The sequence below is a fragment of the Scomber japonicus genome, chromosome 1, assembly GCF_027409825.1.
Source record: "Scomber japonicus isolate fScoJap1 chromosome 1, fScoJap1.pri, whole genome shotgun sequence".
In the NCBI taxonomy this organism is placed as follows: domain Eukaryota; kingdom Metazoa; phylum Chordata; class Actinopteri; order Scombriformes; family Scombridae; genus Scomber; species Scomber japonicus.
In genome coordinates, this window is record NC_070578.1 from 12,931,883 (window position 1) to 13,003,971 (window position 72,089).

At 40.4% G+C, this 72,089-nt stretch overlaps 1 protein-coding gene across 1 annotated transcript; it reads left to right on the plus strand.

Moving 5' to 3' along the window:
- Positions 1-29,062: 29,062 nt before the first annotated feature.
- irx6a (iroquois homeobox 6a) lies at positions 29,063-33,284 on the plus strand. The gene is made up of 6 exons (XM_053321136.1): positions 29,063-29,128; positions 30,291-30,569; positions 31,362-31,471; positions 31,723-32,018; positions 32,260-32,931; positions 33,178-33,284. Exons 1-6 carry the CDS (start codon positions 29,063-29,065, stop codon positions 33,282-33,284), a joined length of 1,530 nt encoding a protein of 509 aa, XP_053177111.1.
- Positions 33,285-72,089: the final 38,805 nt, after the last annotated feature.

Below are 72,089 nucleotides of genomic sequence, written 5' to 3' on the forward strand. Positions count from 1 at the left end.
TGCAGACAGTACGACAGAATTTTATGCACTCACATGCCTGATCCTTACAATCCCAGTGTCGACAGCCTCTGTAGAGCTCTCGTTTTCAGCTCTCAAAAGGATAAAAACCTACGCAAGGAACTCGACTGGACAAATAAGACTGTCTTCTTTGGCATCTCTCTCCATTGAGAAAGAACTGCTCAATCAACTGAAGCAAAAAGGACATGAGGATGTTATTGAACGCTTTCTCAAAAAAGACAGATGAATGGACTTTATTTACAAGTGACGGGTGAGTGCTTTACTATTTGTGTCATTTTAGAGTGACGTGATGTGCACAGTGACACAAGTGTATTACTTAATCTGTTCATTTCGGAAATTTACTCTGCATTTAACCCACCATAATCTAGCCTACTGTTGTAATTGTTGATCAGCTGTCGTGTTGTTAAGAACCTGTGTGTGGCATAATGTGCACATTATTAGAATATGCCTGCGTTGGCTGTGTGTATGTGTTTTACAATTGCTTACTGAAGGCCCTGACCAAACCCCCACGGTACGCCACTGCATTTGACATCAGTGTGTATTACAGTCACACATACTTTATGATGTGCTTCCTCTAATGAACAACCGCTTTATTCAGAAAATTGTCATTTCCTTTTTGTTATGCCTATTTTGTTGGTGCAAAGTGACTGTGTCTTCTCAGCTTTATGTACAACTTTTGTACCAAAAAAACAACAGGTGTATGTGGCTTTTGCTGGAGGACAGCTGCAGGATAGAATAAGAGAAATTCTGGGAAGTAAGTAGTATGTGTGTAAACAAGAAATCTGCCTGAGTAGCAACATTTCTCCCAATAGCAAGCTGTTTTATCATTTATTAACTTGAAAGATTCACATTTTGACTACTAGATAGAGATAAGTTATTCATGACTACTGAAAACAAAAGCTTAAGATATCCCAAATTACAGTATACACCAAAAACATCTATATTAAAAAAATGGTATCAGTCCCTTCCGGCATCCATAAAGCATCACTTATGAATTTATGTATTTGTCTTATTTTGTGGTTTTTGCTGCAAGTCATGACAGAATTTTCTGATTACAATAAAATTGTAAACCACTTTTGAGAAAATGCCAACAAACGCAATGTATCCATTAGGGATGGGTCATTAAAACTAAATAATCGTTCAGGGGGTCCAACATCAACCTTTGTGCTGTGGTCGTTTTTTTGTTTTTTTTATTATTATTATCATTATTATTGTTATAAATGAAAAACTGTGATCAAGAGTTGGGCTATGTAGTAGGGGTGTCCCGATCCGATATTGATATCGGTCCGATATCAGCCAAAAAACAAGTATCGGATTTTATCGGACTGGATCTAAAATCTCCGATATTAGCACTCTAATACAAGCAGTCCATTCCAGTAATCCACTCCAGCTCTTCTATCCAGCATGCAGATCCAGCATGCAGAGCCCGCGTGATCACAACAACAGCGTGCCGTGAACATGTGCCAACTGTGCTGCTAACTAAGTAGCAAGAAACCCGAAGAAGAAGAAGAAGTAGCAAGAAGTAGGCGTGATGTCAGCTGTGTGGCAGTATTTTTCGTTCAAGTCAGAAAAAGACGTTGCAGCTGAGTGCAAAACTTGTAATGCACAAGTTTCCCTGGGTGGCACAGAGCAGGGGAAGTTTAATACGACCAACCTCATCGCGCATTTGAAGCATCATCACAAGGAACAGCATGAGGATTTATTAGTTTATTGTCCTTGATGACCAGCCCCTGTCTGTGGTGAGTAATGTCGGGTTTAAACGCTTAATTGAGCACCTTGAGCCTTGCTACATTATGCCCAGCCGCCACTACATTGTTGAAAAAACAATACCCCAGATGCATAAAGAAGTACAAAAGTGTATTGCCCCACATGTGAAGAAAGCAAATGCTGTTAGCGTCACCACTGACATCTGGAGCTCAGACCATCGCCCGCTGTCGTTATTGAGTCTGACAGCACACTGGAGAGACGCTGACTTTACGTTGCAGAGAGCAGTGTTACATGCACGCGAGTTCAGAGGTTCACACACCGCTAATGCCATCACGAACTAAAATGTATGTAACCAAATAATAAATGGGTCAGTTTTCTCATACCTACTGTTGTTGACTATTGTTCTCTGTTTGAGTAATATCACTTGATCAAGCCTTTTCTAACATCCCACGCTACAAAATAAGTAATACAAGTATGTATGATTCATGCTGATATCGGTATCGGATCAATATGGGTATCGGCCAGTACCCAAGGCTGCAATATCGGTATCGTATCGGAAGTGAAAAAGTTGTATCGGGACACCCCTACTATGTAGTGTAGTATGAAGTGTTCATTAACAGCTAGTGAAGAGCAATATTCAATTTCAGCCACTAGGAAGATGTCGAAGGTTTTGTAAACCACCTCCATCTTATTTTGAAGTTGAACCTGAGTGAATTTGTACTCCTGCCCCAGCCACTTTGACTCAGTAGTAAGTTAGCTGACAGGCATAACCGTGATGCATTCAAAGCCACATAAAAGTCCAGCATGGGCAAACTTTGAGAAAGTAAAGGATAGTCTTGTCAGATGTGGAATATGTGGAACAGAGTTGAGCTATCGTGGTTCCACGTCAACAATGCTGCCTCATCTAAAAAAGCATCCATCTGCTGCGACAGCTACTGAGAGAGACGGACCTGACAGTAATTACCAAACTAATATGTCAACATTTCAGCTCCTCAAAAGTGTGACGAAAGTCGCAGTAACAAAACTAAAGTTATGTCTCTCATGATTGTAAAGGATATGCTAAACATGGTTTATGATGGCTAGAAAAAGAATCCAGTCTGTGATATTTTTAGGGGTCTGAAAACTAAGATTATTTATTTTAATTAATGTGTTTCTGTAAAGTAATGAAGGCCGATAATCATTTAAATAAATACAAGTTTGCACAGTTAGACTTGTTGCTTGTTATGAATATTGAAAGTTGTGACACATTTTCTAGCCCTTTTCTAGCGGTATGCTGCGAATAGTAGGTTATTCATTCTCATTCTCAAGATTTGCCACTACAATCTGACTGGTGAAAGAGATAATTCAAGATGTCTAAAAGTATACTTTGAAATGTCCATGAAGAGAAGTGATGTAAAACATATCATTGTTGGGCTTGTCACACACTCACACAGCATGATACTGTAATTTAAAACACTTAATTCAGATTTAATGAGTTAAAATGATATTTATTGACAGTTCTATTCTATTCTGTCTTTTCCTGTGTCAGTGGGGAGCTTCCAACCAGAAAGAGTCACCAGTGCTAGCCATAGCCACTTAAGCACTAGCCTTACACTGTGTCTACACAGAAGGTGTAGTGCAAGCAGTACTTTAGCAGAGCAGCAACAGTAGCTAATGCTCTGTCTATGTCTACACAGGATGCATTCAAACACAGTGTTGAGTGTAGGTCATCCCCTTTTGGGCATTGCTTATAGAAGAATACACAATCAAAGTATTTCTGTTAAGTGTGAAGTGGGAGTGAGTCAAAAGCCAATATGTGGACATAATGTATTGATTAAAACAGAGATGTATCTACTCCATAAGTGAGATGACCAACTGAGGAACAGGGCTGAAATGCTTTCTGTGTAGATGCTGCACCTTCCCAGCTGTAAATACTGCCGATTGATCTTCCAGTCAAATCAACACACCAGTGCCAATAAAGAAATCTGGTTCTCTGTGGTAGTTGATGACCTCCACTCTACTTGGGTACCCACATTTCTCATCAGTTTGAAATTGTAAGACTGAAGGAACAAAACATGTTTATTGTTCTAAAAACTATTATTTCTGAAAGCACATTTCTTAAATCAATGTTTTTGTTATTCCACCAAAGTCCTCTGTATTTCTTATGGTAATGGTATTATTATTCAGAGTAGATGATATGAATGCAGACAATAAGTTTACAAATGAAGTAGATACATATATAAAATAGAGTGAGACACTTTTTGCAGGTCTTGGTGCATGCAGCTTAGACAGGAGCTATGAAGCAGACACATATAAAGCAGGAGCTGACAGATGTAAGATTCTGACTCACTCTCGCCCATTTTCACCTCCCATTATCTGATTAGCCTCCCATTTCTTCCCCATCAGTGCAGTGACCTGGATTTCAGAAGGATAGTGATGGTCAGCCGGGGTGGGGTCTGGTGAGAGGGGCCAAACCATTTGGGGGTGGCGGAACCATAAATCAGCAGCAGCGGGAGAGGAGAGTGAGGGGGATTTATAAAGATGTTGTGCTCGGCCAGCCCACTTGTGGACACTGTGATGAATTCACAAGCACATTGCCAAGGCAAACTACTTCATTATACCATGGCCCAGTGGTCATTAATCTCCCTGGGAGGCCAGCATCCTGGGGGATCGCCAGACCAGAGAATTTATTCAGGCCTGGAGGTACCCATTTCATTAGCCATTCAATCTGTTCAGTCCCCCTCTCTCTTTCACTCTAACCCTCTCTCTCTCTCCCTCTCTTCATCCCTCTCTGTTTGTATTTACTATCATCTTAGGTCATATTATCTAATAAATAGCAGCTCAGTTGCTCTGTTACTCTGTGTAACATCTCTATTTATACAAGTCACAGAACATTCTCACCAATGTTGATTGCATTCATGTTGTAGATTTTTTAACACATTGGTTACATTTAGCTCTGGTTAGATTTGTTGAATGTTTTATGCCTTTGTTATAACAACAGTAGAGATAAGACAGGAAACAAGTGGAGAGAAAGATGGAAGCAACTAGGGATGGGTATCCAGAACCAACACTAAATTGGTACCAGATCCTGACTGCTCAGAACCACAATATTAATAAAATTCTGGACAAACAGTGCTGCTATCAGTATTTATATAACGTTATTTTATATAAATTATATACATTTTAACATAGCTGGCTTTTTTAAATCCAGACTGTCCCCTAATGATGACTAAGCTGCCAGCATCATATTATTCCATTTGACGTTATCTCCACTCATGACTGTTGCGTGTAAAGTGGGCAACACCAGTATCCTCATGAAACACTAACAAATGCATACAACACTAAAAAATCTGACCCAGGATCTGTTGTCAACTATTTTACACATACGTGCCGTCTCCCTACCATCCTGCCAAGCTCACCAATCAGAAGCGGCATGCTACTCGTGGACAGGTCACGCTAACCAATCAGTATTAACCGGCTCCTTAATTGTAATTATTCAGAAATGGCTTCAGCTGGACCAGAAGAAAACCGGCACGTCGGTCATTTGGGAGTATTTCAGGTTAGAGGCTGCAGACGTGCACCAGAAACAGGTACTGTGCAAAACCTGTAGCACTGCCCACTGTAGCAAACAGACTACAATTACAGCATGTTTTGCCAGTGTAACTCCGTATGATAAGAGCAGCGGAGACACCGGGAGATGTCACCGTCAGATTTAAAAACCTCCTCTGCATGCTGGACAGAAGATATATGATTACCTCCTGCAACTACTTCAACCAGGTTGCCATCCCACAGCTGTACGTAGAGTATAAATGCTGGTTTTCTTGACATAAAATCTGTAAAGAGTGATGTAAAGATGTCAGGGAAGCAAGTATTATTGTTGATTAAGTACTTTTGAGATTTTATTTGTTCTGCACTTCACCCTGACTTGTGGTGTCAGCCTCTGTTTAAAAAAGATATTTGCTATTTTCCAGGAAAAATGCTCTATTGTTTATAGAATAGACAATATTTGGGTGCTGAGCCATAAATGAATGACCCACCTATTTTAATATCTGACATATTTTTCAGAAGGGTTATTTTATTTTAAAAAGAGTTTTATTTTATTACCATTACTTTTCAATTTCACTTAAAAAGATAGTCCAGGTTTCTTAATATAGGGATGAATAAAGTACTTTAACTATAGATGTTGATAAGCTAGCTTTATTGAGCCATAAAAGACTGACCTTGACTTACCTACCTGTGTGTAAGACTGTTGGGCAAGATCCTTTTTTCCTTTATTGGAATTGTTGAATTTTGTTTTTCTTATTACTTTTTTAATATTGTTAGTTTTATTTTATTACCATTACTTTTCAATTTCACTTAAAAAGATAGTCCAGGTTTCTTAATATAGGGATGAATAAAGTACTTTAACTATAGATGTTGATAAGCTAGCTCTATTGAGCCATAAAAGACTGACCTTGACTTACCTACTTGTGTGTAAGACTGTTGGGCAAGATCCTTTTTTCCTTTATTGGAATTGTTGAATTTTGTTTTTCTTATTACTTTTTTAATATTGTTTAGTTTTTTTTGGAATTGTTTTGTATTTTATTCAACTTTTTTTTTTCACTTAACACAATTAAGGATTTTTTGCAATACTTTTTTTAAGTACTCTTTTAGTTCTTCATTTGTAATAACTGCCATTGGTCAAGGACTTTAAAGAATGTACATGCATGTTTCTTGTTAATAAATATATTTAATATTACTGTACATTGTGAATATTGCACTGAAGCTTGATTTGAAGGAAATTGTGAATCAAATGGAAATCGCAATATCTGCCAGAAAAATCGCAATTAGATCTTTTCCTAAAATCGTTCAGCCCTAAGCAACACAGTGTGTTTGACAGCTTTACCTTAGCAGCTGCTGCATGTTCATCCTCACTGCGGCCTTCCAGCTCTGATGCTGATAAGATTTTCAAAACTAAAACTACAATTATTGTGATCTAATCTAGTCAAATCAAATAGTTATTGGTATAAAAATAAGTCTGTAGTTATTTACCTAGGACACAGTTAACATCAATCTTAAGCACTACTAATAATAGCCATGTGTTGTTTTTTATATTATGTCTTGACTTAAAGCATTTTATGTTTTAAGCAAAGCACTTGCCTTGCCTTATTTATGTTCCTAAATAATACCTCAGACATCAGTCCAACAGCAGACAGGCACAGTTTCATCCTCATTACATATATATACACATATACAAGAAATTCAGGAAACAATTGACCTTGTTATTTCTGCAAAAAAGTAATCATAAAATACAAAAGTCACGTATTTATCAGGGTATCAATATTAATATCGATATCAGAATCAATAACCCTCTTAGTTAGTAATTTATTCGCTTCTGGACAGTAAACTCATAACTAAAAATTAGGTTTGTGTACATGTACACTAGTATGTACATTTTACCTACAACATATTCTTCGAATGAGGGTGGATAAGTATGGGTGGGTATCAACATGTATACAGCTGGACTTATGGACTTGCATTGCTGGTCTAGATGTCGTTTTTGGTTCAAGAAATGATGATGTAGCTTTCATTTGTGAGAGCTGGCCTGCAGTTCAGAGCTAGCTTGTCTGCCATGGTTAGCTTGACTTTCAGCTCGTCCTTCATTCAAAGTGTTTTCAATGTGTTTAGACACAGTAGCTCTCGATGCCATAACATACTCAGGCATAAGTTACCAATATAGCTCTATGAATCAACACACCTGTCACCAGCCCAGCATGGTGCTATTAAACCACCAATATACACCACAGGTGCACTATGTGTTTATACAGTCTACTGGATCCACACAGCACCAGTTAGCCATGCTGACTAGGTGCTGACTTCCATGCAGGCTGGTAAAATGGATCCATCACTATTTTTTTGTATCTGTGGGTTTGTGCTCCTGTCAGTGCCAGGGTCTCCGTGTATGACACTTCAATTTTTAAAACTTATTACAGGGGCTGCACACACTCTCAATCCCACAAGGTACTGAAATTTGGCAACATTTCATCTAACGTGAATATTGTGCAGTAACAGCTTTAGTACCCAACCCCTTGTTAACCGTTAACCGGTCCAACACTGCAAGTTCGGCTGCAACAGACAACTTGAGAGTCTTTGTGAAGAGGAGGTGAGGCGGATGTGAGACAGAGAAGGGATTCCCAGAGGTAAGCTCTCAGCTGCTGGCTACTTCAGGTTCTGTAATGGTGTCATTACTGCGGGCAAGTGCTGCTGGCCCAACATGTTATGGCAGGGTCAACATCCAGCGATTACTTATTAATGCTGGGACTCCTTATTCCACACACATATAAAGAAAACAAATATGCTATCCCCTCTGTCTATTACTGTGATCAAACAGATGCACCTGGACACAGAAACACGGCACCATACTAACACCTACACGCTTCAAGGTGAATCAGGGTTGCCTTTGACATTGTGAGTTCTGGAAGATATCGATATTTATCTTCAGCCGCTGCTTGCTAAGCAACTGAAGTTAGTTGTAGTGGCATTATACTACCTGCCAATTGGTAACACTCTGTCTGACACAAACACACACAGACACAATTGCACATAATATTCGTGTCTGGCATGCACAGACATATAATAGCTTGCTATCTCTCAAATACACACACACACACACAGGCCAGGAAACATTCACATGTCATAAATCACAGTGAATTCCTCCCGTATTGTGAGGTCTGTAATACCACCATGTCAGCCAAGTATACTAACACCGCCAGTCTGTTATCATGTGATCAGACCTTGCGTCTAAAAATGTAGGAAAATCTTCATCATTCTATGTTCCCTTGCTCCTCTCCCTGAAGGATTTAACCATATATATGTGTGGAATAATTTCATCAACCATGCTGTGTCCCGGTGGACCCCTTCCACTTTAAACACTTAACGGGCTAAATAAATAATGATGGCTTACGCACTGTGTGTGTGTTAACGTTAACGGCACCAGCCACTAGCCCAGGGTCCCACAGCAGCAGGAGTCCTTAAAGCGAATAATTTGCTTCCGCTCAGGCCGCCACACCGTAGCCATTCACCAAGCAGATTATGGGCCTTTAAGTAGCAGCCAGGCCTGAAATGTGACTCTAGGGCTCACGGGCTGTCGGGGAGGAGGCGAGACTCCTTAGAGAGAAACAGTGAGGCTGGGACATACAGAGATGGGGACTGAATTACCAGTTAGTTAGTTAGTTAGTTAGAGTTATGCTAAATCTATAAATATGAAGTTAAAACAGACATGGAGGGAGAGGTGAGGTGCTTCAACTGCTTACAAAGATAAACATAGCAACATAAAGGAAGCTCCTTTACCTCATGGTTGCATATCTCACAATCTGTGATCAGAGCCTGTAGTGTGATCACAGCACGGAGCCATTAGCCTGTGCAACATGCAAGTTCAATCAACAGGTCTCATAGGCTACGTTCACACTGCAGGCCTTAATGCTCAATTCCGATCTATTGCTCAAGTCCAAGTTTTTGTTTGGCTGTTCATATTACACTTTTAAATGTGGCCTGTCTGCAGACTGTGATGTGAACAGCTCACGCTCCTGAAGTGACCGGCATGCTCAGTTGATCATTAATGACGTCACACACAGAACGGTGTTTACGGAAGTGAACATGGCAACAGCAACAGCCGGTGAAGTTACTGGTAGTCTCATTTATGGTCTAATGTTAAAAACAGTGTGTGGCAGCAGCAGGCAAATTTATGAGCGGGTGATGTTAAAAAGGAGGAAGAGGAGAAAGTAGATAATACTTTAATGATGTCCTTATTAGCTGTTTGTTGCTGTTTGTTGCTCCAGAATGTAAAAGTTAAATGCAACCTGACTGTTCAGATTGCGGTCGCATTCAAAAAAATCCGATTCAGTACCACATTTGAAAGTGGCCTGAATCGGATTTGGAAATGTCAGATTCAATGCGACTTGTGCTGTTTACATTGTCAGTAAGAGGTGTTGCTTACCTTGATGGCATGTTGCTGGTTTGAGTTCACCCATATTGATGTAAGGACCCGTCTCCTGCACCTCTTCATCTAACCGGTTGTGTGTTGCGTTAGCTGCCTCCTATTTTACCATTCAATCCTAAATAAGAAAAAAATAAAAACATCATATTCAAGATCCCCTTCAGAAAATGTTTTATCATTGAAAAACCTAGAATTGATGAGTATGCAAATATTTCCATTTCAAAAGTTTAACTGCTGGAGACAGTAAGTCACCTGCTCCACCGAAAAGTCAATTGACAGTTTCCACATCACATTTGTGTAGGTTGCATAAGACGTGCCTTGATTGGCTTCCAAACTAGCTGTTATGTCACAAATAGTGCTTGCACATTTAAGGTGATAGACTGTCCGAGACTGTCCGCCTTCAGCAGATGAATGTGAAAACAGCCTCGCAATGTCACACTCTGCACAAGCAGTACATTCTGCACAAGTGGGCTGTAAGTAAAGTAACAATAACCATACGCCATTGCACATTTTAAGTGAAGGAGGACTCTCAGTCGTTTTCACATTGTGGTATCCTCAAATATGGGTTATTACATCTTGAGTATACCATCTCCATGTAGTTGTACATAGAAATAAGTGAGCTACCAGCCTTAAAGATATGAAATTCAATATCTACTGAGAATACAGGAGTCATTCAATAGCTTTACCTTTCATTCATACTCTTCATTGTTATTACAGTTAGATTAGTATAGGCAGAACTGAAGTCCTACCCCATGATCAGTGGCTTAAAACATTACTCACTATTCCCTCCAATCATCAACTCTCACATCCTCAGGCTGCTCTGTGTGCATTTAAACCCTGACCAATGTCGCCATCCACAACTAATACTACACCCTGCTCCAATCAACCACTCCAGTACCTTCCCATTCCTCCCATCATCAAGTCATTAAACAATGAGAACAGATGCAAAACATCTGTACTACATAAGGATAAGAACAAAAAATGTTCTGCCATTAGCAGAAGCAGAAAGTCTATTGAGAAACATAATACTTTCTATAGTGATCGAATTGCCAGATAAAGTGACTAACGTGTGTGTGCGTGCATGTGTGTGTGCGTGCTGTCATCTGTGGATGATAAAGTCTGTTCACAGCACTCGTCCTGGGTTTGGGGCTTACAATGATAAGCCCATTACGATATCAGGCTTTAATTCAAACAGCTTTCCTGACAAAAAAAAAAAAAATCAATAACATATTTCCCTAAACCTTCTCTACTTGTTTTTCTCTGTAAGCTCAGCACGTTCTGAAACAACTCTACATCCTCAATTTGACTCCAAACAGCACCAGGCTCCAATAAAACCCTGGAGAAAGCAAGTAGACACCATCAGTTGATCTATCATGCCATCTCCTCACTGAAGAGCGGACAGAAACATCAAATCACCCTGAAATGACATCTGAACATCAATACATGGTCCCCGCCCCTCCAATGTGACAGTAAAAGCTGTATTGATTTCCACCCAGATTAAGGATACTGCTGGGAGCAATTTAAACATACAAGATGAAGTGTCTCAGCCGATCATGAGTGATGTCTTTCAGCGTGTATAATCTCACATTTTGAAGAAGAAGAGGTCTGGATCATGGATATGTAAAGGGTAGGACAGGCCTCAGAAAGATTCAAACATTGGATAAAATGACATTTGATAAAATGTCAGGAAATACTGACAATTACCCATCTCAGTTTCCCATAGCACAAGATGACATCTTCAAAAAGGTATTATTTTGTGCAAAAGTTATTCAAATTGCAATGATATAATGAGAAAAGCAGCCAGTCTTCATATTGCAGAAGCTGGAACTAGACCATGTTTGGCTTCTTTTTTTTTTACTTAAATAAATGACTTAATGACTTGGATTATTAAAATGGTTGGCGGTTAAATTTCTCTTTAAATTTCAGCACACAACAGACAACGGCTGACTGACTTATCAAGTAAAACTGCCAAATATTTGGTGGTTACTTCTCAAATATAGTTTGTTGTTGTTCATGACATATCATTGTTCACTAAATACCAAGGCGGTAACATTAACTTGCACAGAATTTGTTGGCCCAAGTGCCCATTTTTGGACTCTATCAAATGATGTCCACTTGTCACTACTTTAATTTATTCATTTGTTACAGTAGAATTTAAATAAAAAGTTATGTATCAGTCAGTATTTCACCTCCGACGGGTTTAAAGTTAATGCACGAGTTAGCTAGCTTCCATGGTGTACCTCCTACCTAGACCTAGCAAGGTTGGCTAAAAACAGCTGCTTATATAGCCAACAGTAAGCTGAAATAATGTTGTAGGGGGCTATTTAATGTCACCACTGAACGGATAAAATAAAATATACCACTTACTGTAGTTGGCCATCCAGACCAATGTTGTAGTTTGTGTTGCTGTAAATTCGTCAAGTTCAAGACAAGTGTGTGTGCCCAACACGTTCAGTAACAATGTACCTATGACGATATGTTGAATACGTCCTCTGCGTAATATTTTCCAATTAACCTTTTGAATGTTTTGTTACATGTATTATGCTTGTAAAAAATATCTTTTACAATTTAAAAAAGTGTTGAACCAGAGACATTAGCTGAACTCTCAAAAGGGGGTGGGGGGGGTGGGGTGATCGAAAATCTTCTTTTATGATTAATGGAAGGTGACAACGGACGCTAAGACACATTACTGCCACCTGCTGGTGACGAACAATACCTACCCCAACAGGGAAAAACTTTTTTTTCATCCTATTCTCCATTCATTCTTTCAAGTACCTAAAAAGGAGTAAAATAAAGTTAATTTGCATAAATAAACAAAAAATGTTACAGAAGTATTATTACATAGCCTACCCATTTATTTTATTGTGTATTTGTATAGTACTATATACATACATATATATACACACATACATTTATATATATATATATATATATATATATATATGTTTGGTTCACAGAGAATCTAGACTTAGATGTATTGGAGTGAGAAGCTATACAATAAGTTTTCAGAGCACTACCCCAGCATTTTTTCATGCTAAAGTGTCTCTGTATTCATCTTTTAAATACAGAAGTAACCCCTACATGCTGTAAAATGATTAACAGCAATGGAATTCAATTTAAAATGTATAACATAGTCATAGTGTACTTTGTAGTAGAAGCGTTTCACAGACACACATTGCTGCTCTAGCTTTTGTCTCCTGCCTTTGAGGATATTGATAGAAATATCTTACCCATCATTCACTCACTCTCGCATTTACACTTCCTTTCCATATGCACACAAGCGCCCACCACAGATGTGCAAGCATATACAAACACACATACACACCCATTCAGTTCATCGACATTTTCCTTCCCCCAGCTGTGCGGTAGTGCTGAGGCCATGTATCCTGATGGCACTGATGATGCGTCATGCAGTCCTCAGACCTCTGAAGGTTAGCTCCCTGACCTCTGTGGTCTCCTGGCTGCTCTGATAGATAGGACTGCTAACAGATAGCTCAATAGAGAGAGCACACAGCAAATCCAACTAATGTTAGACATTAAATCATGGATGTAGCACAAAATATTTACTGTACTAGTTTTACCAGGTCCATTACCTGGTCACTGTAGCTCAGTATGTAGAGCACCAAGTTGATGTGGTGTGTATCATGAAGTTGTGAACATTGTCAGTGTCGTAGCAGTCTTGCATAAGTTTTCCGATGTACAATGGGTTGCACAGACTCAATATTATCTAAGGTCATATGTATAGCAAACCTTTTGATAGGGGCTACATTGGTTTTATTGTATCTGAGCACATTCAGTAAATACATGCATGTACTATATTGTGTATATCATACACTCATTACTGTGTATGTGTTGATGTTGATGATACATACAATTTTCATTTATTACTCTATAATGATTTACTTTTTATGGGCATCATACTGCCTCTGGCCTTGATGTATTGCTCATGACATAAGAAACATTAAAGTGTAAAATTTCAATGTACTTGTAACCCAAGCATATCATATATTTTTGGGCAGTGTTTGCACTTTGAATCATATAGGCCATCAATCAACAGAGGTTGAGTTTGCGTGAATTAAAGACTGCAAGGAAAACAGAGAGAAACAATGTTTTCAATTGAAACTATGTGATATCACATTCAGTGTTGCAGAATAATCAAAAACAAGGTGAGACCTGAGAATGTGCGCACTTGAACTTGGCTAAATGTTGCTCTTGAACATGTGATAGGTGCTGGGAAAAACAAGCCATTAGAGCCGGTTCAGGTAAACAAAATAGGACTCCAGCAGGAACAAGCAACATTGGGGGGGGGGGGGGCATCTTTGAAGTGGCTCGGAGTATTCCCATGACACTTCTGAGATATTTATTTGAATAATGTGCAGATTCACACCCGAGTGAGCAGAGATCTGTAGGGTGGGTGGGAGGATGACAGGGTTTAATTTCCAACTCTACTGAGAGGAGTAGTAAGAGAGGGAGGGAGATGAAGGAAAGAGAGACAAGGGAATTACAGAGAGAGAGAGAGAGAGAGAGAGAGAAAGGGGGGAGAGGAATAAAGAGCAAGATATGAGGAAGGCAGATGGAGGTATATCAGATTCCCTAAAAACATTTTGACATTTTAAATCGAAGGCAGTTTGCAGGCAGTAAATAAAGGGAAGGAAATCGATAGCAGTCAGTGATAAGGGGATAAAGCAGCTAAATATGAAATACAGCCTAACAAAATGGTATGGATTTCCAATGGGGCCACGTGACACAGGCTGCTTTGAAATGCAAATAGTAACTTATGCACATTGTCCTTCTCGGGTCTGGCCACCTATTGATCGGCTAAAACAAATTCTATTGATCATTGAATATTTAATGGAGATAATTAAATCTCTCATGGAAGTACTTACACCCCATTTCCAGTTTTCATACTCGGGAGACCTGCCTTTGACTCAATAAAGCTCCACCACTGCTCGATGAAGGATAGCGCACAGCTAATTGCAATAAAAGTAGATATTGAGATAATGTTGAGAATAGTGCACAGGCTGTTTCCTGTCAACCAGAGTGTTCCTCACAAAGGGAAGAGACATGTCTACTAAAAATGTGAAGTGAAAATCACCTTGTACTGATCTAATTAAGACAGTCAATTATCTGCAAAGGTTGTTAGATATTCCTGCCACACATAAACATGTGAATGAATGTACTGAGAATTAAACAATTTGGATCCAAATCATGTACTGCCAAAATTAATTGGTGGCTGGCTGAGAAAAGATGCAGCATATATGAACTGACATCTGAAATGGAAAGCAGTGAATAGACTAGTCTAAAACATCAAAATCACACATACATTTATGAGAAACAGAGACATGAGGAAGAAATGTAACTTTTGGCATAAATAAAGTTTCGCTGTTGGAGTTCACATTATACAGCTACAAAATGGCACCAATTGGTACTTCTTGATTCAGATTTCTTTCAAGTCTATTGTACCACAATACTAACATACCCATGTGTACATCGAAACACTTTCTGGTGACTATAATTGTTTATCCAGTTCATGGAGGGTATGGAGAGATGCCCTGCTAATGCAATTTCATTGTGATTGATTGGGGACAAAATCGGGAAAAAATATACTTTAAAGTTCATCCAAAGCTTATATGATGGTTCAGCAGTCTTAGTTATGTTATGCATTCAGAAAGTGTAGAACAGGTCACTTGAGGCAATATTGAGAACATAAATATTTTGTCCTATTATATGTGTATTATGGTATCTATGGTAACTATGAAATGAATACATTATAATGACCCTGTACTTAGTCCTGTAGCTACTGTAGTTTGTGAAGCAATAACAGAGCTATTTCCATACCATCAAATACTGGGTGCAATGATTAAAAACCTTATGTGTCAGCTTTTTGGTTATGGTATGCTGGTTGAAAATCAATCTATCTAACGAGACCTTCTCTTTAGGTAGCTTTTGTGTCAAACTTGAAAAGCCAGCTGCATTTGATCAAGCTTCTCACTCATAAAACTAATAACTAAGCTTGACAATGTTTTGCTCTTATGTTTACTGGCTATATGGCTGCAGATGTGCAGAGCTGTGCAGATGTATATACCGTCACTTGACAAATAGTTCCAAGCTCTTAAATGCCTCTTAAACCAAAGTCTGTATTGTTTTATGAATGTCTTAAGTTTAATAAAGAACGATACATCTATGTACCATGTGCACTGACATGACACTGGTATTAATCTTCTCATCTGAGTGTGAATTTAACAACAAACAAGCACAATACCTATGTTGGATTATTGTTCGGTATTCTCAGGAGCCATTGTGGGGGAAAGAATGTGAGGAAAACTGAGGACAGAAAAATCTCCTTAATTGACCGACATAATTTATGACATTAAGAGACTGGCAAACAGGAAAAGGTTGCTGTCAGGATAGTATTAGAGGGCAGCTCTCACTGCATGGGCCAGTGTTAAACAAAGTACCAATCGATAGCCCTTTTATTAGTGACCGCAATCAATGTACCTGTGACTGAGTGAGCCAATTAACGCTATCGACCGGCTGTGCAGAAGAAAGAGAAGAAAGGAAGGGGACGGGGCTTAGGAGAGAGATAGGAAAGAAAATATGGGAGACGATAGCACAGGATGAGCAGCAGTGTCTTCCTCAGGTCTTGTTTTCCTTCTCATCTGTAGGGAGGGGGAGTGAGAAGACCAGATTCCCACCAAGCAAGAGGCCCCAGAGGTCTGCCGATGAGGACACCCTGACAGAAAGCAGAGGCCGCTTATCTCCCAGGAGGAAGTGAGTTTGTGTGTATATATGAATAGTGGTGGTGGGGTGGAGTTAAAGGGAAGCTGCCCACCCTGCAACCCCCTATTCGTGCACATCATCTCATGCTGGGGGTGAGCTGCACTGGGAATGCAGCGCTGCTCGTCTTCTCACCACCAGTTCTGAATAGTAATGAGGTCATGAGGCTATAGGTCTCTGTGCACGTTCAACTCCACCTCACTCCCCAAGAGACTGACCGGTGTGTGACTGTGTATGTGAGATAACCTAGACTTGAGGGGGGAGTACATTACATAATATCCTACGGTCTCTGTATAATACACAAACTGCACATGACAGTAAATGCCAGGGTTGCTATATTAAATACAACTTTTGCCTGACCTCATAACTGTTATAGAAATATAGAAATATCCTCAAGGGTTGTGTATAGGCTATGACAGTATATATGTAGAGTCAGCTATTAATTACAGCTAAAAAAAGTGGAAAATTGTCAGTTTTGTTTGTGAATACTATGGATATAGACAGGTAACAATGAGAAAAGTAACCATGCTGTCATACCAGTAAATCTTCATAGGAGCTGTAGTTTTTTTTAGAATGCTAAGAAAAGTTGTTTAACTTTTTTAAAATTATGATGGTTTCAACTTCTAAATGAAAGTGGATGCCGAATTGTCATAATATGGAAAGTAAACTCCAGGAACACACTTTTTATTATGATAATTTTTTTGAATAAAGAGATTGCATTGAGTTACAGAAGCAAGTAGAACAGACGATAACCTAGATGGGCCGTCATGATTTCTACTCTTGTCACATTTCGCAATCAGGTTTCTTGCTTTTTATTGTTTTTTTAGGTTGTTTTTTTACATCAGATACCTTCCACCTGCAGATGCATACTCTTACAGTGTTAAAGTCAGTTTTTAAGACTATGAAATGAACACATTTATATTTGTCTATTTGTCAGGGACTTATTTGCTCATTGATGAACAAGAAAAAAAGAACTATAAATGGTATGGATGGTGGTTTAATCATTTTAATCTGTTGTGCATGGTCAGATATAAAGTGGCCTGAAAAAAAGAGAAGTAGAAAGTCAAAAAACATAATTGCAAATAATAAACAATGCCACAGTAAATACATGGTGATTAGAATCCATATTGTTTGTCACTAACTTGTTTCTCTGTCACTAAATATGTATGGGCCTTAAATAATATGCAGAGAATGAATACTGTGCCACGCCAAAGTCCAAATGTTATCATAACCATTTCTACAGCTCATAAAGAGTATCAGATCACACCTTCTCAGTAGCAGATGAGCTCTGCTGACATTCAAGCCCCCCAGTATTTGTGTTTGGGTGTCCTGTTCCCAAAGAGAAAGAGGTCAGGAGGACATCTGGATCATGTCAGCTGGCAGTGTAGCACTTGGCTTAGAGGTTATCAGGCTCCCTCTATCAGCCTGCGGTTGGAACATGGATCTCTCCTTCCTGAAGGAAACCCTCCGAACCAGTGTGCCGACAGCTTGAGGAGGTGCTACGGAGAGAGAGAAGAGGAAGGACTACAGGGAGGTGGAAGGAAGATGATGGAAAGAAGGATGAGTAGGGGTGAGAGTACAGGAAATGACAATGTGTGTGAAGTGATAAGCCTCTGGCAAGGACCCCTACACCCTCAGGGAGGACTGGGGGGGTACAAGACTTCAGCTTCAGTGCTCAGTCCTACGAATGTCCCAGATGACCCTGCCCAGCCATCTCAGACAACACTTAGACAACACTTGTTTAGTGTATCTGACCAAAGTGTACTGTATATAAACTGCTGTATCTGTTAAAATTACATACTTTATTTTACAATTATGAAGCAAAATTACTGATCTGAAAAGACACCTGAAAAAAAAGATGGATTCTGAATTCGCAAGACATCAAATGCCTGAAAATATATTGAAGACTTGCCAAGTTGTAAAATGAAAGGAGGATATAGTCTATATCAAGTTGAATTAGGTATGTGACTAATTTTAATGTAATATGTGTTTGAAGGTGTATGTACAGTATTAATTATTCTATGTTTTTATTATTCTCCCTTGGAAGAGTAGCTCAGGTGCTAATATTACTTTTTATTTCAGCATTTGTTTAGTTTATAGTTATTACATTCTTCTTTCTGAAGGCAGGGACTCGATCTTATTCCAGCCTATACCCTCAAACTATTCACTCCCTTTGCATGATAAAACCCTCAGAGAGTGTGCACCAGTTCTGACATCTTACATTATGCCTTACCTGTAGTGTAAGGGATTACAATCTAAAATACAGTAATCACATTACAGTTACTAATCTTAGTAATGCTCCATTTCTTTTATATTGGGTGTTGACTTGCTCGCTGTCATAAAAGGGTTGATTTATGTTACTTACAATAAGTAAAGTAAAATCATTACTGTGGAATCAGTAATAAATCAATTAACTTAACCAACCAAATCTCATATGTAGATTTTTCTTCCATTTCACTTATATTTCTTTTAAATTGTTGATGTTTTATTTTATTTATTTATTTATTTTTTACATTTTATAATAAAACAGCTCACACCATAGAGAGATCATCAGCACTAACTCCCCTGGTATCACAATACAACTGACTTTTGAGGACTAAATCCAAAATATATACTCCATCTGTATCACAACACTGAGACAGACTGGGTGAGCAGTGGGAGACAATATACTGCAGTCTACTGGTTTGCTGTGTGTGAGTGAATGAAGGTGCCCATCTCAGTACACACACTTCATCTGGACTGCTGTAGTGCTTCAACAGATTGTAAGAACGCAAAGGTCAAGACAGACTAAGCACAGGGATCAGAGAGAGAAAGAGAAATAGAGAGTTGAATGTAAATGCAGTCAGGCTCATCCCACAGATATGCACTTCATCTAGAGTATAATAGTGGGATGCTACAGTGCTTTCCAAGATTAAACTAACACAAGATAGGTCAGATGAAGGTGAGAGCCAAAAGAGCAGAACAGAAAGAAGAGAGACAAAAATAAAGACAAAAAGGAGAGCAATAGAGAGAAAGTGAAAGTGTATGTGAATACAGCCAGGCACCAGTCTGTGAGGATACTGCCAGCAGTTTGTGATGAGGGAGCTTCGCATGAAGCAGAGCGAAGCAAGCCCTAAAGCCAGGGCTAAGTGAGCAGATTAGAGGACCACACAGTGGTATCAGTCTTCCACTGCATTTGCTCTCCTGCTGGCAAAGGTCAAGAATACACTGTACCTCCATATAGTCTGGAGCGTATACACACACTCAGATACAAAACAGAGTTACTGGACATATTCTTACAAGACAGAGATAAAGTTAATGAAGCTTACAGCAACATCAATTTGATCCTGACAAAAAAAGATCACAGTTCCTCATGGTTTGATCTGATGGAGCACAGAAGTTAACACGTACAAACATGATGACTGGCCATACTAAAACCTGCTGTCTGTGTCTGTAACTTATTTTTTGACAGGGTACTTTAATCTCTGATCCTTGCACTCTGCTTGTGTTATCACAGAAATGTAGAGCTTAGTTACCCTCATTGTATTACCATGTTTATAAAAATGTATTCTTTTAGGATAATCTTTACTCTCTGCTGAGATGCAAGTACACAGTGTTCTTTTATTACATATTGAATGTGTGCACTTTATTATAAAAAGCACTGAAACAATTACATATTATTATATATTATTATTTAGTGTTATTATTTGTTCTCATTTTTGCTGCTGTAAAACACTTTCTCTACTTTGTCACTGATGTGCACTTCAGTCTGTGTGTGTGTGTTTTTCCCCCTATTTAGCCTAAAGGTAACACTGTATATTTACTCTCAACACCTTGGGGTGACACTCCTGCACTTGCCGCTTGGAATTTAAGCCGTGCTCCCTACCAAAGAGCTGTTTTACAGCCCCCTCAGACGCTGCCTGTGTCGATTTGTTTTCCCACAAGCAATGTAAACACAACACTTGTTGAAGGACCCTCATTCACCATATATTTAAATGGAATGCTCTTACACCCGCCCTCCCCCGTGCACACCGCGTTTCTATCCATATTTTACCCCTTATCGTTCTCAGAATAAACATCCTTGAGATAAATAGAAGGCATGACTGCAGATATCTCCACCTCAAAATGGAAAACATCTTGAATTGAGCAGGGAAAGGGGATCCTAAAAGCAGCCAAGTTGTATTTCAAGGATACTGCCCCCTCCCTTTAAAGCATCCATGTTACCCCAAAGCAGGGAGCCTTATGGAGATCTGAGCCAGTCCTCTTCCTTGCTCCAAAGTAAGCTTGACAAACTGCAAATCAGAAATTAGCCTTAACAAGCCAAAGTTGAAACAAAAGTCTGTTTTTTTCTGTAATCTGATGATGTATTGGCCATGAGGCCAAGGTCAGGGTTCACTCAGCAACCATGTACTAAGCTCGTTTACATTAACCAGTGAAAAGGCTAATCAAAGGTATATGATTTCACCTTTTCTACAGTTAACAAGACCTTTTGATGTTGGCAACCATGTAACATCTGCTTTTAAGTAGGATGGATTGAGGGAGCCCCATTTTTTTCTTTTTCTTTTTGTCCTAAGGTAAATCCACATCGGGCGACGAAAACGTTTTTCTCAGGCACGCTGGTAGAGTCTGAATTGAAGAAAAGAAAAATGAAAGGGAAATTAAATAACCATGTCCGAATGGAAATCCAACTGATGAGGCAGGAATGTTAGGAAGCAAAATGCATAACATCGTGCTGGTTGACACTGGGTTTTATTAGTGTGTCTGATCACAATACACAGGGCTTTTTTTTTCTCTTTTCGCCTCTTCTCACTTAATAACCAAGCTTGAAACACATAGGGAATGTTGTTGTGCCTTTCAGATGAAATAAAAGTAATATGACTGCAGAATATAAACAAAAAATAAAATATAAAAATATAATGTAGTTTCCGTAATTGCAGTTATTGTTTAGATAACAGTCTTGAGATAAGGGAAGTCGTTCTTGTCATTTTCTATCACTTTGGTTGTTGAGCTTGTCAAACCCTGTTAACACCAAACCCATCAACAGCTGAGGATCGAGCAGAAATGTCAGATTTTTGCTCATGGGCAAAATATAGCATCATTAGCTGCACTGCTTGACACAACGTGGCTGCAGAGGAGCTGAAGACAAAGACAAATGTTGCAGGAAAGAAAAAACATTTTTAGCTGCATCTGGATCTAGTTGGGAGTCGACCATGGAGGGACCTCCACTGGCTAAGCAGCAAATGAGGAACAGAGGGGCCAAACAATTGAACTGTCATTGGTCGAATTGCAATTTCCATCCTATCGGGAGCTCTGGCTGAGACTTGGGGGCCTGGGTATCTGTGCAGTTTATACAAAAATCTGTCTGGTACCAGTTAGCGCTGAGCTGGCACACTTACCTGGACATGAAATCAATCAGGTCAATTTTCTTATATCTATAGGATAACCAGAGCTGAGTGATGATGACTACCAATTGGCAGCTATGTCATTGGTGGGACGCAATCAAAACAAAAAAAATATGCCTGCAGTAATGAAAGATATATTTTCACTTACATTATTTCATCTGTGTAATACAAGCCTAATTCAGCTCACTACATAACTTTGCTTTCTCCTTCCCTTGGTGTTGCCTTGACCTATGGGAGGAAAATCAAAGTGGATATGCAAGGGCTTTAGGAAGAGAGACATTTTCCCCCCACTGCATCGGGCCTCTGAACTCTCAGCTGAACTTTAAGCATGTGTTAAACACTACACTGATGTTATCGAAATTGACACTGAAATGCTAGGAGAGGAGAGAGAGTAGCTCAGCATTCTCCATCATCATACACCCACAAACTATATGCACATATACACACACAACCCACTGAAAAGTTCACTGTCCAAGCTCGCTGCCAGGAACCGAGAAGAAAAATCCAAAACAATCTCTTTTTTTTATTTTTAAAGAAGAGCAAATCTAACTGTCAACTCAGTGAGGATTATTCCACCACGGTTGGCTCCCCAACTTCCCCACCATAATCCACCCAAAAAACTCTTGGTGAAGCCTTTCAAAACAATTTATGCAAACAAACATCAAGCACAGCTATTTGTATTGGCACCACTTTTCAGTAAACCAGACTGAACCAAGACCAGATGGGGCTGGGCCTTTTCTGTCTCTGTGTGGTGCAACACTAGAGTCAGCTCAGCAGACACGCTCAACCCTGAGCACTGTCTTCTGTAATGGAGAGTGTTTCAATATTTAGACCACTTCTCAACACATTCCCCACTTCTGGGTGAATATGTGTAAATGCGTGGTGGATTTCCATTAAGTCAGATTACACCACAAGGGAAATATTGCAAACATTTCTCTATTGTGTTGTGTCATAATGTGTTTTTTTTAACCAATTTTTACTTCACTAAAACATGTTTAGTTCCCAGTATCAATTTAAAAAGCAGGCTATTATCCATACACATGGTGTTAAAGGTGTTCATATTTCATACTGAACACACTCTTTGATCACTTACCACTCTTCTCAACTTTTGACCCTACATAATAGCTAATTTATAACAAAAGATTACATTAAATGTTGATAGCCATTTGCTTCTAGTTCAAAGCTGTGCTGCATAACATACTAGTTCCCCTGCATAGAAAATATGGCTATACATGAGAGAGAAGATGCCGATACATACCATGACCCGTCTGGTGTTGACAGCGGTGGCTGTGCTGTGGCCGGTAATTGGACTGACAGTAATAGGAACTGTCTTTCTGGCTCTGTGGGCCCTTGAGATGCGCCGCAATACTGCCGTGGATTTAGCAGCTGCAGTCAGATGGAAACCATGTAACTGCAATTTTCCTCGTCTTCCTTTTTCTTCCCCCATTTGAACGCTGACACGATCATTTATGAGTTCAGTGAATTTCATGACCCTTAGGCCCTTGAAACCTGGTCAACCGCCAATATGTGATTTCAGAAATACATGGTTGTCAATGAGAAAATGAGCCCTCCATTCGTCATTCCAGAGGAACTTGTTTTTTTGTAGATACATGTATTTACCCGACAGCAGCTTTTTTGCTGCTGCTGGCCCTCCGCCTTGAGGGAAAGTTTGGTTTGAAGTTAGCATCCATCTTGGCGAGGACCACACATACACAAACAGGGGCATAGAAGCAGGGAGGTAGTGTACATTGTGGGTGAGTAAAAATATACTTTTGATCATATTCACGTCCAAATATGAGCTTTAAAACATGAGGAGACACACATCCATGCAAAGCCAATGCAATACCTTTGACACGCCCAGAATAGACACACACCACTCACCGACAAGAACACACAAAGACGAAGAGCCTAAGGCCTTGAGATAAAAGACGGCATGGATCCACACATCATATGATTGACCCACAGCCTACCAGTACACACATACACATCTCCAGACACCCCGGGGAGAAAAAAAGACACACATTCCTCCTACTCCTTCTCCATCTCCCTATCTCTCCTACACATACCTACATTCACACAGCCAGGCTCTCTCCATAAGCAGTTATTTCCCAGAGTCACTGCCAGCCCTTGCTCTCTCTCTGTGACAAGCTACAAATCCCTGACACCACCACTGATGATAGCTTTACAGTAGAGCCTCAAGGGGACTCTGCCAGCCAGCACACACAAACAACACACACATGCCTCTTTCTCTCTATGTGTCTTTCTCCCCCTTCGTCTCTCTGTCTCTCTCACCCCTCTCCCATGAGCCCCAGGGGCCTCTGGGATGTGTGGCTCCCTACACAAAATGCCTTGGGTTTGTTTGAGTTAAACATCTCACTAAAAGCAATGTGACAGGGATACAAATGAAACACCAATTATGCCTGTCCATTCATGTACAGATTCATGTTTCAATTGTGGAAAACAAAACTAAATGGGTATTTGTGTAATTATGTACTTTGAAGATACACATTGCCATTTAAAGTGGAGATACCAATCAAATCACAGTGGTTCAACTTATACAGTAATCAAACTAGCGCTGTCATCATGTACAGTTATCAGTCCTTTTTTTCCCCTCCACACCAGATTGATTTATTGAGAGAGTCGTCATAATGTCATACTGGCCCATCCCCTTTTTTCTCTGTTTGATGAAGCTTTAATGACTCCCTCTGTGCTCTGTAATTATTCACCAGCCCCAAGGATGTTTGTTTTGGTGTTAACCGGCCGCTGCTGTGCTGTGACCATATCCTCCATTGCTCTATTATTTCTCATTACAATATTTATTACTTTTCTTTCCATTTTGGATAATTTAGCAGTACTAATATTGCTCTTCATGAGGGAAGTTTGTGTGTATGCAGTATGTGTGTATGTGTGTGTGTGTGTGTGTGTAATAATTCCAGATCAGATTGGATTTATTGGCATATACCAATTTAGCTTTAATGAGATCACACACCTCCAGGTAGGTGCTGCTTCATCCCCTGCTCAGCTCGGGGTTCTCCCTCCGTCTCTCCATCTGTCTGCCCTTATTACCATTTCATACACCCCCCCACACACACCACCCCTCTACCCCAACCACTACCCCCCATCTGATGAAAAACCAGAAAGGCTTTGTGTGGTTCATTAAGTCAGCATAGGAAATGTATTAAGTAGGAGAATAGGGCTGGGAGCTATTGAGTGTTGACTTAACCTTTCCAGTTTTTCCTCCCTCTCCCTTTTCCACCCAATGATGCTTCTAATGGAAGGTGTGTGCATTACGCAGACGCATTAGTAACCACAAGGATCAGTTGGAACATGATATAATGGCAGTTTGTACTTGCTTATTCTTAAATAACATGAGTGAATGTACTATAAAGGGTGAATGCTTTTGTCTGCTTGTAGTTAAATGTTCTATTACATGAGAAGTCTGGGATCAAATGATATGTTGTTTCAGCCTGTTTGGAGCAGAGGTATAGTTGGCATTCATAGTGGCCTCGTGTTTTTATCTTTTAACTTTTTAAACTTTTTTGTATACTTACTTATTAAGCATGTGAGGTTATTCCGAGCACTTTATATATGTATTGTATTTATTGTTATTTATAGTCCTGCTATTGATTTCGGTTGTGTCTCCTTGTGTGGTTGACCACTGTGTTATTATTGTACTCGGGTGTATGTTGTTTTTATGTGTCTATTTCTGTTTTGCTGCCAAACAAATTGCTCCTTGGGGACATAAATAAATGAAAGTTGAAGTTGAAGTTCTGTATCATGAAAATGCAGATAAGTTGCTCAGCCACAGAATTGACAATGAATCTACTTTAAATACTTTGTTGTGACTGTGTTTCTGATCCTGTCTTGTCCCTAATGGTCTCCACGAAACTGATACTCCTGAGAAGACAAAAATAAATATACTCCATCTCCTTTATTTAACCATGATAAACTTGATATAAAACCATGTTAGTGCATGTAGACATGGAATAAAACCTGAACAGGACCTAAAACCTGTCTGAAAACTTCTGTAGTAACTGCTGCTGCTGCTAAAGGAGCAGCTATGCATAAGAGGAAATTGCTCCTGTTGCTTTAGTGTGGCAGACAATTTTGGAGAGAGTAATATAAAACCTGCAACTCATTCATGGTGTAACATATTAAATTATGTTGTAACAAGCTTTAAAATGTCATACAATAAAACTCAAAATGAATAAACTATCTAATATACAAGTAGTAGCTTCAGATCCTACCAAAACAACTCAGAAAGAGGAATCACTAATTGGAATTGTTAGCCATTGACAGCCATTTAGCTGATAAAAAATAAAACCTTGTTACAACGTGATTACTGAGTAATGCGGACAAAACACTGCAAAAAAGGAAAAAAAAGAAAAAGAGGCATTGTGGGGTTGTCACACATTGTAGAGGGAAGGGCACTGTAGTCAGTCTGCCATTACAATTAGTGTTCATTTTGGCCAGATTCGGTGAGATCTACTCTGACTGCTGGTCATGCATTATGCATGAGTCTGTCCATATGCACTTGGGCCATCATGCATGCCCTTGTAGAAATGCATCGACCACCGGCATGCAATTACATTTAGCTTGTTTCAACCTTCTCTGTGTGCATATTTTTCGATGTAATAATGGTTTAGTGGTGTGCATTGTTTTTGGCTAATATCGTTGTATATTCATCACCAGTGAATGGAAAGTTAAAAATGTTTACAGTTTGTTAATTGTTACCATATGTTTTATCCTCATTCAAACTCTTGCAACTGTCCAGAGAAAACCTTCTCCAGATTGTATGAATCTGACTTTTTGAGGTAAACAGAAGGATCAAGCGTTCCTTCAGGGATTGAGACAACTCTGCTACTTTTTCAGGTCAATAAACTATTTAAAAACACACTGGAACTTCTGAAAAATGCATTGTCACAAAGCTGAAAATAGCACTGTTTTTCTTAGCTCATGAAAAGTAGATGTTTTGGAGATAGGCCTATATGTGGCTGCTTGATTAGATGTTTGATATGGAACGAATAACAAACATGTAACAACATTTCATTTTCTGAGTTTAGTTGGTTTGTAGTTGGAGATGCAGTTAGGTTGGTATGAAGTTGGCCCTTTCATTCATTTGTACTTACTGATGTCAAGTTATTTTGACTGTGCTCGATTTTGGTTGAGGTTTGGCAACTAAAGAAATCTGGGTGCACAATGAGCCTTGCTTTAAAGTGAAATGTCAGTAGTGGAGATGGTGATGATCAACAAGTTGGAAAAATTAGGCATTTTATGTATAGAATAATTCTACCACAAAAAGTTTGATGCAGTTTAGTAAAACGGGGAATAGTGCCCACTGCTGTGAACCACGACTTGTTACCTGCTGTACTTTAGTTGTCTGTCAGAAGAAATGAGCACTTGTCAGAACCAAAGACGTGGTGTGTGAGAGAGTACTTATTGTCTGTACTGTGGGAGTTTAAAAATGGCACTTCCCAGAGCCTTGACCATGACCACTCTGTCCACTTTATCTCCCTGGAAAATCTCTGGCGGCAGATCCTCATCTCCTACACGCGGCTCTTTAGCGCCCCTCTGAGAGAAAGCCCGTAATCGCAGATTCGTCTCCGGGGGAGGGAACGCCATCAGTCATGGAAAGGCAGGGCACTGGGAAATTTGGCAGAAGGTATCAGTCGTGACAATGGAAACCTTGCACAACTCCACATAGTCAGACACGGGCAGATCATATGACTCAGTAGGACTGATCATCGCTGTCAGTGACAATACAAATATAGTGTGTATAGTGGGGAATAATAGACCCCCCCCCCCCCCCCTTCCCTGTCCCAGCTCAACATCACATGAGGAGGGGGCACGGCTTGTTTATGTTTATGGGAGAGAGCGAGAGAACTGGTGATGGTTGAGCTGCTGATCTAATAAAGCTTAAAATTATTTCTCGTCTCACTCACTGTGAGGCAGCATCATTCCTTACCCATCTTTCAAGTGAGCATCATTCAATTAAAATGCAATTCTCGTCGCCCCCATCCACGGATATTTAATTAGACTGAGGAGTAGGGCTTTCACTGTCTTTTTTTCCCAAGATTTCACCTCTAAGGCATATTTTCACTCTGTAACTCGTTGGTTAAACAAGGGCATGTATCCATTTGTTAATTGATACAATTACGCATAACGCGTAATGGTCACGTAGGTCTCCAGGCGCGCATCAATCACTGGTCTATTGACCTGCCAAAAACCCCTCTAACCGTTCCTGCTGGGACTGCCCTTCTCTCTAATAGAGAAAGATAGAAACATCATCTTCATTAACTCCGGGATGGACCTCTGGCCAGAGAGCCAGAGGCGAACAGGGGTCTAGATTAAAAAAGAGTGTGTATGGGGGGGTGGGGGTCTTGTATATTCAACCAGCTTTAATTATAATAGATATATACAGATACATGTAGATTAAATTAAGTGTTCCATACAGCAGTTTTTATATAAAAAAGAAAATATTCAGGTTTTGTAGTTTGCAGGTGTGATTCCAGCCTTGGAAAAAATATAAAACATGTTTTTTCCCTACATGTGCTTGTGATAGCTGAGAATACGACCAAAACATTTGTTTTTATTTATTTAATTGAACATGAGGTTTCAAATGTTGCCATGCTGCAATTTAATGATGATGATGATGATGATGATAATAATAATAATAATAATAATAATAATAATAATAATAAAAACATACTATAGTACAATTTCCCCACACTTTATCTCTGCAAATCAGTGTAGAATTCCAGTACAAAAGCGGGACAAGACTGTGTACAGTGCATCTTTAGAAAACCCTGTGTTGGACGTGATTGGCAAAGACATTATTCTATCCATGGTACCCTGCCGTTCCGGGATTACAGTGACGTCACGCTGATACCCTTGCATGGATGAATGCTAAAGAACTATAGAGCCACAAATAATAGCACAAGCAGAGTCCATATCTTGCAAGTCTTACGTTATCCTTTAAGCCTCCTTCAGCTAACACAACAACATTTTTTTGCTCTTAATGACGCTTAATTTCATTTCTTATCGGGTCCTTGGGGGGGATTATTCATTCATATAAAACAATCTGCAGTTGATGCCAGCCTAAAGTCTCCCTCCTATGAGTGAAGTCATCTATTATTGAGCGAAAGGCCGTGCGTGGAAATGTGTGTAAGACGGTGGATTTGAAGTAGAATTGGTTGCAATCGATCAAGGGTGAGGAATATTGCTGATGGTAACAAAAGAAGCAGCTATGTCTTTCTCGCAATTTGGATACCCTTACAATGCAACTTCACAGGTAAGCAACTGTTTTTTAATATTTCTCTTAAGTGTTTGTGTACACAGACATAAATAGATTTTGTTGCATGTTTTCTTTTATTACAAAAGCCAGAGTACTTTTCTCTAGTAACAAACATTAATGAACGAGTGACTGATTTGACAGTATTGACAGCTATTTTCGGGTGCTGTTTTTGTTGTTGTTGAACCAAAATATCGATATACACGCACCCATGTCCAATTACACTGAATTATGAATGAACTCACGTGTTTTTCTGATGACAATAGAGATGAATGTCACCTATTGCACACTACGATGTGTAATTGGGCTGTAAGGCGTGCTGTAGCTTACACATTCGCAAACTTTCTATTTAAATTGCAGCGATGTGTAGGATGTTAGACCAATTGGATAGTTTTGGAAGCCTATAAAACTTAATTAAAGCGATTCATTTATATTGTAAGACAATATTATTGCGTCGAATGACAAGTTGAAAGGGAAAGAGAAACTTCAAATCGATGAAGGGACAAAAGTTACTATCCTGGCAAAGTTACCACCAAACTTTTAGCGAGATAACGTCCAGTAGAGTGAAATTAAATGTTTTACAATCAAATATAAGATGGTAGTTCAAGGGATATAAACATCAATTTAGAGTTTTCGCTTCCCATGCAGAGACTTTAATTTAAAACTACATGATAAAGTGGAGAGGGTTACTTTTACGCACAGATCGTGCGCAACTCTTTTCATCTTGATATGCATGGAAAAATATCTATCCGACATCATTTACATACATATACATATATAATAAATTAAATGTTTTATCCACAATTGGAGAGGGGACAATGAGGTGGTATCGCTTATTGCACTTGTTCACAATGTAAGCCACTCTCTCTCTCTCTCATTACATGAATTCTCTGAAAAGTGACTTACCTTCAATTAAGGCAGGTCACAAGTTAAGATAAAGACATTTGATTCCTGATCATTTAACTGATGAGCACAGACGACAACAGCCCACATTTCTCACCCGTTTTAAGATTTCAAGAGTCAACAGTAGACTGAGCAACTTGTACAGATGGATATCTTTTTGCAGTGCATCACCCACAGTCAATTCAGAGTTGTCACAGACATCCAAGATAAGAGCTGAAACAGCCAATGACCATGTCTATCCACGATTCTCTTCATGCAGTTTTTCGTGTCGGCAAACCCCAGTACGACTTGCTGCGATTCGATTTCCAGGTCGGTCTCTGACGGGACAGGCGGCTCCCAGACCGCCGCCGCTGCCGCCGCCGCTGCCTCCTTCTGCTGCCCGTCATACGAGAACCGGCTCCTGGCGAGCAGCCGGACGGAGCTGAACGCAGCGCTGGGGATGTACAGCTCTCCCTACGCCGCAGCGGCCGCCGCCAGCCAGAACTACGCCAACTACTTCCCCTACAGCACCGACCCATCCGCTATCTACTCCACTCTGGTGGGCTCAGTTCAGTCTCATTTGAAGCGCAAGGGGGGAGGGGGGCTCAGGCTGATCGATCAACCGGGTTTTGTTAATCAATTTATCGCACACACTGCAAACATATCCATCTCGACAAGTCCTTTAATCCAGCACCCAGTCTGTTTGCCTCTCCTTTAAAACAAGCTGAAATTCAGTGAGGTGAGGGGAAGTAGTACAGAGGCAATGCAGAGGACCTTGTCTCATTTCAATCAAATTGCATTTTTATTAATATCAAGTAATTCTCCTCAATCTGCCATGTTAAAATATGTTAGCACTCGTGTCTCTTCCTGAACGTGCATTTGAAAAAAAAGGGAAATTACTTAACTCCACTGTCAGAACTGTTCTAAAAAGTCAAATTTGTGGAAAAGATAAAGGACTAAATGTTAAATGGACTACTTGCAGTGCAGCTGAAACTTTATTTTCTAACTTTCTTCTTATATATAAAAAAAACAATTATTATATATGAAGACTTTAATAAAGTAATACATTTATAAAAATAAAGTAACAATTATTATCTGCCCATAGATAATTTGCAACTTACCTTTTACTTGAATAAAAAATAATAACAAACAAAAACCAGACATACTGATGTCATGTAGGGTCTGTAAATTATTTTTCAAACTCCTCTCTCTCTTGGTTAGAGGGAAACACCTTTTGTTATTTCATTTTTATACATGAGATGATATTTTTTTAATAAAAAAGTTGAGAAATAGCCTTAAAGTCAAATCTCAGAATGCTGCAAAGTTATAACCACCTCCTTCTCTGTTACAGAACCCACAGTACGACATCAAGGACAGCACAGGCACTTTACACTCTGGCATCACTCAAACGGCTGCATACTATCCTTATGATCATTCACTGGGCCAGTATCAATACGACAGGTAAGGTCTAAGTTCATTTTTCGCCCAATTGTAATTTGAGCAAAAAGTATTCTACCACTAATCATTAGAAGCAGCAATTCACTAGAGGAACAGATCAGAGGTCAGGCTGTCACCATATACTGATACCTGAATGGAGTGAGGCTGTATATATTTCAAACAGCAGGGAATAAAGGTATAGGATGTCTGATTGAGAATACTATGATATCCTTCACTAATGGCACTAATGGCCTGTGTCTGTGTCCTCCTTTCAGATATGGGACAGTAGACTTTAATGGCACAGCCAGAAGAAAGAACGCAACACGAGAAACCACCAGCACCCTGAAAACGTGGTTGTATGAGCACCGCAAGAACCCCTACCCCACCAAGGGAGAGAAAATCATGTTGGCCATCATCACCAAAATGACCCTCACCCAGGTGTCCACTTGGTTCGCCAACGCCAGGAGGAGGCTAAAGAAGGAGAACAAGATGACCTGGTCGCCAAAGAATAAGGCCGGCGATGACAGGAAGGATGACATTAACAAGAGCGACCAAGAATGTGTCACCAAAGGTAATATTTGTTTATTATTTGATGTTAAAAGAAAGGTCCAACTATTAACTGAATCTGTGTTAAACCAAAAAATATGGTCACTTGCTCTCTGTATATCAGACTTGCACTACACCTATAGACCCAGAGAGTCATAAAGTAGGTCCTAGGCTAAAAAGTCAAGTTTCCTGAATAAACTGTGTTCCTATATAATTACAAAAGGCAACTCATTAATCAGTGTCAAAATCACCTTTCTCCCATGCAGATTCTAGTGATTGCAGGGATGACAAAGATTTGCATCTGAGTGATCTGGATGACATGGACAATGATGACTGTGACAAGCTGGACAGTGACTGTGAAAAAGTGGCAGCAGATGAGCAGGACATCCAGAGAGCCATGGCAGTGGCTGGAGCCCCTCAGAAGAGAGACTGCAGCTCTGAGCTGCACCTGAGTTTAACTAACAGCTTCCACGCTTTCCCCTGTGCCATCAAAAGTGTGACCACCCTCCCTCCTCTCCCATCTGACTTCCTGGATCCTGTAGTGTCAAAGGCACCCTCTTCTACTGGCTCCACAGGAACGTTGTCCCTGTCTCACTTTGAAGCATCGGATAAGCCACGGATTTGGTCTCTGGCTCGTACAGCGGCTTCAGGTGTCATCCTGAGCCCTCAGCATGGATCTGAGCAGAGGACAGGCAACTCGACTGGGGACTGCCAGCTCCAGAGCACCAGGCTTACCGGGGCCCCTACTGGACAGTGTGGGGGCATGAGAGGCCTCCACGAATCAAACAGTGTCACCAGTGCTGAGAACCCCTTCCCTGAGGGCTCGTCTTTACGCTCCAAAGTCTACAGCACTGGCAGCTACAGTCACAAGGGCCTCCAACTGCACTGTTCATCCTATGCTGCACTCCCAGACACATGCCAGTACTCCACCATTGAAGGTATGTCATCTTTTACCTTCAGCGTTACACATAACTGTTTAATTTGCCATAAGTACTGAAAGTATGTCATGTCATACAGAGAGATAAGCGTAAATGATCCGGCATTGCAAAAATACATTACAAGCATTGTGCCACTTTTTTGGATATTTGAAGTGAACATTTTGAAGGCGAAGGAGTGACAAAATACTTTCTGCCAACTTTCACCAGAGGCAAGTTTCTTAGATATACTTTTCTTTGGGTGTGCAGGATTCTCTAGTGGCAAAGCAGAGACACAGTCATCTGACCTCAGTGAAGCCTGTGGGACCATGCAGGATGACAAGGTCACTGCATTCAGACCAGTGATGAAGAGGTGAAGCAGGTGAGTCTGCACTGAATTGGAAAAAACCAGACACACAAACACACACATACACACACACACACACACACACACACACACACACACACACACACACACACACACACACACACACACACGCACAACACAAAGGCACCAAACAACACTATCAAATACTGCAGGTGAACTGGGATACACACTCTTGCAGACTCACTTACTGTTAAATCTGTTATTCATTTTGTGTTTTTTTTTCTCATATACAAATATTGATTGCACAATGACTCCTGGATACTGATATACATGATGCCAAAAGTCATTTATAATCACCATCAAAATATGAAACAAAAAATATTAAGATTTCTTTGCATTCAACTTGCCTCAATATGACAGTAAACCTTTAGTTAAAATGTAATCCCTTAAGGCAATTTATTTCCTCTCATTTTAGAAGATGATTTTAATTCTTGTGTTCCCTCTTTTCTCCTCTAGATTGCTGGAGACGGTACCACAATAAATAATGGGACATTTATTATGCACTAAAGGACACACTGGCCGAGTAGCGGCCTCAATACGACACATGGGAGCTACCTGGCGCTGCTGCAGTGAGAGCTGTCAAACTGTGGACGTGGCTAATCATTTTGCACAACATTGTTTCTATGGTGTTAAAGACTTTATGCAAAAATTTTAGATGCAAATGTATGAGAATGGCCAGGTAAAAACGGCCGAATTTGTGTATGGCAATCGTGTAGTGTAGCAAACCTATTTATTTATCTATGTATTTATTTATTTTTTGGGGGTATTTCGTCTGTTTGTTTGTTTGTTTAATGTGTTTATTGGTTGAATTCGTATTTCCTTTAAGTATTTTGTTCAATGTTACGTTTTACCGTGGCTTCGTGTCATTTTGCCTGATGTAAAAGAGAAAAGCTTGTCGGACATCAAGTTGACTATAAAAAGGACTGGATCCCCTGTGTTGCGCGTGGACCTGGAGAATCTTGTTATTGTGTTCAAATGTGAGCTTATTCTGTGTTTGCCATTCATGACATTTTTTTCTAAGAATACATTTTTTTTCCAAGATATTTCCTTCTCTGTGTCAGTGTTGTTCGGCCAATTAAAACAGTTGAGGATTTACATTTGATCAAAGTTTACCATCTTGACTCGAGGCATGGAGCCGGAGCGCTGATGGAGGGTCATAATTCAGATGAGGACGTGAGTGCAATCCACAAGTTGTGGAAGAAAGGGGACATCATCTCTCTATTGTCTGCATCTAATCAGAAGTGGCATCAAACACTTTGTTACTGTTCAGGCCAAGCAACGAGGCAGGGACATAGGATGAATGCTGCTTTGTCCCCTGTGTAGAGAGACGCTGCACTAACTTAACATTGTGTTAATTAAAAGGTCATTTGTAGGATCAAACCCAGAGGAGAAATTCACATGGTCCATCAAAGTCCCTTTGATTCGGATGTTTTGCCTATAGTCCATCTCGTTATGGGCTAACTCTTCTGCCTCTACAGACAGCTGTAATCAGATGATCACTGTACTCCATGATGCGTGTTGACGGTCTTAAAAAACTTTTTGATCCTCACATTTCAAACTTTTACAATCAAATATAGTTTCCTGGTAAACGACAAAGGGTGCAGTGCAAACTAATAGATGTTGGGAGATTGGTTTTGACGCACTATTCTGCTGCGCAATCTTCAGATAACACCAGTTCAGTTCAGTTGCTTTTATTGTCCCCTAAGGGAAACTTGGCTTGCAGACAGGTTAAAAAATAGACAACTATCAAAACATATAAAAAACATAATCACTTGTAAAAAAAAACAAAAAAAAAAACAAGGCAGACAAATCACAAGCACCGACCAAGTCTGGCTGAATTGAAACTACTAAGAAGAGAATGTAAGACTGTGAATCAGTATTGTGCAAATTTAGTAGGGTTATCGCTCTGGGGACAAAGGAGTTTCTGGTCCTGTTAAATTTATAAAAATGGAACTCTAAATCTCCGGCCAGAGGGCAGAGCCTCAAAGTTGCAGTGGAGGGGGTGGCTTACACAGTCTAGTATAGACCTAGCTTTATTGAGGACCTGCTTGTCAAAGATGGCTGTCAGAGAAGTCTGCGGGGTTCCAATAAGCTTACCAGCTACCTTCACAATGTGGCCCATTTGGTTTTTATTCCTGACACAAATGCTACAAACCATGCGATAAAAGAAAAAGTAAGCACAGATTCAATAAAAGACTTATAAAAAAGAGACATCAGTTTCTTGTCCACATTAAATCAATTCAGCTTTCTCAAGAAGTACAAACGTTGTTGTCCCTACCTACAGACAACCTGAGAGTTAACATCACATTTTAACTTATTATCAATCACTGTTCCCAAATAAGAAGCAAATTCTATTGGACTCCCTTTAATGTATGTGGGTAGGGTTGAGCAGGTTTGGGTTCTTCTAAGGTCAATAACCATGTCCTTAGTCTTAGAGGGATTGAGGAGAAGGAAGGACTTGTCACACCACTGTATAAACTCATCCACCACTGGCCCATGTATCCAACATGACAAGAAGTCTCTGAAACTTGGACACACAGACCAAACTGTGCAATAAAGCACAGAACAGCTTAACATTGTAGAACAAAAAAATAAATAAAAAAATAATAATAAAAAAATAAAAATACATATATATAATCTGTTATTGATTTAATTTAAATTCTTCAATAATTTCACTAAATCAAGAATTTCCTTGCTAGTGATGTTAAGCCTTATTCTGCTTTTATTTCTGACTTGATTCTTGAAAGCAGTGGATTATTACATCAGCAGATTTTCCTTCAATAACCCTGGCACTGATTTAGGTTGTATGACTAAATTTGATTCCAGACCACCTGAAAAGATTCCACAGGCTCACAAAACGTCGTTTGAGATCGTATTTGTGGGATTATGCTTGTAATAAAAGTCTTTCCCGTATTAGGGCAATTCAGGCTCAACTCAGAGGCGCCGTGGTCATCCTATGTGCCCTTGGCCAATGCCGAAGCTGTTAGTAAAGCATGGAGCCCAGTAAATCCAGAAAAATCTACATGATTAGGATGAGGAAGGTCAGGAATAATAACTTAGGCCTATTTTGATTTTTCTCAGTTCAATTTTTCCTTCTATGTTAATCTGAGACCCAGAAAATGATCTTTGAGGCTGAAAACAAAACAAGTATATTTTTTATAATATATAATATATAAAATAGCCAATTTAAATATAAACATGGATGATTAACATTTTAGATGTCATTGTCATAAGCTTTTAAGAGACATCCTTTACATGAGAGTGATGTATTTCAAACTGCAGGTCACTTGTGGAAGATGTAATAAGGTATTTTAGGAGACGAATGCATTCATTTGCTTACAGTTACACTGTAGTATAATTGACAATAAAATAGGTGGGAACAAGATGTTCAGCACAATGTGTGGAGGAAAAAAGGCACCACTTCCCTCCTTCTAATGTGAGGCAGGAATGACAGCTCTTGGTATGAAGTTTCTTCTATAACTAGATTGCCTGTTAATGACACGCTGTTAACGGGGAGCTCTCTTCTGTTCCCCTCTCAGCTGTAATCAGTCATGACGCCTGACGAGTTGCTCTTTACATTGAAGTGTAGGGTTGGAGTGTATCAAATATTTACAAGCAAATTTAATTCAATCGGAGGCCGTAAAGAAAAGGAGCCTTATGCTATTGAAGGTAATGATGCATGTACAATGGGATTATCACCATGGCAATGTACCTGTGGGAAAGCATAGATAATGGCCATGATGGGCTCATACAGCAGGGTATGCCTGAAGCAGCTAATAGGTAAATTAGTCTATCCTAAACACAGTGTTTGACATAAGGCTGAAGCAGCTGCACAGAAATGAGACACATCAAAAGACACATCAACCAGCTGGATATGGAAGCTGATATAGAAGCCTTAAATCAGAAACTACATCAATTCTGCACAGACAACCACATGACATATAGGAAGGATGTTGTTGGGAAACATTTAAAAGAATAACATCAAATGAGATTTTCAAGTTAAAGGTCAATAGACAGATCTGTAACATCATTTTGTTATTGGTGGTGATGGACACAGGGGGAGGGGACACTTTGTTTGTCTGACATCTCTAATCTGAGGCGAGACATGGAATCTGTGGCAAACTACAATGTTACAAAATAATAAGTTCCTTAGGTAGCCTATATGAGGACAACTAAATCTCCCTAATACACGCCTTCCTCTTGGTAAATTACATTTTTCAATAGGGAGGGGGAGAATGGCGGGTGCCTGTTTGCATAATCCAAAACAGATTTTAGATAATCTGTGAATGAGGCACAAATATGCAAAAAGAAAAACAAGCTAGGGTAAACATGAATACTTAAATAGGTTTGACAGTATTAATCTGTGGCCACCTCAATGTATGAAATCTGATGGCGTATGTATGTTATTATTGAACACTTTCATAAGTGTACATTCAATCTGACCCCCCCTCCTCTACTGTCATGGATCATTGATGTTTTCTGGGTCCGTCTGCTGCTTGGACCCCATGCTCTTTTCAAGTCAAGAGACCAGATGACAGTCAGAAATTACATTTGTCCTGTTAAGTCAAGTGTGTAGGTTTGAAACACTTATATAAACAAACAGAATTATAATTTCCAGCATTTTTATTCAAGGTGATGTTATGATCACCTCCAAAGTTTACCATGTTTCAACTAACTTTTTGATCAGGCATGGAGAGAATGAATATATATATACTATTTCTTCAGGCCAAACATTGCTGCTCAGTCTGATGTTGCTTTCCCTGTCAAGTCTGCTTGCTATTGCTATTTTTTTAATAATGTTTTCTTTACTTTCAATATTCTAGGTCGGCTAAAACTTGGGGTCTTAATATATAAACGCTTACAATGCAGGGCAGAGAATGATATTGATATGACTGATCATTTCTTTCTACATGGTGGCCTTTTAGTCTCTGACAAAACAGTGGTGATCAGAAGACACAAGCCTTTCAATAGTCTTAAATAAATGACACTGTGCTTCCACATGAAATGTACAGGATGTTCTGTGTATGCCTTCAGGGGTTTTCGAAGCACATTCATTTGCCATGCAGTGTCAATTTAGTTTACAATCATTGCAAGGACACTTATTATACTAATGGTTCATAAGTGAAATCTAAAGAATTTAAGCATGAAATATTTACTTCCTCTTAATATCAGTCAAATATTTACTTTATGATAGAGAAAGCTTTTTGTACCTTTTTTTTTGTACCGCAGAAAACTATGTGTGAATTTTCGCACTTTTGGGTTCAAGGACAACTCTGTCAAATCATCCACATGAATATAATTTCTGACAGCTGAAATGTCTGGGAGCAATAACTGCAGCAAGCACTTATTTACAGATACACTTGTTAAAAGGGGTTTCACTTTTTTCTTCTCGAGCTGCAAATAATTTCATGTAAGACGAGTGTCAGTTTGATGCCAAGATGCAACTTGAAATGTAAAATAAACCTGCACTACATGTTCAAAAATAATGGCAAGATGCGTGAAATATACAAACATCACATGTGCGTATTTTACACATTTATTATTATTTATTCAGTTTTGACTTAATCAGAGTCAAAGAGGAGCTGAGACCAGTTTAACAATGGCTATTACTTTGGTATGTTGTGTAATACAATGCTGTAGGTCATACAAGGGGTTCTTCTGTCAAAGCGGTGTCAGAAACATCAATCACATGTTCATTTTAGATTTAGGCCCCCCACTTAATGAGCATGTGCCTGCAATGTAAAAGAATCTGAATTATTCTGACACGATCGCAATGGCCTCTTCATATAAATAGGAGGCATAACAACAACAACAACAACATCTCAAACAATAATTTGCCCTCTAGTCTGACAAAAGAGCCAGCATGGAGGTGCCATTTGATGTGTCCCACGCTGAGCAACTAAGGCTCATAAAACAAAGTCTTTGTACCAATGGCTCAGAGTTCAGATGAGGGGGACAATATACACACTTCATTACATTTTGTCAAAAGGCGCAATGAAATGTGTGTGGGACATTGTTTCTGTGCATGTCTCCCTCCATGGAATTTCTGATTGCCGATGTTGCTACAAGGTCTTCGCTAATGAGTTTTGTCAAAGACAATTATGGACTTAGTGGAATGGCCAGAAAATGGGATGAAAAGCTGGCTTTGTGTGGTTTGGGTAGATGTTGCATTGTGACCCCTGCTTCTTTCTATACCCTGTGTTTGACCTGAACTCATGTCCACAAAAATGCAGGCCCCTCTCCCATCAGTTCCTTTACAGTCAGGTTGAGTCCCATCTAGTCTGTTGAGTAATACAATTTGGAGTCTCCTTTTTTCCTTCTATCTCCGTTCACTGACAAACTGTTGATGCTTAATTGTGAATAGGGGTGGATAGCTCCTAGCTTAAGTGATACTATGAAGGTGAGAGTCACACTGTGACAAAGCTTTAAATCTTTGCTTTCATGGCCTCTGCTGTTTGCCCACTGCACTCTCCACTGGTGTCAATTCAACTGCTAAACCAGAGGGCAAGGTCAGTCTCACTCCTTGAACCATCTGTAACTACTGGAAGGAGTGCAAATGGAACTCTGGGGATAGCATGAGTTAGGATTGCTGTGTTTACTTTGAACACATACAGAAATAAGCAGGTCAAGAAGCCCCACTCAAATAATAAAAGGCAAACCCACAAGGAATCACAATGAAGTAAATCTCAGTGAATACCAGCACGAGAGGAGCTTTTATTTGTGGCCTGAATCCCAGCATTGTACCCATGCAGTGCTAAACTGTGTGCACTCTTGCTCCTGTTATCTTGTTTGTTCTGTTATGTTTGTCTGCCGGACTGGCAGTTTTTTTTTGTTGCTGACCTCAGGTTGGCGTCACCAACATAAGAATAATCTTCTGTGCCATTTTAATGCCCTTCCATAATCCCTTGCATCTCATTTTTAATCTCGCTCTCTCCTTCTGTTTTTCTTCTCCTTTATGTTGGGCATCTGTTGGCCTTTAATTCCTGCTGTTGAGTCTCTAGTTGACTTTTAAACAGGGTGTATCATATCATGACATGACCACAAAAATTGTATAAATATGTTATGTTAAAAAATTCAAGTTGTGAAGTTTACCGCACCTCGTATGCAGTTCTATGAATCACATGAAAGAGGAGGCAGGGCCCCTGTGACTAAATGAAGCACTGCATTGATACTGAAATAACATGGATGTACATATTTGGTTGCGGTGGTGAAAGGGCTATAACTCCTACTGTCTAAGTTCTTTTCACTCCTCAGTCATGATTTTGGCTATAAATAATCTGTTTTGTTTTTATTGTATAATTATAACTTTTTAACTTTTAACTTATCACCTGAACTCTTGTAGCACATTATTTGGTTTTATTGTTCTTTCACCAAATTTTACGATCGAGTCTGAGCTGTTCTAATTAACTCCTGTATGCACCAATTTCCAGCACACAAGCTCCGATGAACCCACTGCATGTTACCTGCTCAGCAACCAATGACAGAAAAACAAATTTACCAATAAACTGGTAAGAAAACTTGATGAGCTAGCATCTCAGTACCAGATATTTCCTGAAAGTTGGTGGAAACAAAAAAGAGAGTTAAACGTAGAGTAACTATTGGACTTACAACTCCATCTTAATTTTGCTCAATGTTTGCTGGACATGTGTAGGTGTCTATTTGCATAGCTTTATCAATTTAATAGTCTGGCATATGGTAGTGTAAATTATTAACTTGTTTTGATGTTTTCTGTGCCCTCTAGTGGCTGAAAAGTATTCAACGCTTTACCTTAGCTTTATGTAAATAGTTTTTGCTGTTTGACCTGTGCCACTTTCAGTATTTTTAAAAATAAAATTCTGCATAGGTACGATGTGAGTCAGTTTTTTTATAAAATATAATTTGAGCATTGTATGACAACAAAATAGCAATGTACAATGAAGCTAATGCTACATGTTTTTTCAGGGACATGTTTAAAAAAGTTATGGTAGAAGGATGGAATATTCCACTGTTTTTTTCATTTTAACAATTAAAATCCATAACTGTAGTATGATATCTGACACTGAAACATCATTCTTTCACTACTTATGGTTTGAACAAGGTTAGTAAATATTATCTTTTTTATTTTTTTCAAAAGTTTGCAGGAAGTTACTGTGCTTAGAAAAAATTATTATGATTAAGCCTATTACCACCTTTTAGAGTTTTCAATGTAGTGTTGGTTTTGACATTCTTGAATGCATATTGCACATTGGGTATGGGCTGAGTATGTGCACTAGAGACTTCAACTGCAGCCAGCTAACTTCCAGTTAGTTCCCCGCAAACCTGAATGGGGATAAAATAATTGAATTGTACACTCTTCTAGACTTTCCAAATATTATTAAACTGAATGCATCAAATTCTAATAGTGAAATGAGTCATTTTGCAGGGATTGTGTGACGCTCAAAACAAATTTTCCACTGTTTCACAGCTGTGACAATAAGGACAGAGTAGGCTACAGCAGAGACTATGACGTAAGCATGTGTCGACAGTGCTTCTCTAATTACTGTCACTGCCAGAAGGGGGAGACAATTGTCCCGCACTCCAGCTTTAATTTAATGGCATTGTATAGGTGACAACCTCCTGAACAGTTCATTTGGACTGCAGACAGCAACTGTGTTCAGCAACAGTATTCTGCAAAGCAGCAACAGCACTATCAATTCTCTTCAATTTATGTCTCCAATTTCCTGAGTTCAGCCTGTGCCAACATCACTGCAGATTTGACAGATGAAGTCCAGCATGTGAAGCCAGCAGCGTGTCTCTCTTGGAGAGTCTACACCTGACAGTCCCCCCCCCTCTTTCACAGATATGCAGCACAATGAGTTGCAGTTGCAGTCACACCTATAATGAACAGCCTCCTCCACCTGAACACAGAGTATTTCCACTACATTAGTTTCATTGGCATCATGTGGGCAGGAGGAAAACTCACAGCAGGGCTGTGTAACAGTATGGTGTCGACAGCACTCTTCTCCACTGGGCTCTGCTTGGGGGCCTGCCTCTCTGTGTGAAGCTCCTGTGTAGGATTAGACACTGGTGTGCAAGTCAAATGGTTGCTAGCTCTAATGGAGTCTCCACACCTGCCTGATGTCTACATCAGCTCTGCTTACTGTTTCTCATGGCCCTCATATATCAAGCAGACACACCAAGGAATGTAGTAGCATTTCCAAGAACAGTATCTCCATGATTATAGAACGTATCATTTCTTTCACAATGGTGACCTCAAAAACCTAAAATTACAGAAGTGCACTTTGAAGCAATTATGTCATGTTGAATACCTACAGAAAGTTCTTGATCAAAAACAAAAGTAATTTACAACATTGGACAAAGCTGTATGGCCTGTAAATCAAATGACATCCTTCAAATATGTTGTATTGAGGCCATGAAATATGAAAAACGGCTTTGTTTATCGCAAACATGCTGAATGGGATCTCATCAAGTGACATCAATGCATGGGCCGTAAAGCACCCCACAGCAATCAAGTGGGGCGGCTGAAAACAAGGAGTTGTTGTTGTGGTGGCATGCCAGTTGTGACGTGGCTTTGATACAGCAGAGCAATAAGAGGCATCAAAGAGGGGTAGTCCTAACACGCTCCACATTCTACAGCAGCAAGGTAAACAGCTAAGGGGAAAAGAGGAGAAGGGGAGGAGGGAGCAGAGGAGGGAGGTGAAACAGACACACAGACCACACATTTTTAAAGTTCACCCTTAAACACACTACGCTCATAAAAGTACAGGTCCCATTATTCACGGGTGGGATTTCTTTCTCTCTCCTATAGCACACAGGCAAACAGCCCAAACCCCCGAGCTGTGTCAAATGATGGAGCATCATAATTACGCCCTTTTTATTGGCCATCTTATTCCAGCTATGACTGATGCAGCTCCCAACCCTAAGTGTTTCCATTTGCACTTTCATGTGGCAAACGAGCAGAGAAGCCACGGCTCGCCTGCCTTTCAAAGGTGGGCTGACAAATATTTATGGCCTGACGTGAAGTCACTTTTAATCAGGGCTGGTGACCTGTTCCTGAGGAATCTGGCCGCTGGAACATGCTTATCTCCTCCGTAATAAATGAGCCTTCAAAGGGCCCACTGTGCTTGCATTATGCGGTTGTCTAAAAATAATAACTGACACATTTCTTTAGAATCACTCATAATCAGGAACCCCAAGGAGGCAAATGCAGATCCCTGCTGTAAAATGGCAGAAATAAATCAATGACCTCCCTCTACTGGTCAGAGGCCAAACTACAGTAAAGTGAATTACCAGCCCTCAGACTCTCTTTTATGACCCGGGGGAGAAAAATGCAAGGAAGGTGTGTTATGGTTTGGCAAGGAAATATTAATTTATCATAAAATATTCTTCATAATTTCTGTTATTTAGATAACTAGATATTTAGAATATTAAATATGTCTTATCTATCCTTTTAGATAAATTTAAAGTTAAAGCAAGTTATATATGGCACAGGAGAAACCAGAATGAAAACTGATATATTACATTTAAAGGACAAATTATCCACATCCTGAGAATCCAAATCCCTTTAAAACGTATGGATAACTTGTATTACCTTGCCCCATGTCAAAAATAAAAGTAAGTCCTATCCGCTTTTAAAATATGCTGTAAATCCTCCGTATATTACTGTGGGCAGCTGAGGAAGTGATGGATGGCAAAGGAAGCCAAGAAGAGATCTGTTGATGAAGCACTATTAATAGAAATTACCTCAAACTCCCAGACTTCATATCCAGCATGTACTGTAATCCTTTGCTTTGGTTCAACTTCTTCACTATTGTCCCCCGTCTGTAATCCTGCACTATGTTTTATGCTGTCTAGTTTGAAATCTAGATTTATGACACCAATATGTTCTTTTCCATGCTTTAACAGCCTATAAGGCATTATGTGAGGGCTCCCTTAGTGAAAACAGATATTTTCCTCCATATTAGGAGTTATGGGGAGAGTGATCCTTAAAAATGAAAGCCATAAATCATTTCCCTCTACGATTATACCATTAACAGGAGCATGGTTTTGTCGTTTAGGTCATGCGAGCACGGTGCTATGCATGCTCCCCTTTGCCAAAGAGAGGGGAGGCGTTGTGAGAGCTGAGTTTGTGTTGGTGGTCCTGTGTTAGTGCTTCAGCTTTCTTAGCCTGATCACTGTAGACGTTATCCGCATCTGCTCTGGATTTCGCCTTTCTTTTTTCCCCTAGTCTTCCAATTGGAGTTTCTATATTGGGCCTGGTTGTGGTCTTCCAGAGAGACCCCACGACAAACTGTCGAAGTATTTTGCACTCTGCAAAAGGCACCGGATGCCAGCAGAGTACATATTAAATTTGTTACTAATTTTAAACTTGGCATGGTGGACCACGTAGCTGCCACTAGCTCACTGGAAGCAGGCGGGTTCAGCCCCACTGCGACCACAACCACAATACAAACAAAGCATATGGAACAGCAGCTCCCAGTGTACTACTGACAGTAAATGTTTAGAAAAGGAACTTTTAAAAATAACCCAGTGTAATAGAATTAGTGGGAGAGAGGCGCCTGGCAGCATGTTTTCCCCTTTTTCAACTCCTGCACCAGATTAAAATAATAGTTTCAGAAGCATAACCAAAACTAAGGAACGGATGAGGCTGCTTTTGTGTTTTCAAGATCATTCTTATGAGCTGCCTGTGGCTGGGAAATAGGCAGGCTTCTGTTTTTTTAATTCTTTGTTTTTTTATTCCAAGCCTTCCCAAGAGAACACTTCAATCAAAATGTAATAACTTATTGAGCAATGTGCATGCAATAGTGGTTAATGGCAGTGAATAAGGTGTTAAATAAAAGCTGTCAAAATACAAATTCTGCCCTGTTTCTTTCTTTACACAAGATGATGCTGGGGACTTGGACACAGTTCATTTCCTATCTCGTCCATCATCACAGAGTTGAGCTGTAGCCATGCAGTGTTCATTGTCAGTGTGAAATCACTTGCTATCAGCACCCAACACAGATCCATGTGGATTCTGATCTGCAGCTTTTCATGACAAGGTTGCAAAGTTTGTTTCATAGGTGCATGTCTGTTTCGTGGCCATTTGACAGTGTGAAACTCATTGTGATATTCTCTGGTTTCTTTCAGCTTTTGCCACTTCCCTCCAGTTCATGCCTATTGTCTAAGTGGCTGTGTTCAACAGGATGTCGTCGCTGGCCCCAGCTGCATCTGTCACCCATGGAACTGCAGTGACCTCTAGAGACAGCTCTCTCCACATACAGTGTGGAAGAAACCTGAGGTGTTTTGACACAAATCAGGCGAGGTGATAGTGTGTGTGTAAACACAGGCAAGTTGAGACTGCGGACGGCTCGAGGGCTAAGCATGGATGCATCAGACTGACACTATTATAACAGAATCACACACACACACACACATGCAATAAGCCCCACACACACATTGACATGCACACACATCATTAAAAGTGCATACCAACACTCACAAGCACTCGCACAGTCAAACAAACACAAACAGACGAGACCCTGGGCCACCCTGCAGATCGCCCTGATCAGAGTGAGAGCCGTGTCTTCTCTGATCTAATATGTTTAGCAAACATTCATTTATTCTCCCCAATCAATAACACAGAGCTGCATGTGTTTATGACTCTGCCTTTACTCACTCAGTTCATCTGCAGTTCATCTGAGCTGAAACACTGGTCTACAATCAACCCTTTCTCTTTTTCTCTTTCTCTTCCAGCCTGTGACAAAGGCTCTGCCAATCTGTCTCTCTATCTTTCTCTTTCAATCACACAACCATACCCTTTTTATTATTTGCATTTTTAATGTTTTGCAGCTGAACTCGTCAGAACTACTGTAAGAAATGCCTGGAGTCATTTGGATAAAAATGAAGAACACAATTTCTATTTGATATTTTCAGGACAAATATGTCTAAAGCTGCAAGTTAAAATCTTTGACAAAACTACTGCAGTACGAGGGAGGCTAAATAGTATTTTACGGTTCCTCTTAGCAAATAGAAAATGTTTTGATATTTGCAGCTAATGTTGACGTGCAAAACCACCATGCTAAGAGAGAGCATTACCCTCAGTTGCACTATGAAAGTAGAGGGACTCTAGCTTAAAAAAACGATTATACGGCATCTTCAAACATGCTGAATGATTCGCTATGGAGCCTTTACACCCCAAAATTCCCAAGGTAGAAAATTATCCTGAATAAAACTTTCCAAAACGAAGCCGTGAATCAATATCAGATGCAGGCTGAGTTTCATTTGAGGGAAACCAGTGCTTGCTTTAACTCTCCGCTGAGAAACATGGAGCATCTAGAAAAGAATAGAGCTCATTCATACTCCAAAGTGCCATAAAGGTATTTTATATGGGTAGTTATTATTGTTATCATAATTATCATTCCGCGCGTACCATAAAAGTGGATGATGGGAGAATATATGAATGGCTGACACTGTAAATAACAGTTGTGGTGCAGGGCTGTAAAGCTGTCGCCTCTTTTCTGTGGCAGAATAAATAACATGTGCTTGTGCTCAATGCACATCTATACTAATCTGAAATCTGCTTTTGTTCTGTGAGGTCAGTAGTTGCTATGATACTAAGTTATCCATGCATCTTTTCACTAGATTTATAGCTCTATGTGATTAAAATCATGCAGATTTTTTTTGAGCTGGATAGACCTTGTTGTGTAAAGGGACAAGGTAGGTGAATGCATGTAAACCTGCCAAAAGGCTGCATGGACAGACGATACATATCCCAAGTGTAACTGTTCTGTGTACTGAATATATATGTGGGTGTGTGGGTGTGTGTGTGTGTGTGTGTGTGTGTGTGTGTGTGTGTGTAGTGTATTTACAGTGCAGTATGTGCTTCCCATTAACTATGTACAGTACAGGGGCCGATGCACAGATGCCCTGAGTGGTGCCATACGGACGATGGCTCATTAGCGCTCAGATGGAAGACATGAATCAAAGGAGGAGAGGAGAGGAAACAATCAATCTGCCTAATGGGAATCCCCTGTGAGGAGCGTGGGCCAGCCGTCCCAGTGCAGCTGTAGACGTTTTTATATGTGACCTCCCAGCTTAAACGACCCACCAAAATGTCCCCACTGCTGCCTTATAGCCACCACCACCGGGGAGCATAGGACACACCAAGAGACACCAAAGCCCCACAACAAGCTATTAGCACAGGCGGGCCTCCCACAGAGTGACTGGGCGCCGTGTGGTGCTGATGTGGTTTCTAAGGAAGAACTTGGGAGACCTGACGTTCCCGGCAGTCCCTTGCACATGTGTCGTCCATATTCTTCATAGCAGGGAATGACACCCAGCTTGATGTGGGAGGCTATCAAAGAAGAGATGGGAACTGGATTTATAGCATTGAGGGCGCCTGTGTGCATGGAAGAATGTTGAAATGGTGTGTTTACTGTCAGTGTGTGAGGTTGTGGCTAAGGTTAAGACATCAATGTTGTGGTATAGAGTAACTAGCACTTCATGAGGTCAAGGTTAGGTTGCATCCTATAGTTTACCTGAACTTTCTCCCCTCTCACTTGAGTCTTCAGAAAGCTTTCATGAGCTTTGATCTGGTACACTGCATGCTCTGTGCCTGCAGAATACTACTTATCTATTCAGTGTGGGGTTGCCAGCAGCGCTTTAAGAATCGAGTTATGCTAAACAGAGGTTGATTTAAACCAGAGGTTGACCTTTGACCTGGGCTTAGAGGATAATGTCTCAGGCAAGGAGAGCAAAGTCCTGTTACCATCCATGAATCAGGCCCCCACCGACATTATTTCAAAATTGCTTAGTTGCATGGAACTCCCTTTAGTGCTGAACGGACTTTCATAAAATTGATTTTCTGAGTACACCCTTTTAGCAGCTATAAGCTTGAAATATGAACCCTTCATTGCTGAAAGCATTTCATTTTTTTGCCCCTGTGACTAATGATCCAGGGAAGAAGTGTGTTTGAAATTCTCCTCGGCAGCCATTTCCATAATTAAACACTGCTAATTATAGAGCTTTGGCTGACTTTAAACAAACAGGCACAGTTGCCGAGCATGCTTTCACGCCTTCCATTTGGACATTTATGCAAATTGTAACCATATCGTGTGTTTTCTTCGATGAAACTGACAACATTAAGACACACTGCTCATGCCCACAAAGATCAGACAGCAACGCAGAGAGTGATGCTGAGAAGAAAATGACAAGCCATTGGAGGTTTGGAGTAAATATCCCGTACAGGTATGCTATTCTGCACAATGGGGATCAAAGCTCGCACTGCAAGAGTATCAGATGATTGAATGTGTTCACATACATGTGTGTATGTGTGTTTGTGCATACATGAATATGCATTCATTCATTACCATGAGTGCCCCATGGTAGAAAAAAAAAGCCTCTGTCTCGGCCAACAAACATTTCTGCATTGTCGATTCTAGTGCTATGATACTGCTTGTCAATTTATCAGCCTTTGACAGCAAGCCACTAGAAGCCATTATATCAGACAAATGAAAATTATATATGAAGATTAACATCAAGTCATTTGTTAGGGAGAAAATAATACTGCTCGGAAATAAACAGGTCTCGGCACTGAGAGCTGTGCTGCCAGTAATTCACATATCAACAGCATTTAAATTATTAAAAAGATTGGAAATCATAATTGGCCATATATTTTTCCCATTCTTCTCCACACAAATGGCTCGCCTGGGGTACTTGACATTCACCAGTGGTTTGTAATGTAAATGACAGAACGTATTTTCTCCATATCTTAACAGCGGATAGAGTGATTGACTACTGAATATAAGCAAGCTACAGGTGGGGGTCAATTATCATTTGAATAATCGAGCATCAGTGGCTGCCTAGCTTGGCTGTGAAGTGTGACACATTTTTATCTCTATGCATTTCAATGAAGTCAGACTGGTACATAAAAGGTTATCACCTAGGAAACATATTTGCCTAGGCGCAAGTTAAACAGGCAAGTGAGATCAGCATAGATATTCAATTTAACCAGTCAACCCTGACCTATAAATATTTCAACAAAACCCAATGAGGACCCCTCCCTCAACCCCAACCCCCTTCTTTCCTTCTTTGATCCAATTCCATTTCAGCAGCAGGAGATACGAGGGAAGAGAGGGGAGAAGGACATAGGCGAGAGAGGAGAGGGTATGAGAGAAAAAAAAAGTCAGGCATATTGTAGCTTATCTACTAAGTGAATTGTTTAATGCATCTGCCATCTTCTCACCCAAGGGACGGGGGGGCCGACTGAGAGGGGAGAGAGGGGACAGATTTACACTACAGGGCACTGGTGGCTCCAAAGTTGAGGAGGAGACGTAGACTAATCTATAGTTGTGAGCTGACAAATCTGGCCTGACACGATGCTCTGTAGCGGGTAGACTCACGAGATGGGCATTAATCACAGCGTGTGCTCTGCTGAGAGCACAGGCACACTGGGGACACCTCAAAGTGAGCTGGAGGTTATACAGGCGAGGGGATTAATCAATACAGCCCCATAATAACAGCCAACCACCAGCACTTAAAGCCCCACCGGTACCAAGGCACAACGCACTCACCCCAGCCAACTCACACAGACACTCGCATGGAGGGAGAAGCATGAACGCACACCTGTACGTCTCCCATTCAAGTCTGTGCCAAAGACATTCTGTAGTCAGAGTTAGAGCACAAGCACATTCAAGAACATGTAGGCACCTCGGGCAAAAAGGAGGCGCAGATTCAATACAAAATGCATTAATTCCTGCCTTTTGTTAGAAAGGGATCAGTACATGTTGTAAAAACTAAAGTAAATCTAACTGGCTGCTGATAATTAGAGGTATTACTTTAATACTATTTATTTGTGGTTGTCATAACTGGGAGTGAGAGATGTCTAGATAATAATCCTTCCTCAGGGGAGGTCAAATTTCAAGTTAACGCAAGTTAAAATTTACACTGTGTTAATTATCATAATAAACAGTTTTGATTGAAATCTGCCAAATTGGACTGGATCGAGCACAGACAATTTCACATAGAAACACTTCCCTTTTTTGACCACACCTCATGTGAAAACTGGGCGCACAAGTCTATAATGCCATGCTGTGCTGTTATTGCACTGCCGCCTCACCAACACCAAACTGACAAGCCTTCTCAGTTGGAAGTATGTGGGGGGGACAGGGAAAGGGGTTGTGTGAGTGGGAGTGGGATGGGGTGCGAGATAACTACAATCACCAGTGTGTGCAAAGAGTCAAAAAACTGGCTCAAGTGTTGTGTCAATGGGCAGTGCCATTCGCCCCTCCTTTTTTGTAGCAGTCTGCCACCCACAGAGACCTCGATCAGCAGCCCCCAGCCTGACAGCAGATCTGTCAGCCCCCCCGCCCCCTCACTTCATACAGTCAGCAAGGGCTGGTTTAGCAGGAAGCAGACAGTGTAGCAGGAGGTGAAAACTCCAGCTATTTGTCAACGTGGCGCCCGTGTCAAAATGTCAGGCCCGGGGACATTTCCCGTGCAGCTGGGCTGTTAGCTAAGGAGACAGGCCGTATGGTCGGAGCAGGAGCATGCTGTCACAGACCAGTCAAACTGCCTGAAACCGGCAATCAAGAAGCTCTTTCTCTCTCACTCTCCCTCTTAATCTATCTATCATAACTCTCCACGCTCTCACTCTTTCTCCTATCTATCTGAAGCTTTTTTCCCCCCTGTCTCGTTCAATCTCTCAACTCACCCACTCTGTCATCCTCAGTTTCTCCCTTTTCCCCTGAATCTCTCAGTCCTGCATGTTTCCACTCCTGTTCATTATTCATCAACTGATGAATCTATCCTCCTTTATCACTTCCCCACTACCAAAATGGAACTGGAAATTATTCTTGACAAAATTATTGATCTGCATCTCCAATTTTGCCTCTGCATTGTATTTATTTACTATCCTTTGGTCCCCTTGGTCCTTTTTATAAAATAAAATGAAGAATGGGGAGGACATTTAGGTGAGCAAAACAAGTGCAGAAGGTCTTGCCAGATTCCGGATAAGCAAATGAGATGTAACAAGATTCAGCCAATCAATGACAAGGAGCTGTTTTTTTCAAAATATTATTGAGCATTTCGAATTTGTTATTTGTGGCACATTTATGGTTATAAAAAACAAGTATTCTCGCTAAAATCTCCTATAGCAAAACAGTAAACATCTTAATATTTGCTTGAAATGCCAAGTCTGGCTGTAATTTCATTGCATTGTACCTATCAGCCATGGTAAGATACACTCACCCTGGAGAGTTCCAATCCCACAAGATTAAGAGCTGAAATAACAATAACAGAAAATCAAATCAAGTAACATATGAAACATTAAAAAACAACATTAACTGTATTCATGAGCAACAAATTCATTGCTCTATCTTTTCTTAAGCTTCTTTGACTTGGCATTTACTACAAGAGGGTGGAGGATTTACTGTGGCAAAATGCAAACAGGGTATTTATGGGTCAAACACAGCATTGCTGGCTTTATGGCAGATTATACCCTTTTTTCCAGAGGAGAACACAAATTCCGCTTGATAGGGGTTTGATAACATTTTACAGCATTTAATTCTAAAGCCTATTAGGTCATATAGTCAGAAGGCTACAAGATTGGTGCAAGCCAGGGGGGATGTAGGTTGGCATTGGCTGATCTTTTATGACAATGACTATTTTGACAATGTTGTAATTGTTTGCGTATATGCATGTTTTGTCTGTTCTTCAGGCCTGTCTATCTCTCCCTGCTCTGTCCATTTTGTTTTTCTTATCTTAACACCCCTCCAAGAGTCCATCTGGTACATTTGCTCCCCCTCAGAACGAGGGCCGGTGGAATTCCCTGGCTTAATTAATGAGCAGACACTCACAGACGGCCAAAGGCTCACATGTCTGTCTCTGAGCACCACCTTGCCTCAGGAGGCCCTTTATTGAAAAGGTAAATAAATTAGATAAACTGGCCAGAATGTACCAGCCAACAGCATGAAATGTCACACCGTTTTTGACCAGGATGTGCTTAGATGCTCTTAGACTGAATATGCTAATAGCTTGAATAGCTTTAAGTTATTGAAATTGGTTGCTACAAAGAAACAGTATAATGCATGATTCTGATTTTTTAAAAAGTAAATAAATAAAGAATACAAGAGAGGGTGATTAAGCATCCAAGCCTGACAAGGTCTGACTGGACCCTTGTTGTGTGCAGTTGAATGTTCTCATGTTTTATGAGTTTCTTTCAAGTTCTCCAGTTTCCTTCCACCGACTAAGGACAAACCTACATTGCCTAGAGGTGTGAGTCTGACTATGTTTATCTGTTTTTGTATGTTAACATTGCCATGGATGGGAAGCTTGTCCATATAGTGTTTTCCTGCCTCTCTTTTTCTGCAAGCTATGCAAGACAGCAGCCCACCCATGATTCTAAATGGAATAAGTTGTTATCAACATTGGGTGGTTATATAAAAGGAAGTAATTAATAAATGCTTTTTAGATGATACAATAAAACGAAAACAGTCAACGAATTACAAAAAGGCAGGGTGAAGCTTCAATAGCTGTCAGGCCACCCAAAGAGTCACGCTGAGATCCAAAAAATTATATTAATTATTTGATTGCACTTTCTCTTTTTAAGTGCCAAACAATACCTGGAGAGCTCACAAGGCAAGAGTGGAAGTGTTGCGAAAGAGAGACAGGCAGAGAGCTCTCTTGCAATCTGTCTCTGGCACCATGAAAATGAACAAGAAATTATGTGTTTGAAAATATTTGCCTTTTTCTTGTCTCCTTTTGAGTAGTGACATTATTAGTCATGTGGGACATCAATCATGCAGTGAGTTAATGACACATCCAGCCCATGAATCTTTCAGCTCCTTTCCCCAACCTCAACAAGGCATGCTGGGGCTGTTCCTGCTCAGCAGCTGCTGGAGCAAGGCTGTGCCGGAGCCCGGGCGGATTTGCCAGCACCAGCACTTTGATCTCAGCTTGTGGAACAGATAGCTGTGAGGCTGGTCCTGGATCTGGCGAGGCTCGAGTCTGGATGCTGCACTGCATGGTGCAAACATACAGGGGCCCCACTCCCACAAGCCATGACCTCCTCAGTCCTACAATCCCTGTTTATGACCAAAACCTTGTCAAAAACATGTATGATAATTTATAATTTTTGCTCAGTGCTGAATTTGTGTCAGTTTTATTTCTTATTCTTCTTTTAATAAAATACAACAGCAAATACAATACAGCTTGTTTTTTGATCTTGAATTTATACATCATAGAAAAGCAATGTTGGCAAAAACAATTATAAAACTGCAGCAGTCAGTATTAAGACATACATGTTTTTGCTATAAACTGTACAGCCCTACTTCCTATCTATTTCATTCCTGAAGAGCCAGAATTCAGGAACAGCCTGCTCCATTCACACTCCCCGGGCAGCTCCACTGACATACTTTCCCTGCTAATGGGGCCACCTGCAGGTCTGTGCAGGGCCCCGTCCGGACAGTGTCAGAGGGGAACGCAGACAGAGCAGGCGGTGATGTGGGCGGGTGGTGGTGCTGGGCATCTGTGACTGGCACCAGCATAAGAGCTCTTTCATTTCCCCCTGTTCTGTTGAGTGCCATGGGCACACACACAGAGCTGGGCATGGGTACAGGCCAGGGCACCAACACATGTCGGGAAATACTTTCTCTGTGATCTGAGTGAGCGGGGCCCGAGTTAATGCTCCCATGACATTTGGACAGCAATGGAAAAGCTGCAGAGAATGAAAAAGAGAAAAGGATCATACAGAAATACCAGAGGGAGGCCACTAATTTTACACCTAAATATTTTCACCAGAAAAATGACATACATTACAAGTGTGAAAATTATATGTGCTTGAATTATTTGTCCAACTGTTACATTTGAACTTTATAGCTTATAATTATAATATATTTGGTTGGGTTTTATGAGAAAAAAAAGACATTTTGTCTCCTAAATGTCAATTCAACTTCTTTATCACTGCTTAATTCCTCACTCCAACATGAACAAACACAATATAATATCATGTGAAATAATACAATATGATACAACATAAATTATGGTACATAATACAATATGATATGAATAATTTAACAACATACATGAAATAATACAATACAATATGATATGATGTTTTATGATACAATAGCACATGATTCAATATGAAACAATATGCTACAATAAAATATGACAAGATATGATATGGTACATGTGCTTCACAAACAAAGTGTGATTGATTGATTGGTTGATTGAAGACATACAGTATGGCACAATATGACACAATGTAATACAATATCATATAATACAACATCACATGATCCAACACAATACAACATGATATGATACAATGTTATATAATTCATTTCAACAAACTTGTCTTGGACTCAGTACTACACCATAATTGCTCACCATGAAATGAAACTAAAATAAATAAAGCAACCAGTTATTTACTAAATAATATTTAATGCATGCATGTTTATACATCTAAACACCACCATTCTTCTCTTCTCTTGTTCTGTCATTAATGATAGATCCTTATATATTAACTAGTAGAAAGACAAATTGCCCAATTGCACTAAGTGGTTTAACAGCCAAAGGTGTGAATACATGCTTAATTTACACCGGATAGTAAAAGTTGTATTTCATTGCAGAGGTTGAACACTATTTTTTAACTTGTCTGATTACAGACTGCTCATACAATAATTGTATTTTAATTTGTGTACTTAAAGCAATAATTGCAAAAACAAAGCTCACAGTGAGAATCCGGTGGACAACAGCGATAAAAAGGGGCATTCAATTAACAAAGCCTGGGAGTGCCTGCTACCTGGGGTGTAATTTCCTTAAACACCATCCTCAGCAGTTAAAGAGGGTTGTTAAGGAGTAAACACTGTGCAGTCCTGACACACTGGGCCCTGCCTTAAGGCACCCGTGCAAATTTATGGGTGTACCTTTCTCATTACAACAGAGAATAATCAGCCTTTTAAAACAAACCCATAATTTTCTGGGCCTCAGGTCTATTCAAATCATTTAGTCGCTCATCGTGCTTTAAATTTCAAGCAAGCATTACCTCTCCCTATTTAAGTGTGTGGGCTGTTTCTATCTATTACACCTACCTGTATGTACTAAGTGTAAATTATATGCCGTTGTTACTTAGCATTTAAACCTGCTCCTCAGGAATAGTAATGATTGAAACTGTATTCATTACTACAAGGTCTTACTTTATATTCTCTGACACAACTGATCACACATTCATATGCAAAACTAATGATGACAACTGATCAAACATGTCTGCTCACACACACAGGAATCTTGTTGAATTTCAAGTTTTAGAGATAATATAATTTCACATGCATTGACATAATATTCAGTTGATTATTCTAGTAATACATGTCAACTGACAATGCCAAATTAAAGACTGCTGCTCTCTAACCAATGTCTCTCACATATACTTACACAAAATGCAAACAAAAAAACAAAACAATACTGACTTAATCACGGGAGATTTAAAGATTTTGTCTTGGTCTAAAGAAATATCCAACCCTGAATAATTAATACTCATATGAATATTGCAACATAGAAATAAAAATATCAGTGTGATATCTTCACATCAAACACTTGCCTGAAATCATCTCATCAATTGGCCATGATTCTTGTAGACAGGCTACTAAACAAGCACACAGCTATGCACAGTTCACCAAACACTCCATCACTGAGAGCAGAAACCTGACCCTCCATTCAGAACAAAGTGGAAAAACGCAGAACGAGTTTAGAGGGAATCAAAAGGAGAACGATTTAGAAATTCAAGGGGATCAAATGGTAGCTTTATTAGGAGCTGAAGCCACAGGGCTGGGTGGAATGAAAGCATGGTCTGTGCTGGGCCTAACTGGCCAGGTCAGACGAGACACCCAGTGAGAGAGCACTCAGGCCTGAGGAGCCTTCACACTGTCAACCAAGCCCTCAGGGGTCATCCCACCCTACTGCCTTAGCATACCTCCTCCTCACTAATGTCTTTCTCAACAGGTACAGTGAGCAGGGAAGCAGCAAGGTAACCCAACGCTGATGGGATCACTCAGCCTCTTCGCAGACAGGGCGGTCATTTTTTGTGATCATCGTGTTAGCACAGTCACTTATGAGATGGCAGGCTTTTAAGTGAATGGGCTAAATGAATGGCAAAGGCATTGCTCTGAGCAGCAAATGCAGGTGACGACAATCCTGGTCAAAGATTATCTTGCGTCTTGCAGGGGTGTGTGGAACAAATCCAATTTTTGCAGCAGGGACAGAAAGTAAAGCAGGCCAAAGAGGATATCATTCATAATTACAAGGCTTAGCCAAAGCAAATGCTCCCCCACAGAGAACTGCAACAATGGCCTTAATTACATTTTTTTCCTCCAACCCCACCTCAAAGTAAAAACATGGATGACAAATTTGGCATTGGGATTCCAGCTCATGGCTACTCTCTTTGCCAATTTCACTTTTTTGCTTGTTGCCAAGACAAATCATATTAACATGTTACTAAAGAATACTAAAACCTTTTGGCTACATACCAGCTTACCGGTGCCAGTAAACTTCATTAAAGCGAAAAATGCTTTTAGGAAACCTTTCCTCAGTTGCAATTATAAATAAGTTCCTTCATGGAGCCCCCCGTCATGGGTGGGCTAGCAGCCCAGGGGCCACTGGCGTGCAGACAACTGATCACTAGCCTGAATGGAAAGCAAGCCCAGGGAGCCAGCTCAAGTAACTGCTTTGTTACTGAATAAATGTCGCCAGCAAGCAAGTTTACAAAGGACCATTTGTCAACATGTTTATGCAATAAAGGTCTATAACTATGGCGATGACAGCCAAAAAAAGTGTCTAGAGTCCATCAGGGAGAGGAAAATAGCCTGTTCTGACATAACACAAAGCAGTCTTGGTAGGGACTGGCTTATAGTGCACGGATTGAAGAGCACAAAAGACTAAGTGCTTGATCCAGTGTGAACATGTAAGCTGAGATGACTGGAGTTTCTGAATACCACAATACAGGAGACTCTTACATATTCCCACCAAAGACCGCTCTGTCTCTGCCTGCCATTACTACTGATAAAAAACAGTTTTCTTTCTAAACAGCTTTCCCCACTTAAATCGAGTTGAAACACACTGAATATGCAATTCATAACAAGTGTCTCACCAATCTGGCAACGCCTACAGTTTTTCTCAGCCTCTTTATAGACCCCAGAGGTATGGGCAGGCTCATGATAATAAATTAATTTAGTCTTAAATTGCATTATTTATTATTCATCTATTAGCTTAAAAAGCAATCTCAAACCTGGGAAAACCTGCATGTTTTAACCGCCTGCAAATGAGCAATGAGACTGATACATATTAAAAAATGTATTTAAGTTGTTTCAAGCATGCAAACACTTCAGTAGATAAAAGTTTAGCAGACTTCAGTCTGCACCACAGTTTAAGTGTCCCTGCAGAGAAAAATACTTTTTCTTGGCCTTGACCTGACCTGTCATGGTACTGTAGTTCATACATGATTAGAGGCAGCTAGTAAAACTTTTGGGAGTTATCAAATCAATTCTTGGATTAAACAATGTAATTCTTTGCTGAATGTTGTGAGGACATAAGTACTGTCATGTCCTGTGTGTATGCTTTGCACAAATTGTTCAGTATCACACTAAACTCATTTTCAAACAAGTAGCAGAACAAGAAACTGTGGTGTGTTTCTATTTAAGGTGTTCTTCTCATATCCTCATTAGATAAGGAGAGGGGCTGAGTGTTGAGACCCACTGACAACCTATTAGGACCTTTTCATCTGCAGTAGGCCTCCTGAGACTCGCTCGAGATGGGGCTATGAATGAGGGAACTGTTAAGAGAGGCCAACCAAAGGCAGGCTGCTGTCTCCTCACCACTCCATCACTCAGTGACCCCTCCACAGGACACGCCAAACCAATCAGCAGAGAGGCCTTAAAAAATCACCCTACCTGTCCCAGGCGATCTCGGGTCAGTTAGCGTACCCCTCCCTGATAGGCAGGGCCAGGCAACTTGAGAAAAGCCTTCATTTCAGAGAGGCCATTAATCTTTCTTCCCTTCTCTTTCTGACACCTGAACCACACCCGCCCCAGTGGCTAGCCGCTTTGCAACAACGTTCTCTATGGACTCAATAAGATTTGATCAGGGCCACGCGGCAGGCCGCCCGCAGAGCCACTACTACCTCCAAAGACATGTATGAACACGCACAATATATAAAATGCTATATACACTGACACACAAACATGCACTTTAGCTCTCCCTTACTCTGCTCACTAACAGGAAACCATCTGAGACTGACACTTACAGCAAGCTGATCCCCCCCCCACACACACACATACACACAAACACATCTCTAGCTACCTGACAATTTCTCTCATTGTAGTCAGATGTCAAACAGAAGGGAGTTGAGGGGTTTTAGAGATGACTTCCGACACTCATTGCAAATGATGCACCTTAAAGATGCTCTAGAGGAAGGAGGTTTGCTTAAATGCATGTTTGTTTGAAGACACACAGGTGCACTCACAGCCAGATGTTATTCCTGTGTTACTGACACGAAAATGATGTTTCTCACTAAAACCCCTGATACTAATGCTTCCTTATGAACTAGGTGGATGATGAAATGACAGTAAGTTCAGAAGATGCCAATGATGCACAGTGATACGACAGCTTACAGCTGTGATACCTGTTTAGACAAACCCTCTGACAACAAGATGTGTCACTAAGCGAGGCTTTAGCACAGTCAGTTCCCTCATAACAAGATGCGGATTTGCTTGACTTAGAAGTATGGAGACTAGTCTCGAAGCCTCTCTTATGCCAGTTAGTGCTAAGCCACAATATTTACACAGCCCCTCGGGGCTATTTCACTTCCGAGCACCAAAATAGCAGTCATCTCCCAAATCTTCTTGTGAAGAGAGAAAGTCTCGTTGATGAGGATAAGAAGAGAAAGGGACAAGACAAGTTTGGGGATTAGTGGCCCTACACTCCTGCATGGCACACTCCACCGTCTGGTACTGTGCACTGAGCCGTCTTGACAGGAGGGGGCTGTATGGCATTTGAGGAGGTTAGATGGGGTCACAGAGCGTTGCTCAGCCGGGATTAGGAGGCGTGTGGCCCCCTTCGCTTTTAATCAAACCCTTCCAATCAGGTCAGATTACAATAGGATAAGCAGCTTCCACACATTGTGTGGTTAATACTCCTCTGTTGTTGGGTCTCCCAAAGTCCCCTCTCCCAGAAATTAGAGGAGGACTGCATTATGTCAAGAAAATGCAAATTATTTCGCAAATTGTTTATGACAAAGTAGGTTAGCTCATTATGATTGTGGTGATTTGTGCAGAACTTTGTTGAATCATCTTTTATATTGTATCCTTTTTTCAAAAGGCTCACAGAGACCATCTCCAATCCATGTTCATTTTTGCTCTTTTTTGTGTCCCTCAGGGCAAATGCTCTGCCCTTTAATGCTACCCTTATGTTGCACATTCGATTGAATTTGAAGTAACTTTTTATCGGGCATGTTAGACATAATTATTTATTTATTATTTTCTGTACATTGACAACAAAGACAAGGGTGTCAGGCAGCAGAAGATACTATAGTCTTTATTGGTAAAGAAAAGACAATCAGTTAAAGTCTTAGATGTCTGCAGCTGCTGGTTTGATTCACACGCACTACTTTAGATCCACGTCAGACTGATCACAGAGGGGTTTTGTCACAACTGACTGTTTTACTAGTTGTTTCAACTTTGCACAGCTTTTCTGAAGAGTTAGGTAAACAGTGTTAACAAGGTAGAGGTTTTTCATGGTTTGACTGAACAAAAGCCAGAGACGAGGCACTTTGCCTGCGCTACCATCCAGCACGATCACTAGCCTTAATCTGGGAGTCAGGCTGCATACCTTCTGATTTCTCTGTTAGAACATGGAGAGAAGAGCGGTTCGTGGAACTTCAAAGGGGCAGGGAGACGCACATGGCTGCTAATTTTTCAGACTGGGCATATGTGGCGGAGAGCTTGGATTTGAGGCTCCCTTCTCACTTCAAAGCCAGCCGCCTTAAAAGGTCTGGCTGTGTTTTGACATGGATCTGCAGAGGTGAATGAGAATCAAGCACCCGCTGCAGACCCTTCAGAAGTCAGGCTCATTCTGTTTAACCTCCACTCCCCCTCCTCCCCAATTCTCCCTCTGCACACACTCTCTCCTCCCTGCCTTGACAAAGAGAAGAAGAAAAACAAGAAAATTCAATAATGCCTTTGAGAGGAAGGATTACCTGAGGAGACGCCTGCGCTGCTATGCCGTGAGTGAAATCTCATGTGCCCTCCTCTCCTTCTGCTCTCACCACATCCCTCCCTCTTTTCACTCCTCTCTCCCTTCCACTCCCTAGCTTGGCTAAAGACAGCCCTCAAAAAGCACATCAAAACTCTCCTTTGATGCCATGGCAGGCAATTAACCCCTTGAGTCCAAAATTACAGATTGCTGGGGATGTGACACATTTTGGATGGGTGGGGTGGCAAGTGTGCATGTGCCTGCTCAGGGGGGGGTTGAGGGAGGGGGCGTGAGATTGGGACTGGTGGGTGTATTGTTTGTTTGTTTTAAAGCAGGCTACTTCTTTAATGAAGTGATGCCGTGGCAGATTTGAGACAACCCATTTCTGTCAGTTTGAAAAGTAAAGTAGGGTAAACCTCTAGAGAAAGGGCTAGCTTCACCGGAGGAAGTGTTTGCACTCGATTATTTGTACTCCTGCTCACTTCTGATGAACAATGCTGCAATACAGAGGGAACAAAGGAGCCAGGCTCCTAGCGAATTTTAATTAAGTTGTGGGCGCAGCCAAACAATGATGAGGTCTATCCCAATTTCAACTGTGTTTTTGTGTCACTCTCTCCTCTTCTGTTGCTTTGCATAAAAAATAATTAGGTTGCATTGGAGCAGCAGTGCTGGATGTAGATGGCAGATGAAGCCCAGTGAGTGATGAAAGTGAAGTACATTATACATTATTGGGTATTAACACAGATTGAATGCCATGTGTAGCTTTGGCACGGCAAAACGATTTACAAAACGACTCTATTTTAGAGAATTGCCAGTCACAGGGCAGGTGTGTAACAAACCTTGCCAAGTAATGCAATGACACTGTAGTGGGGGTGTGACAAGTGCTACACAATGTGACAAGCAAGGTCTAGTGTGAGCCCAGTCATCCGCTGTGCCATGACTGGTGACCCCTGGCAACAGGAGCTGTCTGTCTGATGAAGTGCTCTGGCTGTTGCTGTCCACGCCGCTGATATTAAACATATCAAAACACCTGAGAGCTTTAGCACGAGGCATTCAGTCCCAGCAGTCTGTGCATGCCAGATAAAACACAGCACAGGCCAAATAACACTGTTAAAGCTTAAAGATGACTGATGAAGACGTGTTCACACACCCATCTTACTATTTTTGCTTCTACTTTTAATTATTTATGTGAGTGAGGACCTACCACAGCTTCTTTTCAGGGTGAGTCTCATATGTGGCTTGCACTCGTGAGTTTTTCACCTGCTAACATGAGAGTTAAAGATACTGTCAGTCAACGCTGTGAGCATCCTCAAGCGTGTCACAGAGTGTCTCTCTGTGCAGTGCCAGGCACTCACTCGCACAATTACCCAAGTTCAAGCAAACATGTAGCACTCTGATCTAGACAATTAGCGCATATCACAGCGGCTGGGTACACAGCATAAATCTACAGTTTTTCTCTGCTGAGGACCAATGAGTAATTTTTCCTCCCTCACTGTAGACTCCCTGCCTTTTTATCCTGCCAGATCCAGGCAAAGGCTTCTGATCTCTTCAAGACATTGTTTTACGGAGGGCTTTCGCGCCGCCCTCCCCTGGTAGACAGTGAGATTACACAGTGATTATAAGCAACTCAATATTGTATGACAGCCTGTATGTACCTGAGGGACATACAGTCATGTTTCATTAATTCAGCTTGAATGAAGCCTCATTTCTAGCATAGAGGAGATTAAGATTTATGTGAAATTAATAACATTAATAATAACAGATGTCTTTAGAATATCGTATCTCTGGTATAAATAGGGGAAAATCAGATTGTTTCAAAATATATAGATAAATAAATAAAAAATCCTGCATACAAGCAGACTTACTGTGGTGATACCTAAGAGTTCAAGAGTTCTTCACTTACACCAGGCATCGTAAAGGCACCAGAGGGGGTGTCAAGTGACAGATTTGTATCAAATGGCCTTTTTTAACGTTGCTTCTCGCCTTTTATTGTGGTAAGCCATAGCAAGAATCATGTTGGATATTTCAATAGGAAGTAATCACCCGGGGATCTTGCTGAAACATGGTATGCATTAGAGCTTTCCTTTTTTTTATTTTCATGAGTTGCCATTACTTCTCATCTATTCTTTTCTTCTGTAACAAAATGCATCTGTGTTTCGAAAATGTCTCACGCACTTTGTTCAAGCTTGGGGAGCCCTACACTAGATAGCCTCAGGCCACAACTGCTGTACTCCTTTTCCCTTTTGTATGCACTGTCTCTCTGCATAGACTAAATATGGGGACAAGAGCTTCACAGCCTACTGTCTTGGATGGAGCTGCCCTCCCCAGGTACTCCACCAGCACAGCTCAAACAGAGGCAGTGGGGAGACAGCATTTCTCTGCTTCAAAGAGGGAAAAAAGATAAATCATTCAGGTTGGGCTTTTGTTCCAATATGCCATGGAGCTGCGATCACAATCCCTTTTTCCACTCTCTTTGTTTCCCAAACTAAAGTGTCTGGATGTGACAGTGAATCTGACTTCCTCTGCAGGTAGTTTATGCAGCTCGATCACTTTAATTCTTCAAATTTGAAATAACACCGTTGACATGTTCCCTTTTAGGAAAGGAGAGCTGTGAGATCTTCTTGTGTAAAGATTGGCCACATGACATTTAAGAATACACACACACACTGTACTGTATAAAATACACACACACACACACACATATATATGCAGTTCATATATATGTGTGTGTGTGAGTTTGAATTTCAAACTAAACTGTACAGTAAAGGCATTACAGAGTGACAGAAGAAGAGTAGCAGGATTTAAGATGATTAAAATATAATTAAAAGCAGTTCAAGTGACAAACTGACAATGATCATTGTTATTTTTAAAGCTATTTCGAGCTGAGACAGATAGTGATTTACTCTGTAATTAATTTAATCACATCTCTTCTGCTCCACTAAATCAGTTGAACCATGAATTCAACTTTTTTGTCATCCTCGCTGAAGAGGGTCTGTATTTATTCATGCTCTCAGTCACTGATGTGAGCCCTGTGTACGTCTTTGTCGGGCGTAGCTGCAGAACTCCTGTCTCTGCCAGCCCGCCATCCAGCCTGGTTAAGTCGTTTAAAGGAATACAATACAAACAGAAAAAACAATAAAGGAAAATCTGAGTTATTAAATTGGATATTGCGGTAATGCATAATCTAACTTCATCTCAATGGATCTGCTGGAAATTCTTTGTTTAGCCAGAGAGAGCTGAGGCACTCTAATAATTGAAAAACCAATTCAAATTTATATGAGAGCTGGGTCTATGCAAAAGTGGGCGGATGGAAGAATGAGGTGTAGGGATGCATTAATCTTTATAACATTATTATTTTTTCTTCATTTCTAGAATAACAATTGTCTGCTGTATAATAAGATCAAAGTGAGTTTGCTAATAATGTCTGAAGAAGAAGGGGCTTACAGTATGTCAGTCAAACACTTTCTAATGGTGTCTAATTCAGTCTGAACTCGGCAACCCTTCGCACTGTTCGCTCTGCTTTACACATCAATGGGCACAGTGGCCCTCCAGCTCCTGCCGAGAACACAGTGGTGCAGAATAAAACACAGCATTGTGCTAAACTGTCTTTAATCTATTCACTATTACTGCTTGGTTAATGTTCAGTGTGTCTGTTTTATAATTACATCCTTACAACTGCTACTACAACTCTTAACATTCATTTTACATTCTTACTACATTGCACCATCACACCACGGAAGTTGTAAAGAGAATTTGCTTGAATAACTGAAGCTTTTTCGCATCCCTGGACATTTTTGTTTTGATTGACATCCAGATATTTAAGGTCACAGGGGTGAGTTAGGGGGAGATGGGGCATGTGGTGGGGGGTTGAAAGTGTATCCCTGTGACATGGTGTTAATTTACTAATAAATACAGGGAGGCATGGTGAAGGGGGACCAGAAGAGGGAAAGAACTCCTGCTCATGATCCCTGGGGTGTTGCGAGGAGAGACATGGAGCCTAGAAACTCTGGCCACTTGCCAGCGCTAACTGTACTTCTCCCACTCATCCCTGCTGAGAGAACATCCATCTCCCTCCACAGCCTGACACTCCGTTTATTCCCATATTCATTTGTCATGTCCCCAATCAGCTGGATGAATAGAAATGCTGTGACCATGATGGATGGTGTCCCTAATTAAGACCAAAAAAAAAGATCTACACTCAACTTGAGATACTATTTTCACCCTTTCTGTTTAACTAATAAGAGGGTACATCCCATTCCCCCATTTTCCTGCTGGTGCTGAGTGATGGCCTTTACAGTCTCTGTCAGTCAGCTGTAGGTCATCTGACAGCAGAGATAGAGGGACATAGAGAGTTGGGATAAGGAGTGGGGGGCAGCAGAATTAACTCTGGGCCCAAGACGCTTTTGTTTGTTTGTTTGCTGTGTTTAAAACAAAGAGCGCATGGCATTGAGACTTCCATCTGAAGGAACTCCCCTCAGAGATTAGTTATTCAAAGGCATGCAAATGACATTGCCATGTGCTGGTTTACAAGGGGGTTGTGTTCATTTTGGATCTGCTTAATTGCTTCATTTCTAAAATAACTTCTCTGTTGTTTACCAGTACAATACAGATAAAGGCTGTGTACAGCAGCGCTGTAGTGCATTTGATGCATCCTTTTTTTGTATTATTTGCGCATTATTTCTCTGGTTGGTTTACGATCAAAAATTTAAAATACAGTATAATGTCAGAGAGGTCCTTTTGACAGCTATGTTGCAAATACAAAAAATGGAAAGTCTTTAAAAGAAATAAGCAGATAGTAACCATGAAGTAAAAATTATAACCAGACCAACTCACAAATCACATTCACCAGTAAAAAAAACTATACGCATTTAATGTTGTTTTAATAATTACAGTTGACTGCAACAACCAACCAATATATAAACACTTACTAAAAGCTAAATCAGATTGAAAAAAAAACCCTGAGAGTATGTGTGCCATTATAGATGAGATCAGATGGAGAAAGCATGGGTATAATCCAGGGGAGGAAGTCCAGCAGCAGCACTTGTGTCCACGGGAGTTAATCACCTTGGTTAGGTGCAGAGAGGCTGGATTGCATTACAAGAAAGCAGCGTATCTCTGGAGGTAGGCGATGCATGACATGCCTGTACTCCTTTTAAGCATGCAATGCCAAAAGGGCCCTCAGCATTTGAAAATCATTGAAAAGAATCAATTATTGACAATGCAACAGAGCAGTCAAGCATGAAACACATGACATATCTTTGCATTTCAGTTTGGGGAGTCTAAAGTATGCATTTGGACTATCTTTTGTGAGATTGAGTAGGGAAGCCAACGGTATTCTAAACTAATACATGGCAAATACATCCCTTCAGAGATACTGGATACATTTCTAATGCCCCTTTTGTGTGTCACATTTTCTTATATCAGACAGAAAATAACATATGGCCATATGGTCATTTTTTTCAATCACTGCAGGTAAAACGGTTGCCAATTTAACAAAGGAGAAAAAAAAGATAACTTTGCCACTGTAATTTATGATACGTATATAAGGACATAGCTTATTTTAAAGGGAGTGTTTTTTTAATATTCTGTATAAGGAGCACATTGTAGCATGTCTTCAAACCAAAGTCTCAAATGAAAAGTAGGATGAAGCCAATGGATTTTGGCTTGCAGTCCTAAACTAAGCCTTTCAAAATAACCCCAATATTGCCTAAATATTCTTATTATGTACATCACATAACCTGCTTTGCTTCCAATCAGTCCAGAAGCCTTACTTTAGCTGCATATCAGCAGTAACATGCCTAATCCAATGTTAAACAGAATAACACATAATAAAAGGAGGGAAAAAACATCATCTTGTGGTCAAGTCCTAAATCTCTTTTCCATGTTCGTCCTGAGTGGACAAGCAATGTTATTTATTGTGAAACAAGGCGGGGACAAGGATCAGAGCTCCTCTTTGGGCACCATCTGAGAACTGAACCACTGTTTTTGCATCATATCCGAGTGTAGACAAGCTGTAAACCCACGTTGGTATGGCCTAGGGCCTTTGTTAACACTTGTATATTGGTAACTCTCTTGATCAGACATACTCACAAATATTGATCGCTACAAATTTCTGACATTGTCCCCATTGGCAAGGGGTAATGCAGAAGAGGATTGCCTGTCCAGTGCTGTCTGTGTTGTGGAATGACACCCCGCTCCCTTTCCTCAGTGCCTGTGTGTGCTTATGCTGGCTGTTCTTGTTTGAGGGGCATTGCTTGATCATTCATTATTAACTCACGTCTGTCAAACCAAACAATGAATAGACTGCTCAAAATTGATGACTATATAGAAGTGCATATGAGCAAAAAGGCTTTCATTTAGTGCCCTACTCTCCATGTAGGAGGTGACAGCCATGATGGATATAACACTGTACACCAGATTTATCTTGGAAATGGAATAATTATGCACTTAATGCATGACTGGTGGTCTGCATTTATACTGATAGCTAACAGGGCAGGCAGCAGGATAAGCAGAGGGGGTTGGACAGTGAAATACCTGAGGCCTTATAGAGTTGTGCCCCATTGGAAATCTTTAACAACTGGAAAATACATTTTCTTTGGTCAAGGTTAAGATACAAGTGTACATATGCCAGGTGACACTCTGACAGTGTCACCTCCACAGGGACGGGCGGCTCATTGCAAGGTGACCTTAGAACAGCTAATGGTGACTAATACCCCTGTAGAGAGAAGCTAAGGGTCAAAACACCACACCACTTACAGGAGAACGATACAGGGATACCAGCTACCCCTGATCAATATGCCGCATTAAAATTCTTCCATCCTTCTCTGTTTCTCTCAACAAGATCAGACATGGAGACACATAATGTAGAAATAATGTAGATTTCAATCCAATCTCCTGTGAAGGCAGAACATAAACACCTGGCATGTAAATGCTCTGTGTTTCAAGAGAACGACTTTCCATTACAAGTTCTCAGTTTGGCTGTTCTGCTCAGGGAACACAACAAACAGCTTTACATGCAGCGCTGCTTTTATAATTGAATCTGCATTTCCCAGACATCAAAATGATCTGAATGTTGCGGTGGAGGCCTTTCTCTTCATTTTACCTCAGCCTAACTTCAGACAGGGTTTCTCTTTATATACTGTGGGGGAGGATGGAATCCCTCAATAGTGTCGCTGAGTGTTTTGTGTAACACTAGACAAATAATCCTCCCCTCTCAGAGGCGTGAATGTATTTTATAGGTATCCGTCATCCAAGTGTCAATCCTGCTGGCAGATTTCACACGCCACCACACCTCTGCCTGCTCGCTTCCTGATTGCATAAATACTCCCAGAAGCACAGTGGACTGCATCCAATTCCACACTCGCTGAGACATCTCAGGCAAATACATGCACAAGTCATGAGGGAGAAGAGAAAAATATATATAAAGCAATAAACACAGAGTCAGTTAAGGACAACTTAAGGCTTCCATCTGCAAGACTGGTTTCTCAACTCCCACATTCGTCAGGTTCTTGTTGAAAGAAATCCTCAAGTGATACAGTGTATAATCAGCATTAAAATTGGAGAAGCATGGAAATTTGTCTTTTGGGAAAAGGGTCATCAGAGCACCTAATAGCTCATATTAGCTAAATTCGCACCTCAAAGAGAGCTACTCGGTGATTAAAGTAATTTTGGTCATTAGCCGTACATTTCTTAAAATAATAAATTCCCTGAGGCTTAGCATGATAACATTGTTGTACTGAGGCCGTAAAAAAGCCACAAATCCACTCTAGCTCTAAGCTATGTATAACAAATGTTACAATGCCAAATTCCAGGTACAGGATGATGAACATGGCTGAATGGGAAGAGGGTTCAAATCCATCTGGCGTATTCCTATTCATTTCTGTTCCTGTGGTTTTAGAAATGTGTGGTGGTGGTACTCTGTCGTGCCTTTGATCAGCTGATGGAGACAATGCAGCTCTCCTCAGCCCTGTGGCACAGGGGTTTACCTGCTGCTAAGTCAGGTATCACAGCCGGGGACCGAGCACCTTAAAGAGGCTTTAACCCTCCTCTGTATCACGCTGACATGATTCATGTGGGCTGGGTGTGGATTTGAGTCCCTGCTGTGGCACAGCGTCTTTCATGTCAGGCTGTTTATGAGAATATGGAGATGGGTTTTGCGTGCTCGCGGGTGTTCCTTAAAGCAGCAATACGACCTCAGGCTGGGCTTGATCCCTGACGAGTCAGAATCTACCTCTCGATGAATCTCTTGTAGCACACTTAATACCCATAAGAACATGGTGCACGAGGCCCCTCATCTTGGTAACAGAAAGGAATTTGAGAGCAGATTAATATTATGAACAGTAATATTCCCCCGGCGGCATCTGCATGCGCCAGGGATTACAGGGCTCTGGGGTGATTACCGGCAGGGGAAGAGGGGTTACAAGTCCAAAAAACTTTTCATCTTCACCCAGGGCACAAGAGCACATACACAGAAAGACATATAAACACATAATAATAGAGTAAGTGTACCTGTGTGCATGTTTACCTGTTTTGTTCATCACAGTATCAAAACAGTAATTCTTTAGATAGATACTTCTCATGTCTTTGTTCCATAACTTTATTTAATCTTTTACCTATAACTTCAAGATGAAAGCATTGCATTCCTGTAAGTAGACAGATATTTTAATAAACATATCAGCTGGACTGCATTACAGGGAATCTAGCCCATACTAAATTCCATCACCAGAACTATCATCTTTTTTTAAGCATTATTAATCACATTAATTAACCCAACTACACCATATTTTTACACCTCCCGCTCTCTGTGATTATTTAATCTTATTTTTCTCTCCCTGATGTGAGCTCATTATTAGTTTAGTGAATTAAGAAAGGAAGCATACAAGGCGAAGGGTAGTAGAGCTAATCTCCCACAGGACGGCATCAGAGATCCCTCAGGGCTCTGTGTCCGGCCCACTGTAGATATCAGTTTTCAGCAAGGCATAAGAACCTGCCAGGCTTAAGGCCCTACTCACTCTAAGCCTCATTATTCCTCTCGCCACCGGGCTGACGCCAGGCCACGCGTGCAAAGCAAGCCAAGGAAATCACCTCAGGACTTGTCTTATGACAGAAGACTCAGCAATTTCCTCAGCACCTTTTGCGTGAGGATAACACACACAGTCCACTTTGGCCATGTGCAACCAATAAGTTGCCCTAATGAATGCCAGGCCATGCAGGCAAAGGGGGGCAAGAGAGGGCAAAAACGGGCCTCTCATGTCTGAAATTATCCAGAGGAAAGTGGTCTGACACGCTGTTCTGCTGCTAGGTGGTGGCGTGAAAGAAAAGAAACAACACTGTTTCCATTTAGAGTTAAGTCGGAATCACAGAGCGCCAGAGATTGCACACATTTGTGAGAGATAAACAGCAGGATATTTCCCTTCTTTAGACTCCAGTGTTGACTTTGTAGATTCCACTAGGTCTCAGGGATTGAGTAGAGGAAGGAAGGCAAGGGGCACTGCAGTACGCCGCCATGCAGAGTCTGAGTTTGTCAGCAGCCCATAAGCCTGAAGTTCAAAGAGCAATCTGATAGAAAAGCTGTCTTGGCAGCGGTTTCCTCCCGTGTGTTTGCCAGCAGACTGCTTCCGTCGGACTGCACCCAGTAGTCATCAATTAGAAAACTGAAGGGTGCCATCCACACACAAGCACATGCACTATTTGGATGTGAGTTGAGGAGACAGCACTGCTGAAAAGATTTTGGGCCAACAATCATACGGGACCAATAAACAGCAATGTTACATGATAGGGTCTTTTAGTGTGCAACATTCTTTTCTGTTTTTGTTTGAACTTACTCAGCAAAACAGTTCTGCTGAATGAAAATGACTAACCTGCATACATGCAAAATTGGGAATGAATATATACTTCCTCTGCAACAGAAGATGGGAAGCAAAATGTTCCAAAAGAAAGCTTGCATAAATAAATACAACTCCAGGTTACCCCCCCCCCCCCCCCCATCAACTCAACCAGGTATTTTAGCTTTTTTGAGCACATGGTTTTCATTTTTTGGCCTACAAATTTAAAGCTTGATTAATTCTAATTCTAATCACTCTCATAGCATATTATTTTTGCATGCAACAAGAATGTGCTTTCAGAAAGAATTCTCAAAACCCAATGTATACTACCTGTCTAACGTCAAAAGGCAGACAAAGTAGGCGATTAGCTAGTAAACAATATGGAGCATTTAGCAGCCAAACAGCCAAATATTTCCCTCATAAGTTGGTGAAGACCAACACAGAGCTAAAAGGAGACTGAATATGGACTTACATATGACAAGGGACCAGACACACAGCTCCAAATTAATACTAATGTTGATTCTTATCTGCCAAATGGGTAAATAAGCAACAGTTTGCTAACAAGTTTGCCATATCCATTTAAAAGGGCATATGTCAGTCCTGTGTTCATAGCTTCTTTCTGCTGCCCCCAAGTGGCCACAATGGTCAGTTATTGCTTGTATTTGAATTTCATTAGTCACATTTAAACTAGTTAGAAATAAATAAATAAAAAACAAACAAAAGATGTAAAGGAGAATAGATAGCACAATTGTTTTGTGGTATAAATTAAAAGACAAAAGCCTGCCAAGAATTCACTGTGTCTTTCTGTATGCCACAAATTGCTTTCTGAGATTAAATAGAACGTCAAGTCTGCAACAGCAGCATGTGTGAAATTAAAAAATTGCAAAGTGGTCCTAGGACCTTTTACCTAAATATCATTTAAAGTCTTGAGTGTGGAAACATCCCAATTCATAATGCATGAAATTTATCATTATTGGGATAATGCGTTGGATGAATTACTTTGCAAACCCCAGACGCCTGGAGGGTGACCTGTGACAATTCCATACAACACCTCTTCAGAGCTGAAGGAATTCATTTTCATCTCCCACTGACTGCCTTAATCACCATGTTTCATTGTGACAAAGAGTTCACTGTGCCTGCACACATTTCAAGTATGAGACAGTAAATAGGTTTCACTGCTGTCCAGTAATGTCCTTTATGTTACATTCTTTTAAATAACAAGAATTTTTAGCCAGAGGGAGGCAGACTTCTTGATCAAAACAATGTCGCTATACATCCTCTTGTTTTGAGGGACAGCCTCTCAATTGTTAAGGCAGGATTTTAAAACAAAATATTTCAACAAGATGACATGGCATACTTTTTTCCTATTTTTAAATAATAGCCATGACAGCACAGAGGTGATAATCATAAACACATACAGTATAATTTTTACAATATGTCATAATGTATCAGTCACAGCTGGCTTTGCGGTTGACAGGATTAGCATTTAGGACACATCATAGAAAACCATCTGTTAGAGCTCTGTATCTTATATAATCCCTTGATCTGCAATTGACAAGTTCCATATCTGCAATGAGATATACAGATTTAAAAATATACTTGATTTTGCAAAAACATTGCCTATTGTAGACATTTTGGGCTGAATGTTATTTTATACTTACAGAATAACATCACATACTATGAGATATTACCACTTGCATTCTGTTAAATATCAAGTGAAAGCTGTTTTTTAGCATTAAATGAAAATGAACAGAAACACAAAGACCAGT

Bases quoted from the DNA above. Each gene is read 5' to 3' on its own strand.
- irx6a (XM_053321136.1), top strand. From the start codon at position 29,063: ATGGTAACAAAAGAAGCAGCTATGTCTTTCTCGCAATTTGGATACCCT. The intron at 29,129-30,290 runs GTAAGCAACTGT...CTCTTCATGCAG, and splicing joins CTTACAATGCAACTTCACAG to TTTTTCGTGTCGGCAAACCC. The intron at 32,019-32,259 runs GTAATATTTGTT...TCTCCCATGCAG, and splicing joins CCAAGAATGTGTCACCAAAG to ATTCTAGTGATTGCAGGGAT.